Genomic DNA, 57,780 nt, shown 5'->3' on the forward strand with positions numbered 1-57,780 from the left:
GAAAAAAATTCTACATAGATCAATTATTACATTACCGTCAAGGGGGACAACTTTTTAACCAAAAACTACTTCACCCCCAGGGTAATTATGTTAAAAATTTTAAATGACAAGTGGTATCGAATTATAGCTTGTTTGAAAGCTCTTTCGAAGTCCATTATTTTGACGTTTGATTTTTAAAATCGGTCGATTCGTTTTCTGTCAGTTACCTTTGTGACAATCTTGGGTTACTAAAATTAATTTATTGATTCAGATTTTCTAAAATGGTTTACACTTCGGTTTACACACTAGCCGAAAGAGTGGAAATTATTCTAATTTTCTCGAAATCGAATCGACCGATTTAAAAAAAATCTAACGTCAAAGTAAAGTAATGACTCTGGGTGGCAGAGGATGAAAGGGGATGCAGTAGTTTTTGGTTAAAAAGTTGTCGCCCTTGACAAATCTTTTGAGGTGTCTCGGCGTTCTTTCCTTTTTAATCCAGTAATTTTCCATAAATCCGTGGTGGGAAGTTTTCAAATGAACACCCTGTACATCAATTACTGTAAGATAGTGATACAGTCTTGTTCGCTTGTATTCCAGAGAAGGATTCTCAACGAAATGACCACAGAAGTAGAGAACCATCTATACGACCACTAAATGAAGAAAACAACAAGAAAATAAATTTACTATGTACACGTAAAGATTGTTCCATAGTAGGAAGGTATAGATCACAAAAAATTAGTTTGAGGACGTAAGAGATATTAACTGTTAAAGCTGAAGGACAACGGAACACTTAAAAAATTAACAACAATTTACATGGAGACGTGTCCGTTCAAATAATTTATTACTTCGCTTCATTAAAAAATAACCTAATTTCCTTTTTTAATTGTCAAAAATGAGAAAAATGGGAAAAAGATGGAAACGCTCGCCGGTTCTTTCGCATTATTAATGTAGGCATTATACTAGCACAGACAAAAGAGTATTTTAATCTGTGATACTAGCATCTTTCCTTTTTAAATGTACCTAAGTTTGTTATTTTTATGTTGTGACACAATTAAAGTCGATAAACTCGGCTTTAACGGGTGCTTCCACCTATTTGACGATTTTCCGACCGCCCTTTTAACGTGCCGGTAATAGTTTCGTGGTAAACGTTATTGCTCTTCGCTAACTGCATTTTTGTTCAAGCACGTGTATCACGTTCTTAAAAAGGAACAGTTTATACGTGTCGGGGATAAAAGCTCTTGTTATCTACTAGTACGTAAGTAAATAATTCGTGTTGGTGGGTAATGCATCTTGTCTGAATGAGTGCGCGAAATAATTTAATAACGAAAATGGGGTTGCGGGTAGTTAACTGTTTTAAAACGGTGCTTTTGAACTTATTAGTGGCGCCTCATGTTTATAAAAGATGACTTATTGTTGATTACTGACATTTCCATTTATTAGTTATTTTAAACAGTATTATCTTATTTGCCTTTTACGATTGTAAATAAATAAGTGCACAACTCACATTATCCTTAACAATGGAATATGTAGGAAGTACGCCTTACATATTGCTGTGATATCACGCATAATTGCAGTAATCATAATTATTTTATGTTTATCAGAAAGACTGATTACCAAGGCAAGGAATAATATGCACTTCAACAGGTAGAAATATGCGCATATATATGCACAAAAATAGTGATAACTATGCATCAAATATGCATGATGTTCTTTTAAAATGCACAATTTTTCCACAAATTTTGGTATTTAAAACAACAGGTTGCAACAACTTCCTAGTATATTTTTCCAAAAAAAATGCACAAAATATAACTAAAAACTAATTAATTTCAACTTAAACTAAATAACTCTTAATCTTTATTTTTTAAGGTACTAAAACAATGTATAATTAAATGTTTTTCGCAAAAGTTTCTTGCTTTGCAATTTTATAATAGACCAGAGACAAAAATTATTTGGAAATAACTACACAGGGATCAAAAATGCTTGAATATGCTCTTGATAATATTTTATGCACGAGGGCACTGAAATATGCAAAATATGCAAAAATTAATTGGGTTATTTGAACTCTGTTCAAGTTGATCAGCACAGATCCAAAAGCACACACATGGCATATTATTAATTTAAAACATGCATTTGCATAAAATCACTGCCTTGCTGATTACATTATAGATTATTTGTCGTCGTGTTTTATTTGAATTTAGGCCATTATATATTATTGCTTTTATTTAAATTGATAAGACATTGTAAAGTGATAAAAGTGCAGATACAAGAGAGTTCAGTTCAGTTTAAGTATGAAGGCGGTCCCTTTTGCCATGTATTCAATAAGTAAAACGCCCAGTCCCAAAGATAGTTGTCATTAATACAAAGACTGGGTTTTGCATACCTTGGGAACGAAGTCACCTTATGGACCCACCGTTTTCATTACTGTTTTGTGTGTGTGCGTGGGGGGGAGGGGGTCTCGGTGAAAAACCCACGTTCCGTAAGAAATACTTGTTGACGTGCGGAGAAGCCCGCACACACACTTCTTTCTTTTCATGTGTACATATTGTTTAATTTTGTAACGTTTTTCAAACACTCGAATCGTGAAAAAACAGCACATTATTACAAAACAAACAAATTAAAAATTCTCCTAATTTCACCGCTTGTCCACATTATCAACCCACTTCGTCCCGAAACCACCAGATGCCGGGCCAAAGATCTTGAAAGAAACGACACGTTGCAGCTTTACAGCAACATTCATTCTTGGGGATTTCCACACCGGTCTCGCGTATGATTACCTCCACCATGTTGCGGTCTTTCCGCCAATCGATACCATCAAATCCTCAGTCTAAGTTAGGTACTGCAAGTTTTCGTGTTATTCTTCCTCCAATCCTGTAGCGTATTCCCCATTGCCTGATAAACTTGTTTGTCAACAGTGCTTCCAACATTAGGTAATAAACGACACTTCCGTTATCCTGCAGTTCTACTAGTTCACCCACACTCGGGTTGTTTTTCTCTAGTTCTTCCACTATGCCGAATTTCCTTTCTAATACCGACGCTATTCCTAGGGACTTTCGAAGTTCGCTAGCTACACAATGGGCTAGAGGGTATTCTGTCGACAACGCAAACAGATCGTGGCTCTTCTTCCTGGTCACACCAAAACGAGCCCTTCTGTGTTTGTGTACGACTTTTCGAACCTGAGCCAATGTCATATCTGGTTTTTCTCAGTACGCCTTTTCAACTCCTGAAAAGCAGCGAAACACTCTTCTGCCTGTGAAAATGTGGCACTTTTTGTAAAAAATTTTAGACTGGCCCACCGAAGATTCTCGCAGATTCTTCATGTGGTCTTCGAAGGTCCATCCCACTACAATGATGTTCATATAGACTAAATAAATGTTCCACCATAACCTTTTTTACCACGCTCTATTTTATATGAAACTCAAATGTCGCGGATGCGTTACACAATCCAAACGGCATGACTGTAATATGTCATAATCCCGATCAGATCGTAAATGCCATGTTTACCCGATCGTCTAGAGCTATTTCCACTTGACAATAATGAATTTTTAAATTCAAAGTCGAGAAAAACTTGGAACTGGAACGGGAACCAAGAGGATATCAAGCGCTTCGACAATTTGTGGAAGTAACCAAACCTTATGTTGAATTTCTACTACCATCGAAGGGCAGCATAACTCGTTTATGCTGGACCTTTTCCCCTAACCACAATGTTATTATACTACTTATCCAATTAGAAGTACTTTTTTTTATGTTTTTGTTCCGTAGTATGGAATTTACAAACTGTTTTGTATTAGTAGGAATAAAGAAACCTATTTATTACCTATTATGTTAGTATCTTTTTTAGTTGAGCATTTCAGAACGCCTGATCTTAAATATTCAGGGTTAGATTAGTGTCAGCTAAGCAGAATATATTAATCATAAATTGCTGAGATCGTCTTAGTGTTTCATAAGAGAATGATACTTCATCGATAGGAGTTACGCAAGAAAAATACGCCCAAAAACTACAATGTTAAAATCAGACCCAATTACCCACATACGTATTTCATTAATAAATGGGTTTCAGATTACGATATAGGAGAGAAAGAGCGGTCATTAAATAAAAAAAATAGGAATAACCTAAAAAGAAACGTGATAACAGATAAGGAATCCTGTGAAAATAAATTTACTTCGTAAAGGTTACAACCATGCCTTATTCACGTAAAGACGCTTAAATCAATAATTTAAACAATTTTAGCGCGATGGCTCTGGAAATTTTTCACTTGAGATATCAACATCACATCCGCTTGTGTGGCTCAGTGGTAGAACGTTGGGCTATATAGCCGGGAGTTCGAGTGTTCGAACCTGGGTTGAGGTGAATTTTTCGTCTGTGACAGAGATGGGAATTTCCTTAGATCAATTTCGAGCATTCTGCCGGCTGCTCCGAATTAGGTTTTCCTGCAGTTTTCCTAATTCGTAAATACCGTAGTAGTATAGAACAAGTTAAGACCTTCTGCAGGGACACCTCTAAAAAGCTTTATGCGGGTCACTCTGTAATTGGGCGAAAGCCTGTTGAGGGCCCAGAACAAGAGAGGGACATAAATAAATAAATAAATCACCTCTCGAAAATCAGAACCTATCCTTTTAACGACAAAAGCAAAAGTGATATTTCCTCTATACCAATGGTACCAACTACTTCTAACACACTAAGACCATTCCGTCAGTCACCCATTCAACGAAACAACCCGACGTTACAACCTGGACCATTCTTCTATAGATAACCCCCCAAGTAGGGGTGCGCCTTTTCGTGGTAGGAATTTTGAAACAATTTCTTCAAAATCGGATAGGCATACCCAACAACCTATTCAAAGACGTGCCACCCATCTTTGTAACCTTTATGGTTGCTGAGATGAAAATTAAAGAAGAAATGCAAATTTCACCACTTTTTTTTGGGGTGGCTCCCAAACGAAACACGTTGGACCCTCGGTTTATTTGGAAAAAGTGATTGTCTTGATCCCCTCTATCACCCAATTTTATTTACGTGCGGTCATATAACACCCTGTATATTTTAATAGAACACCTTGTACGATTTTAGTTGTTTCTGTCATTTTTTAAACTCTATATTGAAAGCTATTCACTTTTTGTTTTTTGTCAATGGTGCCATCTTATTAATTTTTTCCTTATAAGCGGGCGTTACTTTAATGAATCGTAGAGACCCTGTTTTTGGTGTTAAAAAATAAATTTGAGCATTAATATATTAATCCGAGTAAAGGGTAACACTTTGCTAACTAGAACGTTGGATTTAGTGTTACAGAGTAAAATCTTGAATTTAAAAGTCCGTTTTTATAAGAGATTTTCTGTGTCTAAACCCTGTAGTGTATATGTTACTCGATATTGTTTACAAAAGTACCTACCAATTAATTAATCAATTAATTAAATACAGAGTAGGCCGTGATAATAAAAAAATAACAAAACGTTCTGGCATTCTTTTGTTATTTTTTTATTATCAGGGCCTACTACGTTGCATAAGCATGTAATGAATTAATGCGTAGGTACTTTTGTGAAGAACATTGTATAATGCATATCCTCAAAACTACAGGGCCTAGACACAGAAATTGAAAAGAACACAATAATTAATATTATAGCAAACTAAAATGGCGGTATAGTTTCGTTTAAAAAATAGTTATATCACTTTGAAGTTCTGAAATTTTACAATTCCGTTGCGAGCACCCTGTATCAATAAAACTTTCTGATTATTAAAATGTCACTACGATTCATCAAAGTGAGGCTTGCCTTATGCGAAATTAAAATCAAAAAGTGACTAACTTTCAGACGTTAATAAATGACATCAAAACAACTAAAAATGTACAGGGTGTTTTATTTATAAAAAAACCAATTTATTTGCACTGTAAAAATGAGACACCCTGTACAATGTACGTACTATCAAGGCGCAGGCGCAAGCTGACATTTGCACAAAAGGCTTATTTTTTTTTACGAGGTATAAAGAATAAACATACAAGCTTTTTAATAGTAATATCGTATGCAGATTTTATTATGAAAAGTAAACAAAAAGATGTCATTTTTCTTGGCCTCCACATACATTATATCCTATCGGTACTAATTGTGTTTTAGTCCTGTAATTGATTGGCCCAATATACAACTCCAATTAACCGCATAATAAAATTCCGAATAAAAAAGTACATAAACCAGAAAAAAGTGCTAGTGGAAAAAATTATTTCGTCCGCGTTTGATATACGCGTTTTCGATATGAGTTATGGGACCCCGGTGGCAGCGGCGACGACTTGCCAAGGATTTCTATCAAATATGCACGCCCATGTATATGTATAGGTTCATGTAGTATACGTCCACACCTTCGACTACCCCTGCAGGACTACTGCGGTAAACTCGCAGAAGGAATGTCAAAATGCGCTCTTGAAATATATACGTCCTATTTGAGTCAGTGTTATACAGATATTGAACACGTTCATGAAGCATTTATGCTTACTTAAGATATAAGTTTATGAGCTTTCAGTGCGCGATAAAATGTAAATTGGAACGTTTTTTTTTCGAATTGAAGCTTCAATTCTTTAGTCGGGGGTAATTTTACTTAGTCCCTTTACGACGTGTATCAGCGATATTGGTATAAGAATAACGATTTCTATACATTGCGCTTTGATATCTCTTGCCAGAACAAAACACTTGGTTTCTAATCACTATTATTATGGCAAGAATCAGTGCTCTCGGGAATCGAGTGATTGGCAACCAATGAACTCGCCACATTCTGTTGCCAAGAAACCAGCACTTTTTGTATGATTTTGTCTTAATTCCATTGGTTGTTCAAATGAACTTCGAATAATACCTACTTCCTACGAATATGGCACTAGTGGTACATCATCATGAGTCATATGTTCTATTCTCGTCTAAAAAGTGAAATAATTCTCCCTCAACAGTGGGTCCAAGAAAAAAGCTTCTAACTCCAAGGTTTATCTTGTAATCTTCCATGTCGCAACTTAAAAGTTAAAACAGCAGTCACTAAGGTCGACACCTCCTTTTCTCTTACAAAATTCTGCAGATTCTATGAAAATGGCACTTGAAACTAATAAATTCAATGGCGAAGTGTAGTTTACAATCGGTTTATTTACAAAAAATAACATCTAAGTATAAATTAATCAATAAATAAAATAATCTTTGGTACAACGTAGCATACTACTTTTTTCCTATGGCTGCTGCGACTCCAAGGTAGCCTTGAGCGACAGGTAATACTTTTTCTGCGGCCTTAAATACCCTTTTCCCTGCTGCTTCCTATAAGGAAAACAAAAATTAATTAAACGAATTTCGAAACATAGAGCATTGATTGTAGGTAGAGAATTATTTAATGGTAAATCATACTTACAATTTTTTTCCACCCCTTCCATTTGGCTTCCGCATTGTTTACAAATGCAGACAAGACCAGCAAGGCGAATACAAAAATAACGCTGAATTTCATGTTGGAAGAATGTGTTGAGCGACGCTTCTTGTCGAATGGAACGAGAGCAAGGACTGATGAATTTAGAGAAGATTTATCTCAATTTATACACTAAACAGATGCGGATGATGAACCCGCGGGGAACTACTTCTGACCCGATAATCCGCGTAAATGCCGGCAATTTCTCGATATACGTTCCAACTTGTAATGTATGGAGAAAGGGATTACCCGTTTCATTCGCACTTTCTTTACAATGATTGGGAATTGACCGGCAACATACCACTGCGTATTGGATAAGTATAAAAACTACCGAATACTACGGGTGTGACGAAGAAAAATACACTTATCTGTAACGAATTATATCTTTGCAATAGTTATCAATTTGTCTATAAATAAATTACAAGTTCTTTAATATTATCATTAACTTTTAACAAACAAATATTAATTTAATGTTTTGTTCTTGTCTCGCTTGTACTTAATCCAGTCTTGTTCTTGCCGCGAAGATGGGAAGGACAAAAGTGAATTTAAGCAAGGGGCAAGATTTTTGTCAATAAATGTACACAAAACAATATTTATTGTTTAATACATTGCGCTAAAAAGTGGCGAATCAATACCACGTACAATACAAAACTTTATTTTATAGCAGAGGCCATATAAACCATTGTAAAGCTTCTGACAATTCCGAATTTAACGTAAAAAATAGCAAACTTATAGGTTCTGCCGTTGTGATGGTTTCCATAGAAACAACATTGTCATATGTTCTGAACGTCATTTTATATTGTGCTGCGGCGTCCCTCACGGTTAAAGAGCGACTTCAGCCTACTCATTCAATCCTATCAAAATGTCAATTTACCATATGCTATAAAACAAACAAAATAACTAGAGACGGGACAAGCAGCAAAAAGTCTGTTTTTTAATCAAATGATGAAGGGAGCCCTAAAGAGCCACATAATTACTGTAGAGAAACAATGTTTGGATTTACAAAAGCTGAATAATTGGCTTAGGTACCAATTAGCAGAAAAAAAATGACTTGAGAGGTTTTTCTAACAAAACAATAGAAAGAAAAGAAGTCCCTAGATATTTGAAGTACCGCAGTTCATTATGTTTAACCCAGTTATTTTGCCATTAATACCAAGTATGGTGCTATGCATCCAGGTAGTGCAGAACGAAATTTCCCAAAAATTGCAAACCAAGGGGAAAAACAAAATTTAGTTCATATGCATCAAGACAATGTGTCTTGCCTTTCCTCAGACGAAATTGTTGAATTAATAACGATTTTGCTTAAATGTGGGTATATCATCCCGAAGTAAGATGAAGAACATGTTCTACCTAGAGTACCCGTGTTCCTGGTGCGTTTCTGTACTAAGTAAAATATGTAATTACTTATCTAGAAGCACTGGCAAGGCTGTGGCCAATAATACCTATATTAAATGCATTGCAAAAAAAGATTTGTTAAGTACTCGATACTATATTTTTTTAATTTTTGTTTGAAACCTGAGAGCAACTTGAAATAGCAGCATTGCTTATCAAATCATCAATTCTCATGAACTGTTTAAATTACCAGATGACAGCCCTGCATCGTTTACACAAAGTGTAACTTACATGCTAAAAGACAACACTACACAATATCCGTCTAAATACATACCTTCCTATACAACATTTTAACATCATGCATTTCAAACAAAATATACAAATACTTCAATCCAGACATAGCAAACGAAACATACAAACATATACATACTGCATAGGTATTGTACCTGGGTAGTTACACTTACAGGGGTTGAACTCGGGTTGACACTCTGCGCTCCTAAAATAAAATTTAATTTCTATGGCACTGGCAAAAATGTTTCTGTAACAGTAATTAATCCATTACAATTTATTACCACGGCTGGCTCAATAATAAACCTTTATTTTATATCATATGTTAAAATGACATTTTAATAGGTTTGAATGAGTAGGCTAAGTCGATCTTTAACCGTGGGGGGTAGATACAGTGATCACTTTATCTGCTTGGGTAGATAAAATGAAACAAATGATTGTGCTTTCTAATGACATCTGTCATTCTTATTTCAAATGCACGATTTAAAATGACGTTCAGAACATATGACAATTCCGTTTCTATAGAAACGATCGCTACGGCATTAAATTAGAATTTTACAATTCATGACAAAAAGAAATCACCAATGTTTTCGGTCTGGGTGCGCTTATCATTTATAAAAATACACAAGTTTGTTCATGGGATAAACCCGTGTAAATCGGCCTCTTCAGAATGACTTCAAATGCACATTCCTTATACAAAATCCCCAAAAACGATCGATTCATTTTTTATACAATACATAAAAATTCAAAGAAAAATTGTTTTTGTCTATGCCTTCGAATTTTCTCAAACTTGGATTGAGCAGCAATTTGGAAAATTGGGTGGGGGGGGGACATATTAGGCAACACGACCAGACCTCTTGTATTACCAGTTGAATTGGGTTACTTCTTGCAAATTAATTTCGAAAGATGGTTGACGTAATTTGATCCATGAATAAACCGTGCTGCAAGTTTACTTTGATTTAATTAATTGTTAATTGAGTTATCAACAGTAACCGATGTTCCACAATGTGCAAATGTAAAAAGATTGCCCTTGTAACTTGGGGTTATAATGTTTTATCAGCAAGCAGAAGATTGAATTAATTGTCTTTAACCTTTTTACCGGTAGCCGTTTTGTTTGTAATGTTATGAGAACCACGTATAAACAAATTATATCAGCCGTCCGATCGCCTCTTTCACGTAATGAACTTCTCTTTCTGCACAAAACCAGCCACGTATAATTAGTTTTACTTCCGATGGTAACTCTTAGGGAGTTTAGAAGGCCCCCGTATTCGTTAAACTCGTTAAAAATGGCGGCAGCGTCTTTGGTTGCGAGGCCAACGATTCTCCCACTCCACGATCTCAAAAATAGCGTAGAAAATCACAATATTCGCCTTGATTTCGTTTTACGCGATCTATAAATCTCAGCATTTACAGTTCGCACCGAAGGTTCGGCTAAGAAATCAATACGCGATCGAAAAAATGTCCCGTTTGACCGTCGTAGATTCTCTTCCAAGGTTTAAGTATGTCCCATCGGGTTTTCTCTTATGTAGGTACCTCGACGATTGAAAATTTTGGAGCGAACCCGCTGCAAAACCAGCATTTACTCGGATTTTTAGGCATAAGATTGCCCTTCTAATGCTGTGTTGCGACGGATTTTAAAGCCAGCAACACTGTAACGTTTCGGCTCTTATCTGCTTGAACCCTTGCTTCTTATCTTAAAGCACATTATTTCTCGAATATTAGTTCTGTTCTCTTTCATTATGAAATGGTACACGTATAAAATTTCCTATACCGGCAAATTTGTACATTTAACAAAAAATCCTTCAAGCTTAAAGCTACAAGGGTTCGCGGTTCACTCCTTTTGGGCCAGGAAATGAGGGTAAATAAAATCCAAAAATAATTGTCGAATAATGATGATTGTGAAAGGGTGTGTCAGTGCATTTTAACTAGAATGATACCCGTACCTCATTGATGAACGTTCTACTTGTTTGGTACCTCTTTGAAATTTAATTTTATTAGATCTTTACACTTTATATTTAATCTTTGGACCTAATTCTTCTGTTTTGTAGTTTATTTACAAAAAATATTATCAATAAAAATACATAAATAAGACAATCTTTAGTGCAATAATTTGATCAATTACTTTTTTCCTACAGCTGCTGCTACTCCTACATAGCCTTGAGCGACAGGTAAAACCTTTTCGGCAGCCTTAAGCACCCTTTTCCCAGCTTCTTCCTATGGAATCAAGAAGTAAGAGTATTGTATGCAATAATGCTAAATCTTCTACTTACAATTTTTTTCCAACCTTTCCATTTCGCTTCTGCATTATTTACAAATGCAGACAAAACCACCAACGCGAATACAAAAACGCTGAATTTCATGAAGAAGTGTTGAGCGAGTTACTTGTCGAATGAAACCAGAGCAAAGACGAATGCATTTGAAAAAACTTGATGTTAATTTATACGCTAAATAGAAGGGGATGATGAACCTGGGGAACTACTTCTAACCCGATAATCCGCATAAATGTCGGCTATTTCTCGCTACATACAAAAATATATGAAGAAAGGGATTCCCCCACTTGATTTCGCTTTCTTTACAATGAATGAGAATTGATCACCTACCTACAACATAAACTGCGTAATGGATTGGGTGATGCAAGCTAGCAAATAATTTACAGATTGTGGGTTTCGAAGAAACATACGATTTATGACTTATGTGTAACAAATTGTTTCATTATCAATTTGTCCATAAACAATTTTTTTTTTCACTACTAGCGTCTGATGACATGATTATTAACCTTTTTTCCACTTGTAAAGTAGGCTTTCTCGGCATTTGTTCAAAGTGGTTAATAATTTTTTATTATTAACTAGTAGTCAATAATGAGAACTGTCACGCTGTCACTTTTAGAAAACACAACCCGAAATTTCGCTCAATGAACGTTTAGACAAGTTCTCTAAAACGAATAATTGCCACCATTCGCAATTTCCAGAGAAATTACATACCTAAAATTATCACATTTTGAAAAAATTCGAACGAAATTACTCTTTGAAAATATCTCAATGACAGAACAAAATACGGCCTGTTTGACTTGTACTTCCACGTACTTGATTGACATGTTAAATTAAGAAACAAACAATTCTGTCCAACCGTTAACTCTCTTATCAATATAATATGTTAATTTAGAGGATTTCAAGTGCTAGTAGTGAAAAAAATAGTATATATACCACGGTAGAGAAGTCTATTATTGCCTTCGCACCTTACACCCCTCGGCGCAAGCGCCTCGAGATGTAATCTTGGTGCTCAGGCAATAATAGTGGACTTCTCTACCTTGATATATAATGTACTATTTCGTATTAATCATCTTTTATCTTTTTTTAATAAACAGTATGGCGAAAGTTTGAAAGATACGACTTCAATATATATTAATATTATTAATAACATCTAGCTAATCATGGTCATTGTTGGGAAAAAAGGGTGTTCTGAGTTAAACACATAAAACTGCAAATTTTTTTCCGATTATTATTACCTACCTCTTATAATTTCTAAAATCCCCATACTACTTATTAAAAAAATCTCACCCTGTATATTATTACTTTTCAGCTCATTTTTGTAAATTTATTTGTAAAAAGGTAGCTTTAATTTCAATTTGGCTGGCTGGCTAGCTGGCAGCAAATAAGGGCCCGTAAAGATCGCTTGTAGAAGGACGAGGAGTGTACGGGTAGGTACGAGCTTTAGAGACATGGCTACATGATGTGGAGTATGCGGCATTTGGGCGCCATCCCCTAGCGTGGTTTACGAACGGGGTGATTTTTCAGTTTTTCCCTATCCTATTCTTGCAGCGAAGGCTTTTCTGCAAATAATTTTGACAGTTTCCTTTGTTTTTGTAAAACGGGAAATTGCAACAAGAAAACTGTGTCATTAAAAAATTAGTCAAATGCCATCGGCTACCACTTATTATTCTTTACTCAAAACTTTACCTCCTAATAACTCCCCTTGCATAGTGAAAGATCTCCCTTTCTGTAATCTGAAAATGTGGTAGAAATAGTTTTTTCCTTTTCACTTTTCAGCAAAATAATAACACCGAAAGGCTATATAAATGTATATGGAGGAAAATCAGAAAATATTAAATGTTGTTTAAGAATGCATCTTTACCACATCTTAATTCGATATAAAGTTTTTGGGATTCCTTTTTGATTCCAAGGAAAAAATGAACTAGGAGCGACACCAATTCCAGTGCGTTGTTTTAATTGCAAAATACATTGAAAATACAACATTTTTTAAGCTGATTTGAACCCTTTAAGATCCCTATTTAACATTTTAGTTCTACATATGCAACAGATTAATATTTATTTATGACAATGGATCTCAAAAGTATCTATTGAAATTGGCGAACTAAACAAATATGACTAACCTTTATTTACAATTCTTCTTGGTCATCCACGCCCTGAAATGCTTACTGCTAACATGTTTACTAGTCAACTTGGGATTCATATCAGATGTTTCCTACAGAACTGCATACTTAAACGCCCCCGTTATGGAAAATCTCCCGATTAAAATTCTTTTTCGCACTCGGTGCGTAATATATCTATTATTCATTGAAAATTTATTCACTTCTTACGAGTTGCATTGCACAACGCCGAAGTTTTTTTTGCCTTACCGGCTGGAGGATTGTCTTAAAGTTTTTTGTGAAGAACGTCTTTGCCCACCCGAAGAGAAGATGCTGCGATTACCCGATGTCGTTAGTCTAAAGCTAAAGCGTCATTTGTGTTAACTGGAAATTTTAATTTTTGTGAACTGTGTACGGATACCTTTTGATTGGATACTTGTTGTTTGTGTTTTTGTACCATGTTCCTTTTGTGTGTTAAGATTAAATCGCAGTTTTGTAATTTTCACATTAATTTCCAGCAATATCTATTGGTGATGTCAAAGCTTTCAGTGCAAATATCTGCAGAATGGAGTGTTAGAGGATTTTGAATGTATATGCCAGGCGGCCTTTAAAAGTTTATGTGTAAAGAGCCTTCTCCCCATTAATCATCTACCAAGAATAAACGTCGACAGCTTATAGCCCAACCATTTACTAAGCTATTTCGCTTGATCTGAAATATGCAATATTTGGAGGTGTGAGATCTTTACAATTTCTTATGATATATACCTATGAATTTCACTAAGTAAATGCGATTAAGTATTGTTCTTTTGTTTTAAATAGGTTTATTTACAGAAAAGTGGTAGAAACATTGAATAAATAACAAATACAAATATAGGTAATAAATAAGAAAGCATTTGGTGTAATTAATAAATTACTTTTTTCCTACGGCTGCCGCGACTCCAACGTAGCCCTGGGCGACAGGTAAAACCTTTTCTGCTGCGTTAAATACCCTTTTCCCAGCTTCTTCCTATAAGACACCAAAAATTAATCTAATGCCCATTTAAAGTTAGAGCATACTTACAATTTTTTTCCATCCCTTCCATTTGGCTTCTGCATTGTTTACAAATGCGGACATAACCACCAGTACTAATACAAAAACAACGGAGAATTTCATATTAAACAAAAGGTTGAGCGTTTGTCACTTCGTTGTTTGCACAAGATGAAAGAAAAAACTGATGGGTTTGGATCGGATGCATTGGATTTTATACACATGTATGGGCTACGGATATTTAACCAGGGGAACTCCTTTCGACCGATAGGTAATCCACACACATGCCCGGCGTTTTTCGTTACATACCCATTAACACTTTTTATGGAGAAAGGGACTACCCGTTTCAATCACGCTTCCTTTAGAACTGATAACGTAAATAGCATATTGAGGAAAATATGCAATATTATTATATATCCGATTCTGTACTCAGTATACAGGGTAGTCATTTTGTGTTGAGACGGTCGATTATTGCGGAAACTAGTGGGTATATACAAACATTATTTTTATTTGCATATGGAAGGGCCAATTTGATTACGCTATGCACATTTTCATGTAACTGTCCCTTAGGATAAAGTGTAGGGCGAATTGATTTTTTCAAATAGGCGACAATAAAAGGTAGGTACGTACTTTATCCCAAATCGAGTTGCTTACACGTTATCAGGTTTACAGACATGCCGGGGCGTAGATAACGCCAACAGTTGTTGCGCCGGAAAATTCCAATTAGACTAGGTACTGATTGGATTAATGAGTAATTATTGAAGTTTGAATGCGGCTTAATTGAGTAAGCATGAATACATGAATGCCGTTTTAATTAGTTGTAGAAAAATCCGGCAGGCGGCGTTTAAAGTTATCTCAAAATGAGCGCCCTAAAAAGACGGGGGATGCCGATGTCCATCTTATATTTTTCCGACAATTACAGGCCGAGTAATTATTTAAAAACCCAACTAATTTGCACCGCTTTAGTACCGAATACGGCGGAAATTCCCTATTCCACTTCTCTAAAATTCAGATCCCCTTATAAGGTAAATACTGAATTTTGTGGGCATCTTTTGCTGTTTGTAATGACCGTCATTTTGCCGTCATTTTTTATTCTTTTGGTAAGCAACTTAATTTATTGAGTACATTTTTGCCAAAACGTACCGTAGTTTAATCTTTTGCCATTTCTAATTACTGTAAATTTGTACTGCTTGTACTTTTCTGGTTTTGCATTTTTCACCGTCAAGTTTTGTAGGTACCGAAATTATGAATTTGCTTTCCACCGCATTCGCCGATTTGTGCTTTATTGCTTTCGCTCCCGACCGTAATTTTATTTTAGTTTTGCGGAAGTGGCCGCCGCCATCTGCTGAACCCGTAGAATTCTTGGAGTTACCGTTTCTCCAATTGAGTTGACCCCAGAGGCTGCCGAGACCGGCCTACCAGTCCGTAGCTACCACCGACCTCTAGCAAACGCGAGATATTTTTAAATTTTTTTGAAATGCAAACTTACCCAAAAAAATAAACAACTTGATTTAACAGCATGTGACAAAACATCCGGCATTTATACCGAAACAGGGAAGCCAGTCAGGGCGCACATTTTAACCTCACCAATAAAGCGATTTTAAAATTTCACCGGATCTTTACATTTCAAGGTGTCAGGAGTCCAAAAAAGTGCTTTTTAACAAATGTCCGTATATACAGGGTGTTCCAAGTTGGACACTTTCTTATGGAAATGCCCTTTATTTTAAGAGATAGAAAGAAACGGACCTAGGTGTCTGGAGCTCAATTTTAAAGAGTAAATCACTGCGCAAACAGAATTCAGCTATCTCTAATCGTTTGGCCGCTAGGTGGCGTTTCTCGAATTTGGTCGATTTCTTCAATAACTTTTTTATTATTAAAGATAGGTATTTAAGTTTGACAAAATCTTTCTTAGAGCACTTAGATTGCATTTTATGCATTAAATTATTTTTATTGCAGACATCTTGGTTTCCATGGTGAACGAAAGATGGTAGAATTGATCAAAACGACAATTTCTTGATTATCTACATTATTTATTTATTTATATACTATACCTATTATGACTTTGTTTTATTCACATGAGTTTTCACGCCCTTTGTTTTTTGTGCCTTATTTGAAATAAAAAATTTTTGGAACGAATAAGAATTTCCAAATAGCCAAGAAATTGTCATTTTAAACAATCCTGTTATCTTTTGTTTGCCACGAAAACCTAGATGTCTGCAGTAAAAATATTTTAATGTATAAAAAGCAATATTGCGAATGTTAATATTTAATACAAATATAAAAATTTTTACGGTTTTTTCAAAAAAATGTAGTTTAGGGTCGTAAAACAAAAACTTGTATTAAAAACTGGGAATCGCGATGGATTCTACATAAAAAAGTGTCCTAAGAAAGATTTTGCCAAAATTCATTATCTTTAATAATAAGAAAGTTATGGCGCATTAAAGAAATCGACATAATTCGAGAAACGCCCCCTTGCCACCAAACGATTAGAGATGAATTTTGTTTGCCCCAGTGATTTTCTCTTTAAAATTACAACACCAACTACTACTAAATCAAGAAAACAACCTTGCTACTAAATATTGTATAATTTATTACATACTTAGGTATACAGATATCGTATATGTACATATAATTATTATATTAACAATAAATTAAGTGTCAAAGATTTCAACTAAAATTTGATTTCACCCACAACACCTATTTGGCCTTGTGGTTTCATTCCTTGACCCGCAGCACCCTGCACCCCAAGGTTAATTCTAACTTGCGGAGTGGAAACTAGTGGGACTGAAGCTCCGAGGGATCCTTGAATGGGACCACCACCAACTTTACTAGCCCCTATGTGCGCTGTGGCGCCCCCTACGTGCTTATAATTTGCACCGATTTCATTTATTGCTGGTCCCACGGGCTTCAAATCTCTGTTCAAGAAACGATCGTGGTGACCTTGTACATCCAGTCTATGCGTAGGTGTATCGAAGATATTGACCTTTCCATATAACGAGCTCGTGCCGCCAACTCCCGCTTGTACAGAAGCCCGTGCTCCGGCAAATCCATCGTTTGGTAGGTTGACGTGTGCACCTCCGCCAACATCCACCGGACCTAGTCTTCGCCCATCGTAACTACCTGATAGCGATCCCCATGCCGGACCATACTTGTAACCGCCCATTCCACTGATTCCATCGCTGGGTTGGAAACCTCCGAAAAACTGCGCCATACTTTGCTGCACACACACAACCACGAAGACTAACTTTAAGATGTGCTTAACCATTGTTTGAGTTTTTTTTGTTTGGACTGGATCTATACGAGATGCTGTCGTTCTGATGAAGGGTGGTAATGCTCGCGGGTATTTATATGGAGGTATTGAGTCGTTAGTTAATTCCCGCCAGGGGATTCTAGTGAAGGGTTTTTACGAACACCATAAAGTTATCGCTGTACGAAGTTGTAATCTTTGACCTTGGAGGTTTCATCATCTTAGCGATAAAGATTCTTTTCTGAAGATTTACTTCTAGCAACTTTTATTATTAGCCTTATGACCATGTACTTACCTTTAAACGGTGTTCTTTTAGTACGTATGTATGAATGTGAAAATTGAGCCTATTAGAGGAATTTCCTTTAGGTAATGGCTTTATTATGCTCACTTTGTGTGGTCAATGATTTGAGTTACTTACTTTTTCATTTTTCTTTTATGAGAAAACGCGCTACATACCTACATGGCGAATCAAGCGTAACCATACTTTGGATTTTGTTCTTAGTAGTTCCAAAGTAGATATTACAACTTTAGGGAGTAATGGCGCCGTTGTATTGTTGTAAATCGTCTTATGCTTTAGCGGAAGAGTACACAGCGCAACAAGACCATGAAAGTTAAGACTTGGTCATCCACGTGGTTTTGAATTTGGCCTATAGGAAGGGCGCAATTTGAATGTTAAATTACCACTTATTTAAAATATGAATTACAAAAGCTTAATTCCGTTATTTGACACAGTAAATTTTTCCGGTTGGTCACTATTAATTGTTTCCCGTCCGTAGTAGGGTAAAAAGTTATGGAGCAAAATTTACTATTTAGGTATATCTGTTGGCGGGGGTCAAAAAATTTCAATGTTGCAAAGATATTATGGTTACGTAGTATCAAATTAGTTTTTCCGTGTTTTATTAATGGTAATTACAGGTATAGCCTACGAGTATTTTTTTTTACTCTTAGCAGGTACTAGTCGTTTGTATTCTATTTATTCAATAGCATATTGCATGTATATAATACGCACTTCCTCAAGGAAAGTATGACACACAAGTCCCTTAAAAATCACACTCCTCTCTTTCAGTTAAATTTGGGTCCCTACTCAATTTGGCACAAAGAAAGTTGGTAACTTGGGAAGGGCTCAACATCGGATTGCAAAAACACCAACCTTATAATAAAATGTATTGGCAAGCAATTAAAGCTGCTCCACAAAAAATGTCTCCAGATAAGACTGATAAGGAAACCGCTAAAGTCAAAGGTTACTCATGAAAATTACGAGTGCAATTATTTTATTATCATAGTGTAAATACCCTCTCACAAGGATTCCCTGGCGGGAATTAACAGCAGATCCATCGCATATAAATAAGGTGGTAACATTCATCAGAACATTAGAATCTGGTAGTCTGAAAGAAAACATATACAATGGTTAAACAAGTTTTCAAGTTAATTTTGGCAATTGCGCTTGTTTCGCAAAGTATGGCGCAATTCTTCGGAGGTGGTGGTTTTTTGCCGAGCGGTGGAATCGGTGGCATGGGCGGTTACAAGTATGGCCCGGCATGGGGATCACTATCAAGTAGTTACGATGGCCGAAGATTAGGTCCGGTGGAGGTTGGTGGAGGTGCACACTTCAAGCTACCGAACGATGGATTTGCCGGAGCACGGGCTTCTGTACAACCGGGAGTTGGCGGCACGAGCTCGTTATATGGAAAGGTCAATATCTTCGATACACCTACGCATAGACTGGATGTACAAGGTCACCACGATCGTTTCTTGAACAGAGATTTGAAGCCCGTGGGACCAGCGATAAATGAAATCGGTGCAAATTATAAGCACGTAGGGGGCGCCACAGCGCACATAGGGGCTAGTAAAGTTGGTGGTGGTCCCATTCAAGGATCCCTCGGAGCGTCAGTGCCACTAGTTTCTACCCCACAGGGCGGAATTAATCTTGGAGTGAAAGGTATTGCGGGGGAAGGCATGAAACCACAAGGTCAGATTGGTGTGGAAGGTGAATTCAGATTTTAGTTGTAGTTTTGTTAATTTATTATAAACGTAAATAAATTATTGTACAGTATATTCGTTGTTACTTCTCCTACTACGGTAGGTAGGCTGGTTTTCGTAAAGAGGGCCGTGATATTCCGTGGCCGATAGGCCTAAGCAAACGTCATGGTCGAGTTTTGTTGTAGAACCTCCGCTCGACGGTCCCACGAGGGGCAAATGGGGGGATTACCGCCCTCCCCCAAGACCATTCGGTCGGTGGTGAGTAATTCGCAAACGCCCAACAAGGCGCTATTACTTCCTCCGTCCGTCCGTCCGAGGCCTTAACTGCTCCCACAGTTTTGAACGTATTTTGTCCGTTCTTTTTGTGTTCGGTAGCTTAAGCTCTGGCACCTCAACCAATAAAAATCGCGACGATTAATGTGCACATGCGCAGACTGCGCAATGTTCATTTTTTTTTTTATTTATTGAGATAACTCTGATTCGCGGATACTTCTGATAAAGAAATACGTAACGCAAATAGCTATGGCCTTCTGGAAAATACTGATAAATGGAGGAAAAATGTGCTGAGTTACTCACCTTAGGGCGAAAACCTTTTTACTTCCATTTATTAAAAAGAAGGACTGTTAGTGAATAAGTTGAAACTTGCCTTGTTCAAATTCCTGAGAAAAATTGGGAATTGTTTATAGATCAATTTGGGTTAAGTCAAAGGAGCTGTTCTTTTTTTAGTGAAAAATTAATTTATGCTATTGACAAACGTTTTTACTTAAATAGTATCATCGCCTCACCTGTGTTTTTTAGAAGATAGTAGGTAGGGTCATGTGTTAGTGAAAAACCGGACGTGTCGTTTGCTTGTTTTTCTACATTGACTGTTTGAACACCTTGTACAAACGACATAACTTTATCAACCAATTATTTTCATAACGCTACTAGGTACCGGCATAATTATGTTGGTGCAAGAATGAGATTCCATCTTTTTTTGTGTGAAATAGATCGCACCCAGGGCCGTGGCCATAGGGGGGCAAGAGCGGGCTGCCCGCTCTTTGGGACCCACTTTGCCCGCTCTTGAAAGTTGCCTAATATATATTGCGTCATGATCAAATATAGAGGAACAGGAAGGTGCTTAGTATTCGGAATTATGTCACCTATTAAAATTGGATGATTTAAAATTGACCTTGCAATTCCGATGTATTTTGTTGAGATAAACTCTTCTTCTTCTAATTCCAATTGGCATTTTTTGATTTTTATATAAAAGTCTATAATTTCTTTGTTTATTAAGTAATCCGAAATGTGTTTATTACAAATATTGTTTTATAATCTACCATTTTCAAAGTAAGTTTACGAGGTCAAGAAAAAAAAGATATCGGACCTAACCTCATTTTTTAAATGCAACACACTGTATATTTTAATCTAAACAGACAAAATACTAAATTCTCTTCAAAACTATAGCACAACAGGGATGATATTAAAAAAAAAGATTCAATCGCTTCAAAGAAATTCAAAAAAGATTAAAAAGATTCTTATAATAAAACAACAACAAAAAAAATTTTACACCATTTTTTAAACACTTCTTTTTATTCTTTTCGAATTGAATCCATTTAAAAAACGCGGTTAGGTCTGATAAGTTTTTAACCGAACTCCGTATACTTATTTTGAAAACAGCAGAGTATGCAACAATCATTGAAAAGAAACTTTTGTAATAAACACTTTTCCGAAATAGTTTGTTTTCTATTATGAAATGAGTAAGGTCTATTGTGTAGGTGCATAAATGGTATACATAGATTGTTATCAGTTTTACCACTTGAACCCGTAGTATAAGAGAAGGATGTGTGCGTTTTGGATCTCTATAGAAACCCAGATCTCAATGATCGTCAGTCCACCTGTGTGCACTCATTTTGTGCCAAACCACTGAACCGAAGGTAATTAAAGTTGGCACACGTGTTCTTAGGAGAAAAATGAACGGCTGAACAGCATTTGAAAATGTGCATATTCTTAGCGTATTTTCCTCAAAGTGAAAAATCGCTATTGACTGCAGTTTGACGTCCGTCCGTCCGTCCGTTCGCCCGTCTGTCCGTCACAAGTACTCCTTCTAAACCACTGCCCCGATTTTGGCGATATAAGACTCATTTGAAAAGGCTTGGTCCAAGGATTCCGTGCATACCCATATTTTTTGGTTTTGTGCATGCGCAGTGTCAAAAATTTGGTTTAACGTATGTGCGATGCTACCTTTTTTATTTATGAAGATATTTAAATGAAACTTTATATGTAAACACTACGAATATAAGTAAAATTAACGGCATTTTCAAATTTTTGTTTTGCGCATGCGCAATGCCAACTTTCTTAGTTATGAAGGTATTTAAATGAAATTTTATAAATAGGCATTTGGCATAACTAAGACAAATCTAACACCAGTTGCAAAATTTGGTTTTGCGCATGCGCAATGGCAACTTTCTTATTTATGAAAGCAGTTAAACGAAATATCATATGCGATATGTATTTTCCAAGAAAAATGAGTTTTTACAGGGGGTGATATTACCGCGGGACACAGCAAATCATTATTTCGCCCGCCCGCTCTGTAGATTTATTGACCCGCTCTTATAAATCAATCTGGCTACGACCCTGGCCGCACTAACCGTCTCAATTTAGTTTTTACATGAAAAAGGGCAAATCGGACTGGTAAGAGAAAAGTTCAGTACATAATTTGCATAGAAAAGAGCTCTAAATTCTGCGTCGATTACTTTTTCATCGAATTAAAGAAAATGATTTCATGATAATATGGCACCTCAATCACCATCAACGCCCTGGTGCATCAAGATATCCGAGGGGGGGCCATGACGTCAAATCAACCAAACTTGCACCAATACTCACTGCTCATACTGCAAAATTGGGACACGAACATAAACAGTTTTAATAATTACCAAAGGATGAATATGAGAATATGAGATCATCAGATCTATAATTGTCCCCCCATTAATCTGTCCTTGGATTCGGTTCTTTTTGTGTGTCGTTTCCAGCTATTAGATTTTCGTGCGCGTTTAATTATTTAAGATTAACTTAAAGAAGCGCCCGTCGAACGGGGAATCCTTTTCTTCAACTATCATCCGCATTATGGACATTACAACAAAATAACTACTCGGAAGTTACTTCCCCGAGTTCACTACACGCACTTCGAAGATGTATAAATTCCGATCGACCTTTGCATCTTCACCAGTCGAGTTCCTCACATATCGCGGATTTCGTAAATTAGACATGAAGATTTCCGTAATTTTTGTATGCGCATTGTTTCTCTTGTCTGTTTTTGTAAACAATGCAGATGCGAGGTGGAAAGGTTGGAAAAAACTTGTAAGTAAAATTCAATAAATTCCTTTTTCGTCTTTCACTTTTAAGTTGCGTATTTTTAGGAAAAAGCAGGAAAACGGGTACTGAAGGCCGCAGAAAAAGTTTTACCGGTTGTTCAAGGCTACGCCGGAATCGCAGCAGTTGTTGGGAAAAAATGATGGATATTATAATATCTAGCGAATGTACAAATTATATTTATTTTTTATTTATTGTACCTTAGTAGCTGATTTTTTGTTAGTAAAGCATAATAACAATATATTTAATGTTTGATTATTAACTAAATGTCTTCAGTTTATACTATTTTTGCAGTTACAGTTAGTATACTCGAAAAGCTCCATGAAGTTAGAGTACCTACAACCTTTGAATATAAAATTAGGTATAAAATTAGGAAGAAGTCTAGCCTAATGGGAACTTGTGGATCCGTGACAATCGCAGGAGAGGTAAGGTGTACCTCTCCCACTTTTATAATAATATAATCGGTTTTAGAGCGAATAATTATGCTCCGAATTGCGTTTGCACTGAAGATTTCAATACTGTAATCTTTTGTTGGTACGTATACTAGTCGCGCGCACTTTAAATGAAAACGCTGCCGATACCAATTGGGATACAAAAAATTTCATAGAACAAAAATTGTAGACAATTAAATTTACTATAAAAAAGTCCGCGACGGCATATATCTATCTTTAATCGTTTAGCCATATCAACCATTTAAAGTTGCACATCTTGATTGCGTTGGCATTCATAGTATCTTTGATTGCTTATCATATATTAAGGGTTGAAGATACATATATGCCATCGCGGACTTTTTTGTAGGAAATTAAATTCTCTACAATTTATCTTTTATAACTTTTTTTTGTATCTCTTTTTGTTTTCTCAGCGTTTGTAAAAAAATGTACGCACATCTTAATTTTGAACTTTTAATAAACTTTTTAGTTAAAAAAGAATCTGGCGTAGGTACGACTCGAACCCTTGACCTACATGTTGTTATAATTTCAGGTGCTTTTGGGGGTTCCGGTTGGGATGATCGAAGCGTTGTAAAAATTGAAACTGTCGTTATTTTTTTGCCATTCTGCTCAAAGCGCAAGGGAAATATGCGAAAATGGGAAATGAAAAAAACGATGTTCTTATTTTTATTTTTATTATTAGTGCAATTCACATATTATCGAGCTCCTTGCGAGTATAATAAGGAAGGCCCTTTTGACATCTACGTGAGTTATGAAGTGAATTGCATCAAATTCAATATGGGCATAGCTTTAGCAATATAATACGCAATGGCAAAAGGTGAGCCTAATCGATTCAAAATGCATAGTGCTCTTTTGGTATCTCGGCCATATATGAACCGAATTGCAAACTTTTTTAAATTTAGAAATGTATTTAAATTACATTTGATACCTACGTATGCACTTGGAATAAAAGCAAATGTAACGCCATTTTCAAAATTTGGTTTTGCGCATGCGCAGTGCCAACTTATTTATTTATGAACATAACAGGTTACCCCAATAACAATGTTCATGTATTGTTAATAAAAAAACTATTCGAAAACATAAAGAATATAAAGAATATATGTTAAGTTGGTAAAAAAAACAAAAGAAAAAAAAAGAAAAAATGCTGTGAAAAATTTTTTCCAGTCCTTGGATATTGTCACACGATCTTTCAAACTGTCTTAGGGCAAATCTAACACCAGGTTCAATTTGGTTTTGCACATACTATAGCCATACCCAAGAGCTCGTTTGCTATATTTTTTACACAGATATTTTTACCCATACTAATAATACACTATCAGAAGGGCGTGAAGCAAAGCCCTATAATTCATCAAAAGTATGGTTTGGGCTGGATGTCATTTCACTCAACAAAACCAAATGTACTCTATGTAAAAAAATCCGCTGAATCTGAAAATCATAATCCCCTGGCCGGAAACTCCCGAAATATATTGTTATACAGAAAAAATGAAGAAAAAAAATGGGAAAATGTTTTTTTTCGCATTTGACTGACGTTAACTATCGCCCCGAGTGAAAAAATGAAGAGAAGTGATATTTTTTATGAACTTTTCCATTTTTTTTTCCGGTGAGGTATTCAAGTAAATTTGTTTAGAATCGAATTGTCTATGGAGACCATACATTTAGTGTGGAACGTTCATTCTTAATTGTTATTGTTTTTATGGAGAAATATAAAAAAAACGCATTTCCGAAAATTAACAATCTGTTATCACTGAGTAAAATTCATCATTCATATTTGGTCCCTTCTTTTGATAACAAAACAATACGACAAACCCGATCACCGTAGGTAGGTATTATAGTCATTGATTAAATAAACAAACAAATTGGATAAGTCTCATAACGTTCTAAATTTTTGTACAGATGGTGGAACCCCAAAGCAACCTTTTCCTAATGTTGTCTCGATGATTTCTGCAAATTGACGGACGGATTTCGACGTATTTTTTTTTAATATTAGGTACATTTTCCGAGAGGTTTCTGTTCGCCTATTATGGAGATTTCTTGTTATATTTCGGAAATTATTCCATTTGTTAACTAGCAAAAGTCTTCGGATTTTCCAAAAAAAAATTTGACAGTCCGTCGATTTGCAAGAATCATCGGGACAATTGTTGGAAACGGTTTGCTTAGGGTTCCACTAGCGGAAATAATTGGGGGAGAATCTGGGAGTCACCCACCTTGAAAGACAAAGCATGGATTTTTTTAATTTGTATTTTTAATTAATCAATGACTATGATATCTACGGTGATCGGGTGATCGGTTGCCGTATTGTTCCGTTATCAAGCTACGGATAATATAAAAGATAGAATGAATTTTGATTAGTAACAGATTGTTAATTTTCGGGATTACTTTTTTTATATCTTTCCATAAAAAAGCAATAACTTTTGAAAATGAATGTTCCATACCAACTGTATCTTATAGAAAATTCGATTCTAATCAAATTTATTTCTCTTCATTTTCTCTCAGAGCAATAGATAACGAGATAATTGAAGTCAAATGCAAAAAAGACGAAATTTTCCCATTCTTTCTTTCTTTTTTTACGTTTTATAACAATTATACAGGGTCCTATAACACTGCGTCGGTCTTTTCTAGTTCATACCTGGTAAAAAATAGCAAAAAATCTTTTGTGCAAATGTCAACTATAGAATGTTATGCATATACAGAAATTATTTTTGAATGTACAGAGTGTCTCATGTTTACGGTGTCAATACACAGCTGATTTTTTTAAATGGAACAGTATGTTTATTTTTAGCTAATTCGATGTCATTTTTTAACTTCTGCAGGCCAAATTATTAATTTTTTTTCGAATAATTCTCTATAAACCAACCCCACTTTGATAAATCGTAGCGACCTTGATTTTAAAGGTAAGAAATAGAAATCAATAATTTTAATTCGAATAAAAGGCAACACACAAAAATTGTAAAATTTCTAGATTTCAAAGTGCTATAACTATTTTTATTCAAATGGAACTACCACTATTTTGTTTCTCTATTCGATGGTCTGTTGTGCGCTCTTCAATTCTTAGAAGGGATATCCTGTGTCTGAACCCCGTAGTTTTTAAGTTATTCAATATTTTTCACTACGCAGTTGCACATTAATAAATTACATGTTTATAAACAGGAGTAAACCGTGATAATAAAAAAACCAAAGAATGCCAAATAGTAAACAAGTGCCATAAATTAATTGTTTGCTGCAAGTGTACTCATTATTTCCTAGTAAAATAAGATTTTTAAAAAGACTAGTTCGAAATTCGCCTTTTTAATTAATCTTATTTTACTACGAAATAGGGAGCACATTAATTGGAGCAGATAATTTACTTGTGACACTTGCTTACTGGAATTCTATTGGTTTCTATTTCTATTATCATGGCTTACTCGATCCTGTTTATAAACATTAAACATGTAATTCATTATTGTTTTGTGAAAAATATTGAATAACCTAAAAATTAGGGGGTTTAGGCACAGGAGACTCCTTATAAAACTTAATAGCACACAAAACCCTATCGAATAGAGAAATAAAATAGTGGTAAGAAAACATTGAATCGTACCATAAAATTTCTCACAACCTTTGAATTTAAGATTCAGTCACAAAACGAAAGGTACCCACATTTACTTTCAAACGCCGTGAAAACGAAACTTCGTACAGAAAAACTCATAAAACATAAATTGTAGAGAATTTAATTTCCTACAAAAAAGTCCGCGACAGCATATATGTATCTCTAACCATTAATATATGATAAGCGTTCAAAGATATTATTGAAACCAACGAGGACACTAGGTACAACTTTAAAAGGTTGGTAAAGCTAAACGATTAAAGATAGATATATGCCGTCACGGACTTTTTTATAGTAAATTTAATTGTCTACAATTTTTGTTCTATGAAATTTTCTGTGTCTAAATTGGTATTTGCAGCGTTTTCAATTATGTACGCGCGCCTACTATCAACATAAGAGTACGGTAACAAATCAACGAGTGCAAGTGGGAGACTTCAGGCTATCTTTGTCCTACATATAAAACGCGCTGTAAGAAGGAAGAGCAGTGACTGCCTTCGGAAAGCGCGTATATAAATCCAAAGGTACTTTTCACGTTCATTTTGTGGCTCCATCTATCGCTCAAGGTACTTTTAGAGACCCACGCGAAAGTACAGGCTTGGACTTCTTCCTAATTTTATATTCAAAGCTACAACGCAAGATTCACTTTCTGATGCTGCTATTATTTTTTGATAATTTTGTACTATTTTTTTACCACAATTTTTCACACCAATGTTTTGTCTAAAAGACATTACGTCGGGGCGCTTATTAAGAACTGCAAGGAGTCGATTGTGTCTGCATATCTGTCTGTCTGTCTGTATACTGTCTATACAAATTCAACATTGCTGTAAAAAAAAAGGACAAAGCTGAATAATACGATCAATATTGTAACCAACAGTAAAAATATAATAATACTTCATAAAATACTTGACGTAGACACGACAATCAGAACAAAAGCTGGGGATTGTGACAGAAGAGTAATTTCAATTATTCCTCCATCTTTCTTGTGCTTTCCAAACTAAATGTAGGTACCTATTACTAAATATTGTACAGTTTATTATTTAGTTATATGTGTAGCTGTAGATATCATTTGTGTTATATTAACAATAAATTAAGTGTCACGATTAAAAAACTATAATTAAAGGTTAAATTCGCCCACAATACCTATCTGACCTTGTGCTTTCATTCCTTCGCCCGCAACTTGTGGAGTATAAACCAGTGGCACTGATACTCAACGGATCCATGAATGGAACCATCCCCAACTTTACTGCTACTTATTAGCGCTGTGGCGCCCCCTGCGTGCTTATAATTTGCGCCTATTTGACTCCTAGCATTTCCCACTGGTCTGAAATCTCTATTTAAGTAGTAGATAGGCTATGAGAGTTCTGGCCCACTTTTGGTCAAAATCCCATGTTATTTCCCATAAGAAATTCTAAGGTCCATTTCGGTCATTTTTGTATCACTTCTGTCATGTGCGCATGCGCGTCCCGGGCTCGCCGGCAGGGATGTCGTTGGTCGCAGGGGCCGGAGGGTGGTATTTCGGAGAGGCGTTGGTCCGGGCAGCCGGGGTGTGGGACTTTTACCGCCTCAGCTTAATCGACTTATTTCGACAGCCGTGGTGTTGGTATAGGCTCTCGGGGTGAGGGACTGTTTTTCCGTCCAATTAGTTTCGCTCCTTTTTTTTCGGCAGCCCGGGTCAAGGTTATTTTGGGAGGCTTCAGTTCGGATCGAGGTTCGAACCTACTTCCCTCCGCACTTACTGCTGTATCAGAGGTCGGATAACCAACTGCGCTACCAGAACTATTACTTATCGACTGATATAGATGAGCCGTGTCTTTCCGTTTGCCTCATATTTTTGACAGTTATGCTTCTCATAAGCGTTGCGGTAAATTTGTAGACGCGGGGATTCGAACCATCGATCTTTACATTAGAACCATCCATCTGAACCACTCGGCTACCGCGCCTTAATCATATCTACGTTAAAACAATCATAGGTAGGTAATTACTTGTGCTATTTATAGAATAAAAGGAAGCATTGTAGAAAAAATCGTTCCCCGATTCTCTAATTATTAAAACGAGAATTAGTCGACGTGTTGTTTAGATTTCCTATAATTATATGACATTGCATCATCCAGCTGTAATACTAGGTAACTTGTACTATCCAAGTCGTACGTGTATGGATGTTCTTCATATTCATTTTGCGATTATGGATAAAAATAAATGTTATATGGAATAGACTTCCTGGGATGGAATGTGTAAAAATGATCGGTCAGCTATTATACAATCGTCCTCTCCCTTACTACTTCATTGTTGAAAGCATTGTAAATTTAATTACGAAGAATAATTTCAAATTCCAATACATAAATAGAACAAATGCAATTCTCGTATCATAGTACGCATTCAAAAATTATACTGGGGCGTATTAGAATTCTTTTTGGGGAGCTTCATGGTAATACAAGCGGTATTTGGCAGCTACGGGAATGAAAAAAAAACGACTGAAGAAAAACTGCGCTACATTGGTAATCTTTCCCGCGATTTTACGTATAGTAACACTTTTGTCAAATTCTTTTTACCACCGCGCACATCAAAAGTTCGTTAAGAATTAATCTATTGTAGGTCTGGTTAAGTAAAAAAAAGTGTGGGTTGGTAAATTAATAGATTGATATAGAAAAACTAATTCAAAAATACATTAGGAGGGATACCAAATCTGCACATTAATCAACATCCATCGGGTTATCGGCAACATCTTGAGGTTTATCAATAGCATAATGGCCCCACGGAAGAGTGTTAAATGAGCCGGGAATTAGATACCTCTTATCGTCTTCGGGACTTAGAGCAATTTTCGACTGTGTTATAGAATACACTTGATGTTTATCTGTCCGAATCAAATTTTGAGATGCTGTTTTGCGCTTAAATGTCTCCAGACATTCCACATAATCATCAAAAGAAATTTTAGTCTCGACTACACTTTTCTTTACCCCCTTTGCCTTTTTTATCAAACCATAATTTTTAATAATCGTAGCAATTTCATCCTCCTCATACTCTTCCGCTTCTAATTTCTGACGCAATTTTATTAAATCATCCTTGGTGGTTAATACTTTGGTCGTGTACAGTTTAGATCGCAATCCTACATAATCAGTCATTACTTTCCCATTATTTTCATCCTTCATCATACCCAAGACTTTCTTATTTACAAGAGGTATGTCATATGGGTTGTTAGGGTTAAAATCGCTGGTATCGTAATATTTAAAACAATCGCTTTTAATAACCATATACGGGTCTTGCTCTCGAATTTCATAAATTAAACTATCGGTATCAGTATAAACGGCAGTACAGTTACCTCCAAATCTATCCATCATGTAGTCGTAGTGAAAGCTGTATATGGTCGTCTTAGCTAAATCAAGAATGGCTTGACCTACGTATATAGGTTTATTTAAATATACTTCAAGCTTATTCATTTCTACCGCCACCAAGTTCTCATTAAATATAACGCAAGATTTAAATTCTGGTTTTGAGATATATGATTCTGCACCATAACGACCCTCCCATTTGGATAATAATTTAACGTCAAGTCGTTTTCTAACATTTTCCATGGTCTTCCCAAAGACTGCGTTGTTCATCAACTTAAACAAGTTCTTCTCAAATTCATTCTTGGCATTTCTTCTTAGGTTCGTATTCAGGTCAATGTAGGACTTTAGCCAAGGGGACTGTTTAAATTTTAGTACTCTATGTACTTTAGTGAGAACTAATCCGTGAGCTAATGCTTGTTTCAAGGCGCGATAATGGATGACGTATTTTTCTTTATTATTTAGGGTTGCCATGAGTTTTGAAGTTTCTTTAGCTCTAGATGGTGGTTTCATGGTTTTCGGGTTGATATGTAATGCACAGAATGGTAAATCTTGATGTAAGTCATGCAACTGCTTTGGATACTCCAAATCAACTTCTAGAATGTAGCCTTCATTTGCATCATCCGGGATCATAGTAACATCGATGTTGGCATCTACCCATTGAAACCCCCCATAAGGAAGATATTGACTCATACTCCATCCATATTGGTTATTAATATCATTGTACATCAAATATACATCAGGTTTCGCTGAATCATACTTGGGCATGTATTTATTATTTGCGTGGACTCTTCTCTTAGAGCAGACTTGACTCAAACCTCCTCGAATACCTCGCTCAATAAAAAGAAACATATCTTGGTCGGTAAGGAGTTCTAACTCTTGCCGCGTGTGTTTCAACATGGCATCCCAAGTAAAGCCTGGCAGTGTAAAGTAGTGGGCTGGATCTAAATCATAAGTACTAATACAGCTTGATCTAAATAGTTCAAATACATCCGCAAGGAGGAGAATATCGGTCTTCATATATAACTCAACGTATTGACCTAAATTGTTGCAGTTAAATTTGCTCCACACCTCTTGAGCTCTACGATACATCCTACGGGGACAAGGCTTATCTTCCAATTTATTGTAAAACGCATCTTGAGGAGGGAGGCAAGGCTCATCGAAACGGGTAAATGAGTCTAAATAATCATACGGCATAATACCCTTTTTAGTTAAAAGATTAAATTGATCTTCAGGTAGAGCAAAGAATTGTGACTTGAGATTGGGAAATTCTGTTAGAGCTGATGATAATTTATCTAAGGATGATGCCATAAACCGGAAGCTATCTATAAATCTAAAGTTGATGCGTGACTCGTTGATATGTTTGGTAAAAGAGATATATTTTTCTTTGGTTATAGGAAGCAAGTCGATTTTACCACCCATTCTAGTGGCAATATCCGTTATAAGAAAGTGAGCGTCATATCCACTCAAGTTGTGGAATACTACCGGAATTGTATGAGTGTCCTGATAGTTGACGTTACAAATTTCACATGCAGCTCCGCGGAAGTTGTTCTCTGGAATGAGGTGATTGTGATCTCGAACCTTCTTCTGCCCTGCTGTAAATGGCTGTTCGCAAATGTGGCAGTGAGTTGCTGTTTGGAATTCGATTTCTTGTTGTGGAGTCATTTGCATCTTATAGGGGCAAAGAAACACAGTAGAGACATCTTCCGCGAGTTGATTCATCTCGTCAGCAAACCACCGCATACAATCTTCACCACGGTAACTATTGTAGAATGAAAGAGATTCGTCATATGAGCACTTGAAGTAGTATCCCACAGCTGCCGGAATATGTTGCTGGTATGCGGTCTTTTTCGCGCTAGGTTTCAGGACACTCTCGAGATCTGCATATACTACGAAGGGGGCTTTTATTTTATTTTTAAAATTTTTAAACTTCAACATCTTTTTTTCTTCCGTAGGCATCTTGATTGCGGTATCATTCTTCTGCATACAATCTCCAGTATGCTTAATTAATTTGTCTTCAGAATGAAAATAGTGTAAACATCTATCACAAACATATTTTTGTCCATTCCTTTTGCCTAACTTTTTAGATACTAGCCGTGAAAGATTTTTGATCCAAACATAATGGAATTTAGTGGGTTGTTCATAGCAGTCTTGCACTAAAAGCAGGTTCACATGTTTATCCATCTTTTCCTTAGTTAGGTATGTAGGCAGGGTACTAAACTGATCCTTTTTCTCTTTCTTCAAAATGTACACATTAATGGAGATATTGTTCTGTTTTTCAAAATTCGAAATTTGTCTCATGGTCATCGGAAACTGGATCCCTTTTAGCTTAAGCACAGACGAGTAGTGAGGGTATTTAGATATTCTTTGAGGATGTTTATCAGCAGGATATAATGCTGAAACCACCGCCCACGCAAAGCACGCATGATCCTCGTTCTTGACGTTAACACAGGCCTTTTTTGTTTGAATTTGCGGAGGTAACTCAACATATGAAGACCCAAGTTGAGGTGTAAATTTGTTAAAATTAACCCCTAAATTAACGACGGCTCGAAGTGCCCAACCGCTGTTACATTCCTGAAACTCCGATAACTTCTTCATTAGGGGTTTACTAACCTTTTCCTCAAACCACTCTTCTATGTCAGTACCCCTATATATTGCCGCATTTGATGTTGTGAAGTACTTATACTCATTGAGAGTCTTTTCCCCTTGAGTAATCACAAATTCCCCGCAAAAAATCGCATTTACTTTCACAGCCTCGTCTTTTTTCAAGGCGTTGAAAACCTGTCGTTTGAAGATTACCTTACAGTCCACTAAGAAGCGGCTGGGGTCTTTATGTTTGAGATTAGTAATAACACCAGTCCGTATTCTATTACTAAAAGCTGAAATGGAGTCATCCCAATGAACGCGATGCTTTGCGGTTTCTTTGTTCAATGCTATACCCTGGCCCCTCTTTTGTTCTAATTTAAAATGCTTACGCATCGATTTAATATTACGTAAACAAGCCTCATGATGTTGTTTTTCACCTATAGGTAAAGCTCCACGCAAAGAATTCCGAATCCTACGTGTCGCTTTATCACACTCTCTTATCCCTTCCCTAACTGATTTATCGCTGTAATTAGTTCTTAACACACCTAAAATACCTGCAATGTGTTTCACTAAATCTGCAAACATCTTACACGTCTAATGAATTTTAACAATAAACTAAAAAAACCTACTGCTAATAAAAATAAAACTCACCAACACGACTAATAAACAAAAACGTCTAAACACAACGAATACTAGAGCAGGAATGGAAAAAATCTGAATAATGCACCTTTTATAGCGAGCTGAAGTTACGTGTACCTGTACGTGTAATCAATTTTAATAATAAATTAAAAAACTATTAATAATAAAAATAAAACTCACCAACACGACTAATAAACACAACACGTCTAAACACAACGAATACTAGAGCAGGAATGGAAAAAATCTGAATAATTCCTCTTTTATAACGCGCTTCGAAGTTACGTGCACGTCAAATAATAATAAATTTAAAAGAATAACTACTACTGCTAATAATAATAAAACTCACCAACAGATAGGTAACTAATAAACACACAAACGCAACGACTAATTGCAAGCAATACTCGAATAGAAATGGGAAAAAATTTGAATAATCACCCTTTTATAAGGCGCTGAAAATGCAATTTCTAATGAGAGTGTGTATATTTCTGCGAAATGATGATCGCTCTCCTCGGCTCTCGTTTCAGAAAAGAACAAAGTCGATTCATCACTATTTTTTACACCCGTGCGGCGTGCTTCCGAACTCAGGCCATTTTAAAATTTGAAACACATTATTGTACTTATTTGTTTATAATTATTTACTTTCATCTCCAATCCAACAAGAACACGACAGGCGCTTTGAATAATAGTGTTGAGGTAAGCATTTTCAATTAGACGTTTGCTATACGTAAAATTACACGGGAAATTTAGTGTAATAGATACATTTTTTCGTGAATTTGCAGTTTGATTAATGAGGGCGAAGCCCGAGTTAATCAAGCATATTAATGAAAAAAGACACTTTCAACACGTGTTGTACACGAAATTTTTTTGCGTAGTGATCCTTAATTACACATAATTGAATAATATAATTGACATTCGCGATTTACTGTCACTCAAAATTTGAGCTATTGTTCAAAGACAGGACGGTGGACAGGACTAAACGCCATGGAAAAGAATGGTAAAAATCGTGAAAAAAAGTACCGCTTTCCATACGATTTATTGACAAAAAAGTTCGGTAATTTGATAACTATGCAAAAAAAATTACGGAATTATCTGCATAACTAACGAGTTGTAATACAAAAGCTGATAAGTGCGCGCGAGTATAGTTCGTGCTGAATGCGTACTGTGCAAGAGCAGTAAAGGACGACGGGGACGAGCAGATACTTATTAGGTACCGAGAATTGCATTTGTTTATAGGTTTATATTTTGAACTTGAAATTAATTTACTTTCATCTCCATTCTCCAGTCCAACACGACAGGGTGCTCGTTGGAGTGGGGTAAGCATTTGCCATGAGTGCAACGCGTATTTTAAATATGGACCAATTACACTTTTTAGTGTGTGAACATAATAATGCAATACTGAATCGTTCAAGTAGGCATGGCGGCTTCATTATGAGATTGGGGAATGTAAGAAATTGCTTCGCCGCAAAAAGGATATGCACTTACTCGTATTTGGATACCTCATAGCCGCCCGAAATTTCGAACTCACAGTAAAAAAGGACCTTGCGTGCGCGCTAATGCAGAAGGTACCTTCAGAAAAATGGACACGAAAAAATCGCGGTGCATTTCCTATATTGGAATGTTCCCCGACGAACTTTTGATGTGCGCGGTGGTAAAAAGAATTTGACAAAAGTGTTACTATACGTAAAATCGCGGGAAAGATTACCAATGTAGCGCAGTTTTTCTTCAGTCGTTTTTTTTTTCATTCCCGTAGCTGCCAAATACCGCTTGTATTACCATGAAGCTCCCCAAAAAGAATTCTAATACGCCCCAGTATAATTTTTGAATGCGTACTATGATACGAGAATTGCATTTGTTCTATTTATGTATTGGAGTTTGAAATTATTCTTCGTAATTAAATTTACAATGCTTTCAACAATGAAGTAGTAAGGGAGAGGACGATTGTATAATAGCTGACCGATCATTTTTACACATTCCATCCCAGGAAGTCTATTCCATATAACATTTATTTTTATCCATAATCGCAAAATGAATATGAAGAACATCCATACACGTACGACTTGGATAGTACAAGTTACCTAGTATTACAGCTGGATGATGCAATGTCATATAATTATAGGAAATCTAAACAACACGTCGACTAATTCTCGTTTTAATAATTAGAGAATCGGGGAACGATTTTTTCTACAATGCTTCCTTTTATTCTATAAATAGCACAAGTAATTACCTACCTATGATTGTTTTAACGTAGATATGATTAAGGCGCGGTAGCCGAGTGGTTCAGATGGATGGTTCTAATGTAAAGATCGATGGTTCGAATCCCCGCGTCTACAAATTTACCGCAACGCTTATGAGAAGCATAACTGTCAAAAATATGAGGCAAACGGAAAGACACGGCTCATCTATATCAGTCGATAAGTAATAGTTCTGGTAGCGCAGTTGGTTATCCGACCTCTGATACAGCAGTAAGTGCGGAGGGAAGTAGGTTCGAACCTCGATCCGAACTGAAGCCTTCCAAAATAACCTTGACCCGGGCTGCCGAAAAAAAAGGAGCGAAACTAATTGGACGGAAAAACAGTCCCTCACCCCGAGAGCCTATACCATATATATAAGAGGTATATATGGCCTAAAGGTCGTATTAAGTCCTCACGATGACAAACGCGTCATATGCGCTAATCGTATCGATACACGGCCTTGGGGATATTGTAATTTTAGTAATCCTACCTAATACAACCATACTAACGACTAATACGACGATGTCGATATTCCACAACCTTCGCGTCTTTTAACCACACCTTTTGTATTTTAGAAAACCCCTCAACAATAACAACAACAACAACAATACGGATAATGGATAGCGAAAATTTGAAAATACAATTGGAGGAGGAGCTATACAAAGCTTCTATTCCCATTTATAAACAATTTTTAAAACAAGCTCTATTGAGAAACTCATCCACTACATTCATTAATAAACCTCATTATCCTCCCCGATGAATGTTTCGGTTGGTGTGCTTGCTCTAGAAATGTATGTGAAACTAATATTAGATTACTGATAGAGAGAAAAATTGAACTGGATAGGTTAGTAAAATCAATATCCTGTAATGTTAGTGATTGTAGTAGTGGTAGTAATATTGATAGTTTACCGTTTCATATCAAACAATATGTAATTAATTTACTCAAGTCTTCTGCAGGTGTGTATAAGGATATTTCATATGTAATAAATGAAAGTATTTGTAAATCTGCAGAATATGCCAATGTTAATGCCCTAACATTATTTATTAAAGTATGCGTAGAAAAGGGAATAGAGTGTAGATTTAATACGCACGAGGACAATCGTCATCGCGAGATATACACATGGATATTGGAAAATATCCGTAAAGGCGAAGAGAATCCTGATGCACTTCTCGGTTGGACCTGCGGACCAGACTCCGCAATATGGCCCTCTACTCAATTGCTCGATTATAAAAAGACTCGAGAATTACTTTTAACGATAATGAGAAAAAGAGACACTAGGAAATATGTTGTATGGTGAATTACAATAATAAAAAGTAAATATTTAAGTTTTTAGTTATTTATTTATTCAAATCGACACATCATAACCTTATAGAACAACATTATTTTTATCAATCCACGATTTCTCGTCCAGACCCAACCATTTCACGTACACTTTGTCTTTCTTGCGACGCAGGACTTTTTCAACCAAGTATACGTCCGAATACTTGGCCTTCTGCAACTCATGTTCGTAAAATCCACCTAAAATCGGTTTAGCCTTCATGTCTTCCAACAAATACGTGACCGGATTTGTTATTTGTACTTTTATAATTTTGAACAGCTCACTGGACCAATTGGGGGTGTAGCCCTTCGCAAATATGGATTTAAATTTGCTAATTCGAACTACATCGCCGACATTAAAACGACATTTCTTATTGTTGAAGAGCTTGATGTGGTTGTAGGCGTCCAGCTTTGTATCGGCCTTCACTTCGATCGGTTTCATCCCCGTTGTTCGATGTTTACGATTATTGTACTCGCTCGTGATCGATTCGATTGCATCTATCCATACATATTTTCCGCGTAAACTAAACTGCCGGTACAAGGGGTTTTTTATACTTCTTATAACCCTCTCGGCCAGTGCGGCCTTTTTCGTACTGTACGTGGAATAGTGATTAATGCGTTCTTGCATCATTAATTTGGCGAATGATTTGTTATAGAATTCCTTCCCTGCATCGGTCTGTAGATTTTTCGGTCTGCGTCTCGTAGATTTGAAAATAGCCTGTACGGCTTTTGTCACCTCCTCACCCGTTTTAGTCTTCAACCCTCGCGTCCATAGATATTTTGAAAAACAATCGATAACTACTAATATGTATTTGTAGCCTTTATTCTCTTTTGCGTAAGGTATAAATTCGGCTAGATCTGCTTGCCAAAGATCATCGAAGCCTTTAATGATGGTACGTCTACGAGGGAAGTTTTTGCGCGCCGCTTTGTGTAACTCGTTCACCACCTGCTGCATCCTCTATTAGTTTATGTAAAGTTTCTTTGACCGCTTTCAACTCTTCCTCTAGTACCGCTACGTAATTGCGAAGACTGTCTACGGGCGCTTTCGCAATCTGCATGTATTGTGTGAGGTACCCTTTATTTATGGCATCGCGGTCGTCTACTGGATCGGCGAGGTTCATTAACCGGTTTCCGTTGAGATTTAGTCTTGTTGATAGGTAGTGTTGCAACGTTAGGGCATCGTGACGTTCAATAGGATCCACAACATTACTTAGTCTCTTATTTTCCACATTTATAGTATCGTCGGTAATGGAAAATTTTGTCTTTAGCAGTTTCCCAAATTGAGCGTGGGTATGAGAACGTCCGAATTTATCCATGGCGAATGTGGGCAAGAAGACGGAAAAGGGGGTATTTATACTAGTTGACGTAAAAACGGTCGCGTGGGCTTTTTTATGTAACCTTCCTCGTACAGCTCTTCCACGATTGATATTATATCATTTTGTACTCCAGTGTTACCAGCCATTTTTTCACCCCATAAAACCTCTAAATCCCTAATCAGTTCATGCACGCTATTCCAGTATTTGTATTCGGTCGGTCGGCCGAGTTCCTTGAATATACCGCTTCCGGATTTCGCACGCCCCCTCTTCGTCTCTTCCTCCTCCTCCTTTAGTAGAGGCTTTATTATGAGCTTATACTTTTTGCTCTTATTGCCTCGAATCTGATCGGTGGGATCGTAATTGCGCCGTGCGACATGAGTTGCTATTATTATCTGCTTATAGTTATTTCTATCCTGATTGGATACTAGCGATTCATTCGGTTCATTCATAATGATCAGTTCGTATAGGCCCGCAGTACCTTTGTACCGGATCCCGTTAACGACCAAATCTTCGTCACTTATCGTCACCGGCGTCCTGCCCATCGTCCACTTATCCGTTTCGACATCATAATGAATTCCAAAAGTCGTGTCAATTGCATTACTCGTATCCCTTATCATGCGCTCGACGTATATCCGCGGTAGGTGGTTGTATTGTTCCAAAAAGGCTTGCGAACCTTGCATATCGAGTAATGAAGCAGATGATGATGCGACAGAGGATTCTTCTTCTTCCTCCTCCGGTTGATGCTCTCCTATCACTGTACTCTGTAGAAATGACGGCGGCTGTCTCAATGATGGAGTAGCCGTCGGGTGAAAAGGTCTAACCATCGGACTCATATCGGTTGGCGGATATTTTTGAAAGTAGGGCAGTCTAGCCAGCGGACTGATCTCGGTAAGGGAAGAGGGTCTTCGTCTCGATCGCATGTAATAAGGTATCGCAGGAGTCGTACGTTGTAGTGGTGACTTTCTTTTTGCAGGAGATTGGCGTTTTTTAGGGGGCGATGTAAATACTTCGTCCTCTGGCTCCTCCTTTTTCGTATCAATAACCGATGATGACGGCGGCGGTTCGATTTTCTTTACGATCTGGGATAGCGGTTGAATTAACGGTTTATACGTTCGTACAAACTCCACTTCTTTAATAAAACGATCCGCTTTGAGACGATTGTACTTTTGCTGTATCGCTTTACGCGCTTGAACTATTCGTCGTTTCAAGGCCATCTCTTTAGTATCCATGATGATGATGATGATGATGCGATCAAGGGAACAGGTAAACAAACAGGGGGAACAGCCTGTTTTTCAATGAGCTCTTATTTGAAAGTTGTTTATTTTGAAAGCTGTTTATTTTGAAAGCTGTTGACTTGATAGCTGTTTATTTCTAACTGAATAACAAACACGTTTTCACGGTATTATATAGTGATCGAAACCTTTCCTGAAACGGCCGTTTTGCACATCCGCATCCTTATTTATCACCATAAATCCATACGGATTTCGCCAACTTTCCGAGCACATCTCTCGGAACAACGGCATCGTTATTATGGGAGCAACGTGATCTTCATAAATGTGCCGCAAGTTCAAGTCGTCCTGTTCAAATAGAACAATTAAGTTGGCATTGTCCCTAATCAATTGTTTAGGAATTTTAGAATACGTCTGACCCAAGTAGAAACAATCGATGACGTTATGCCTGCCCATTGAAAAGTACGCTCTAATGTTATCCTGTTTTTCACATGCGATATCGTCAAAGATAAAAACTGAATTAGGTTTGGCCGCATTGGGTTCCATAATATCAGCGTTTTCGCTAAACGTAAAGTAGCCAATATCCTTCATCGGCTGAAGAATTTTACCCAAAAGCCTATATTTGTCCTGATTCAGCGATTTGGAATAGACGTACACGTGTTTGAAGCGTAGACCATTGGGTTCAGTTAACAGACTGAGCATCGTATTCGTTTTACCGCAATTAGACGGTCCGCATATTAAGCATCTCACACTGTTTGGAAGTAACTCGCCGTGTGTTTTTTTATACTCCACATTTGGCGTCGTATCTAGATTTTGAATGGGCAGCTTTTGCTTTTGCATCACCACCTTCATTTTTGGCGGTTGAAATAAGACTAAGAACATTTTTATCATTACATTTTATTTATAGAAAAAGTACAAATTATAGTTTCTTCACTTCCCCGGTCAGAGGATTGTATTGAACTAGCGCATCGTGCAGGATCAGACAATAAGCAACCGTTCCCGCCTCGAAGGCCTCCAACGACTCCATTTCCAGCTTAACATCTACCGTTGAATGCTTCAGAGACTCGTTTTGTCTCGAACAGTCCAGCACAAAGATCGGACAACTTTTAAAATACAAATAGTCAAACAGAGCGTCTTGCTCATCTTTCGAGTAATAATCACGTCGAAAGTTTACATAGTTTTGATATGCCATGATGTATTTATTGACATTAAAATCTAAATGCATCGCTTCGTACGGATAACTTTCTGAGTTGAGATGAAGTTTTAAATTTCGAATATTGATGTTATCGAAATTGGCCGCTCTTGCTTCGCGCGAAAACTTTTTTCCGCTTCGTTGAAATGCTACAATTACCCATCGCGGTTTCTCTAGTTGAGTTGAAGTCTTGATTGGCCATATATCCGACTGTGCCTGTTTTAAAGCGGGCAATTCGTACAGTTCCCATTGACGGAATGGCATTGTAATTTTTGCATCTTTATTGATTCGTTCGTATAGACCAATTTTGGCACTATCGCTAAGGGTCACGTGGGCCACCTTCCATTGGATTTTTGTTAATGTTATTGTTGCATCGTCGGCGGTGCCGATGTAGCAATTGGCATCGCTTCTAGCACGAATTAATACTAATTCTTGCCGCATGTTTACGATGACCTGCCGATAGTCCTCCATGCTCCCGAATATGTGCTTTAGCGGAATACAAACAGCGAAATGCTTCTCCTTGTTGCTCTTGTCGTAGTCTACTTGAAGAGATCCATCATCGATGGGTGACCATCCCAAATGTTTAAGACCTTTGCTTTCAGTAGACGTATATGATACGTATCCCTTCAGTGAGGATGTAATACCAGGATTCCTGCATACATCCACTTTCTGACCTCCCAACTCGTAGCGAATTTCTTCGAAAAGGAATGGCGCGAAATTGTTTGTAAGGTTGCATGTTTTTGCAGCGGCACCCTCTTCTTGCGGCTGACTCCATTCGATTTTTCCTTCCAAGTACAAGAAGCTATCGTATGTGGCGGTTATCAGCTCTTGATTTTGAATTAATATTCGTATTTCACTGGAAAGACCGTAATCCGAAGATCCTCCATATGGAAGATAAGTATGAATATCGGACTTAACAATCGTCTCGTCAAAGTGTACGCTTTGAAAGACGTTTAACGAGTCTGCTGCCGCCGCCATGTTGTACTTTCAGACCAATGGATTCCAAGAAATATTTTTCTGCTGGCGTTAATGTGCCCGGACCCTGTCCCGATTGAGAATAACTCGATTTCCGCTTATCTCGTTTATTTATAGTGTTCAGGAAGGATGGCAGCGGACCTTGATTAATACGTAACCCCATATTCTTTTAACTCTAATCGCACCGTAAACGGTTCACTTTCCCCGAAATCGATCAATTCGCCCTTTTGATTTGTCAATTTTATAGTTATATTACTAATTCTACTGGTATTTACTTCCAAATATTGAGTATTACTGGGAATTTTATCTAAGCGATAACCTGGTGGAACGGAAACGTCTATTTCGTAAAGGACTTTAGCGCGATTTCCGTTTCGATAGGATCCCGTAATGAGATTACACTCTATGTGAATGTTGGTATGCTTAATGATTTGTATATCTAAAGCAGAGGTATGTAGAACATTCGCATCCAATATCTTCGATTCGAAACCGAGCATGCGTCCTATGCAGTCTCTTTGAGTGAAATCTATATCAAATTCGCAGCTAAGTTCACACTTGAGCGTATTGTTATTTGCACGTAGACTAAAGCGACTTGTAGGAATGTGAGCTTTTATATACTCGCTTATCTCTTCCAACTCGTACGCACCGTGCGGAATTGTTATCACCTTGGAGTATACGCTATTTGACTCAGTTTTATAGTAAAACTTATCGTTTCCCGCGTGAATGTTTCTTATGCTGTTACAGCCGTAAAACCCCACCATCCCGATGACGTACATTTTTCCCGGATGAAGTTCAATAGGTGGATAGAAATCGTGACTCGCCGTATTTCCAACGCCCTCTATACTGAACGTCGTCGACATGACTACTACGCGCTCACCAACGACATTCGAGTTATTTATACAAAAATTTTAAACACAGATGACCGCAATTCGTCGTACCGAATTGTTGCTCTTGCCCGTAATTATAATAGATTTTACAGTCGCGGAAATACTCGACTATTTCACGCGGTGGTGGAATATTACCGAAGCTATCATAGTACCAAACGCATCCACCACGTTTCTTATACGAGACCCAATGAGTGCCACGCCCCCTTTGACTATCTAAATTAATAACGCCATCTTCATTTTCCCATGGGGCCGTAGGCATATTATCTCGCATAAACACGTCCCTAAAATATGGTACACACCCCTTTGCATGCTTACGTAGATCTACATCAGTCAACGGCCGGTTTGGCAATTTTTTGAAGTTTTTTTTTTTTGTAAATGCAGCGCCAAACTGCCTCCCGATTTGTAAGGTTTCAGAAACAGCACACCGCCACTTTTATTTCCTATAGCGAGCGATTCCATCGTGCGATTATGGCGCGAGGTTTCATCTAGCATTTTACGAGCGTCACGAGATGCATTAACTGCTTTGGCAATCCCCGCCGCTCCGCCGGCTAAAGCTCCAACTGCCGATAGACCGGCGAATAAAGGTATCAGGAATGGTAAAACCCCACCCTGTTTTGGTATGGGAATTATTCTAGGCACACTTACATTTTTCTTACCACCTAAACTTTTTACGGTCATATTTGCAGCCGTAACAGCCGACTTTATTATGTCAGCGGTGTTGCCGCTTTTCCTCATTTTCCTGGCTATTGTCCTACGCAAATTCAATAAACTACTGCTCTTCTTCTTCTTCCCCTTAACGCCCATCCCCAACTTTCTTTTCGCCTTCATAATGGTACCTACCGTAAGAGCGGCTGCTCGTTCTCCTAACTTCGCGTCGGGAACTTTTAATCGTTCCCAAGCTTTCCGCTCTAAAAGGCGATCTGCTTGATGTCGACCTTCCAAGTCTTGGTTATCTCTATAGCCAATGTCGTGCTCTTTACACTGAGCGTCTAGGGGATTTATGCCGGGATCGCCTCGCTTTAGCCTTTTATCTAATTTAGTACCAGGTCCGCAATACTGATAGTGATAGCCAGGAATATGTAGTTCCACTGGAAGTTTGTTTATGAGATTATTAACCAAGCCACTCCCATCCGTACACTTCCGCTTCCGATTCAACATTGTTGAATTGCGGCAATAAGTTGCCATATTTATAGGAAATCCATCCATCAAATAAAACAAAAATGCTCAAATAAAGTACGTTTATTGACATATGTGATACATAAAATAAGTAGGTCGATAGTATAATAATTCCATCATGCAAACTGTATTATGAGAATTGACGTTAAACTTATAGTTTAATACGTCTTCAATATCGCGATAGATGTTGTCATCGTCGCCCTCGTCCTCGTTACCAAACTCCATTTTACGAAAATGACGGTAGTTAATCACCTGTTCGATAACATCCTGATAGAAACAGGACAGAGCGTACGATTCCAGTAAATCCAAACGATAGTTGATTATATCTTTTAGATTAAACAATTCTTCAACGACGTACTTACTCATCGTGCAATAATGCAGCTTATCACGTTGTATTGTTACGCTCTCTAATATTTTCTCAGTCGTCGTGGGATCCCGCACAAATTTCCTGTTATAATGAATAGTAAAATTTGCGTTAAGCGATTCAGAACTTTTGTCGTGCTCAATATCTTCTTCCTTAACATTGGACCAGTCGATCCAATTTTCGAGCTCTTGAGATCTGAAGAACTTCATCTCGAGATATGTTTGGTGCTTTAGAAGCATTTCCCAATCTTCTTTCACCATCACTATCGCATTTAATGGAGAGTGCACAATTCGTAAAACTGGGGCCAAATTGATGTTGCCGATAAACCGATGGATGTTGATTAATGTGCAGATTTGGTATCCCTCCTAATGTATTTTTGAATTAGTTTTTCTATATCAATCTATTAATTTACCAACCCACACTTTTTTTTACTTAACCAGACCTACAATAGATTAATTCTTAACGAACTTTTGATGTGCGCGGTGGTAAAAAGAATTTGACAAAAGTGTTACTATACGTAAAATCGCGGGAAAGATTACCAATGTAGCGCAGTTTTTCTTCAGTCGTTTTTTTTCATTCCCGTAGCTGCCAAATACCGCTTGTATTACCATGAAGCTCCCCAAAAAGAATTCTAATACGCCCCAGTATAATTTTTGAATGCGTACTATGATACGAGAATTGCATTTGTTCTATTTATGTATTGGAGTTTGAAATTATTCTTCGTAATTAAATTTACAATGCTTTCAACAATGAAGTAGTAAGGGAGAGGACGATTGTATAATAGCTGACCGATCATTTTTACACATTCCATCCCAGGAAGTCTATTCCATATAACATTTATTTTTATCCATAATCGCAAAATGAATATGAAGAACATCCATACACGTACGACTTGGATAGTACAAGTTACCTAGTATTACAGCTGGATGATGCAATGTCATATAATTATAGGAAATCTAAACAACACGTCGACTAATTCTCGTTTTAATAATTAGAGAATCGGGGAACGATTTTTTCTACAATGCTTCCTTTTATTCTATAAATAGCACAAGTAATTACCTACCTATGATTGTTTTAACGTAGATATGATTAAGGCGCGGTAGCCGAGTGGTTCAGATGGATGGTTCTAATGTAAAGATCGATGGTTCGAATCCCCGCGTCTACAAATTTACCGCAACGCTTATGAGAAGCATAACTGTCAAAAATATGAGGCAAACGGAAAGACACGGCTCATCTATATCAGTCGATAAGTAATAGTTCTGGTAGCGCAGTTGGTTATCCGACCTCTGATACAGCAGTAAGTGCGGAGGGAAGTAGGTTCGAACCTCGATCCGAACTGAAGCCTTCCAAAATAACCTTGACCCGGGCTGCCGAAAAAAAAGGAGCGAAACTAATTGGACGGAAAAACAGTCCCTCACCCCGAGAGCCTATACCATATATATAAGAGGTATATATGGCCTAATACCAACACCACGGCTGTCGAAATAAGTCGATTAAGCTGAGGCGGTAAAAGTTCCCACACCCCGGCTGCCCGGACCAACGCCTCTCCGAAATACCACACTCCGGCCCCTGCGACCAACGACATCCCTGCCGGCGAGCCCGGGACGCGCATGCGCACATGACAGAAGTGATACAAAAATGACCGAAATGGACCTTAGAATTTCTTATGGGAAATAACATGGGATTTTGACCAAAAGTGGGCCAGAACTCTCATAGCCTATCTACTTTAAGTATTGGTCGTGATGACCTTGTACATCTAGACGATCCGTAAGTGTATCAAAGACGTTGACTTTTCCATATAACGAGCCCATTCCGCAAACTCCAGGTTGAATAACCACCCTTCCTCCGGCAAATCCTTCGTTTGGTAATTTGAAATGCGCCCCACTGTCAACACTGGCCGGATCTCGGTTTCGTCCATCGAAATTTCCTGGCAACGACCTCCATACTGGGTGATACTTGTAGCCCCCCATTCCACCGTTTGGTAGGAAACCACCACCTCCGAACAATTGCGCAATACTTTGGGAAACGAGCAAAATCGCTAAGACTAATTCGAAGACGTGTTTACCCATCGTTTGCAATTTATTTTTCTGCTGTTGTTCTAATGTAACATTAAGTTCTTAGTTATCCCACGAAGGAATTAATTCTACCAAAAGGATGAGAACCCTGCTTGGAAATAGTGTCCGTCAATTAACTTTATTTACTTACAATAAAAATACCTAAGCTCCTATTAGAGGTTTTGAGAATGCAATTGAAATTGAACTGAACTTGAACTGAAACAGCGAGTTCCTCCGGAAATGTTCACTAAACTAAACTAAGAATCGCTTGACGAAGAATGTTTAACGTTAGTGTAAATTGTGACTACTACACTTAATTTCATTAGAATCATGCATTCACAATGATCGTTAATTTAATTATGCACGGATGCAGTATAAGTTACCAATTATAGAGGACACATACATGTTTATTATTGCCATTACAATGGGCGCGTTTATGACTTAGTATACCATAATTAAGGTATGGTTTATTCCACTAAGTTTCGTTGTACGTCATTTCATAAACAAATTGACGTAGCCGTTCACTTAGAGCAAACGAAACAAAATTATCTATCACCAAAGAATACTTACTCTTTGCTATAACTACACGGTAAACTCCGGCAAAATAGTATAACGTGAGGTTAGTTCGGCGCTGTAAAACTCAAACCCCGCCGCATAAACGGCCAGCTAGCTCAGATTCTTAATTAAAAGAAGGGCTCGAGATGAGAATCTTCCACAGCGGTTTGTTCGTTTGGGCATATAACATAAGTTTTTGATCTTTGGTAGTCACTAGAAATGATTAGTTGAGCGCCACCCAATTTTGCACAAATTCTGACCTCTCCTGTATAGAAATTGGGAAAACACAAGAGAGCCAAATAATAAATTCACTACGAGCAATTCTGATTTATTAATCCTGGCAAAACGGTGCAGGATCGGCAAATAAAATGTATCTTCAATACGACAATAACAAATACTTTAAATGACAAAAATAATCCCCAAATAAATTCATGAACACTTCCCTAATAATTACGTTACCAGACCCCTACAACAATGATCGAGCAAAAATGTAGTTAAGATTTCAATGGATTCAAAGATTGAATCAAGTTAACCCGAATAACAACTCATATAGGCAACACTGGGTACAAGTAAATTAAAAATCTTACCTGGAATAACACATACGCTGTCTTCTCCGAAAAAGAGCTCTCCTTCGAAGTTCCAGTTCTGTAACACAAAAACAAACCCCAAGCTACAACGCTCGGAACGATTATATGAGCCGGAAGGGCCAAAAAAATAGCTTACTCGTAGCCGGCTCGTTTACCCATACGTTAAATACAGGTGCGTTGCTCTTGAAGAGAGCCACGACCTCAAACACTAGATGCGAACAAAATACAAAGCTCCAATCATAAATCGTCGGAAGGTTACACTAGATTAACGGTATTGAAGCAAATAAAAAAAAGGTTGTGTAAAAGATCGTATCTTCCGAAAATTCCACAATCAGCTGGTCGCTCCCGGTATCGTTTAGGTGTTAGCGCTTATCTACTCGGTGGTACGCCGGATAGCTGCCGGCAATCAACAGGTGTTCGTACTCCGGAATATTCGCAAGATGCAAATTCATTTACTATCCCAAAATTATGCCAGGTCAATGTCCTCCGCACACAAGAATGTGCAAGGATATACTATAAACTATACCATACAAGGATTCGTCGGTACAAGGATTGACCGGTACAAGAATTCATCTACTACATGGACCCCCTGAAATCGTCAGGAGGGTAATGAAAAATACTTAAATCAATGAAATATGGAAATTATCCAACCTCAAATTGTGAATATGTAGGTAGGGCGATGAACTTCAACCAGATATAGCCTCGCAATGGAGAAAACGGCTTCTGAGTTACACTACTCGACAACGCCAATGAAAAGGTAAAATTGCCAGAGATTTCACGTGAATGATGGCAAATATTACCCACTGGTTTAAGAAGAATTCACAATGCCACGCTCTACAACAAGTACAACCTCGTTGGCTTTAAAACGGAAATGAAAAAAATAACGCGATTCTGCGCGAGGAAAGAAACACGCGTACAAGTGACGCCATCTCACCTATATCCTACCTAACCTAGCAAGCGGTAATTTTTGAAATTTGAATATGAATAAACTAAACTGTTACAATAGAGATCGGGGTGAATAATGGGGTTCTCGTACACTATCCAAAACGAAGCAAACTGCAAAAGGAAATATAGTATACCGGGTGGGCGCCACTTAGTCTTCAGCAAATTCAAAAAAAGGAAAGAGAATACTTACCGAAAGGCGAAAAAAGGCAGACTAAGAGATCCTCGTTCTGGTCTTAAAGCGAAAGAAATAAAATACTTGAAAGGGTAGAACATAAACAATAATATTATTGTGGTCACAATCGAGGTTTCAAAAGGTTCCGTAATATATATGGATGTTACTCGATAACTAATTTAAATTCAATAGATTTGCCCAAAAGATCAACTCGTAGTCAGGAAAATAAGAGATAAATGTCGAAGTTGCCTTCTAAAACAAATGAAGCTAACTGTTAAACGACTATTCAAATAAAAAATATTAATTACAACTTGGAATACTGTATCGAAAACCAATGTACTCAACCGTTATTTCAAGGAAATGACAAAAATAAAAATATTACCTTTGAACTCTGGTCGTAACGGTCGTCTGAATTCAGAAGGGCGCTTTTCTGCCTTATCGGTAACAGATAAAAACAGACACAAAAGAACAAGAGGGGTAGTGAATAGCGCCGCACATATGTAAATATTGCGATAGAAATTTTTAACGTTCGACACCCGGGTACTCGAATACTGCAAACACTTAATAAGAACCAATAATTCAATTTACGTTAACTAATCTTAACCCAACAAGAAGCTGTCGTTGACAAACGGAAATGACAAACTAATCGTACCATTAAATAAATCAATTTACAATTCAAAAGCAATTAATTAAATATCGTGAAACAGGATATAAAACAAGTTAAGTTAGTACACGTAGACTAAATTGAACTATCGTAAGATCGTATTCCTCTACAAAAGATTTGAAAATTTCAGTTGAATTAGAAATCATTAAATAAAAATATCCGCCATTGCACAAACTAACACCAGAACTTTAATATGAATGTGTCTTACTTTGTTAGAACAAACTCTCAAATGACTCTTTTGTTTCAAAAAAGAAATATAAACAAAACAACTACTAAATACTGTACAATTTATTACCTAGGTATACAGATATCGTATAGATACATATATAAGTTATGCTAACAATAAATTATGTGGCAAAGTTTTCAACTAAAATTTAAATTCACCCACAACACCTATTTGGCCTTGTGGTTTCATTCCTTGGCCCGCAACACCCTGCACCCCAAGGTTAATTCCACCTTGCGGAGTGGAAACTAGTGGCACTGAAGCTCCGAGGGATCCTTGAATTGGACCACCACCAACTTTACTAGCCCCTATGTGCGCGGTGGCGCCACCTACGTGCTTATAATTTGCACCGATTTCATTTATTGCTGGTCCCACGGGCTTCAAATCTCTGTTTAAGAAACGATCGTGGTGACCTTGTACATCCAGTCTATGCGTAGGTGTATCGAAGATATTGACCTTTCCATATAATGAGCTCGTACCGCCAACTCCCGGTTGTATAGAAGCACGTGCTCCGGCAAATCCATCGTTTGGTAACTTGAAGTGTGCACCACCACCAAGATCCACCGGACCTAGTCTTCGCCCATCGTAACTACTTGAAAGCGATCCCCATGCCGGACCATACTTGTAACCGCCCATGCCACCGATTCCTCCACTCGGTAAGAAACCACCACCTCCGAAAAATTGCGCCATAGTTTGCGAAACAACCGCAATCGCCAAGAAGAATCCGAAGACGTGTTTAACCATCGTTTCTTTTTTCTTTTACAATGAACCTCTGTATGAGATGCTGTTGTATGTACTGATGAATGTTCGCAATGTTCGCTCCTATTTATACGCGAAGATTAAGTTGTTTATTCCCATGAGGGAATCCTAGCGAAAGGGTTTTTACTACACAAAGATATTGTTGGACTAAATATTATGAAACGACCTTCGCATTTGTGGTTCTATATCTAGAGGATGTATGTTATCTGCAGGTCGTACTACTTCAAGTAATTTTAACGATTTTACAATAATAGGAGATTTTAGAGAATGTGGCGTAAGAGCCAATGGCGATTTTGATATTGTAGGTATGTGTCCAAAGGGGCAGATCATTTAAATACTTACCTTTACGAATTGACCTTTGGAACTTGTTTCCACACTTTTTGACATTTCATTCCAATGGACTAGTCTTCGTCTCACAAATGCATTTCTAATTTGTAAAGCTCAACAATTCGTTTCTGTTGGATAGCCAATGCATTTTCAATTTTCATGCATTTAGATTTTAGTTGCGGAAATAAAAATATACTTTAATTCCCCTGTTTCATGTAATCTTAAGATAAGCTGAGAAGGTCAGCTCAATATATCTCATTGACGTTTTGCAACAGTAGGACGTTAAAACGCTAAAGAAAGATAAATTTAGCAATGTCTACTGGTATAAATAGCGTACAATAAAAGGGGATTCCACATTCCCAGAATAATGTATCAGTATTCTCTTGTCATACGGGTTATAACTGGAAGGACTATCATAAGTACATTAATTCTGTGATTAACGTACACGGTCAACAATAACAAACGATTTTTCTTCAATTGGATATCTGAATTTTACTACTTTTGCGAAAAAATGGTCTCAAAGCACCGTTTCAATCACCCTTTGTGAGTACGCTCTTCCGACAATCCGTTCTTGAGGTATAAGGGAATATAACCGATCACGATAAGAGGTCGAGACGGAGGGCTAATAATATAATGTGTTTACCCCCCCCCCCCCCCATTTTCGAAAGGCCGGAGTGGGTGCGGATGGACGGACGGACAAAACGCAAACAATAGCACATTTTTTTAATTCTTAAAAAATCTGCTAAAATAATTGATGTATCAAATTTGAAACATTAATCACAGAACTTGAGAGAGAAAATACAAAATACGAGAAAAAAATTACAACTTTGCCACCCTGTATAACGAAAACGGCGGTTTTTAGACGAAATTTGGTTAATTGAAGGCACAGTTGCCAATTTTAGTACTGAATAAGAGTAAGAAATTTAAAATATCTACAATCGTTTTGAAAATAACGCAATTTTAATTTTATTATTTCTAATTAACCACATTATTTTGACACTTTTTAATAGAGATTTCGAATATGGCATCCCGTTTTTAATAACTTTCGAGATAACAGAGAAACACGTGGCAACTTTAGTTTTTCTTATGGGTGCCATTTTGAATTTTGACATTTTGAGATAACGTCTTTTTTTTATTCACAACGAAATATCACACATGATGGTTCAGTATCACATTTTCCTTAAAAATACAGTCTTTAATTTTTTGGAAAGAGTGTTTTAGAAAAACAAAACGTTCTTTTGTTGTGAACAAATAGTATTTAAGTATGGAGAACGGTAAGGGATTTTTACCGTTCGAAGACAATTGTTTGGAGGAGGAGCGAAGCGACGACTCCAATTATTGTCTGAGAACGGTAACCCTTAACGTTCGACGTGCTTATAACATTTTTTGCGCGACCGAAATTAAAATTATGCAACCAATATCAATATGCACTAAGACAGTGTTTCCCAAATAGTGGTCCGCGGACCCCCGGGGGTCCGCGATATGTTTTTCGGGGGTCCACGAACCGTCCGAACGCACGATATTTTTGCTTTTTTAAATGGATTGAATCTACAATTACAGGGCAAAAGTATAAATGTTTTTAAGACTGAAGAAAAAATAGAAGCCACCATACAAAAATTTGGGCCAACCGTGTGGAACAATCATCTTTAAGTACCTACATTTCCGCCTTTAGATTCGTTTTTGAAATCCGAAGAAGAAATTTTGCCACAAGAGGTTCAACTTATAACTTATGAGCATTTGCGGAATATAGTTATAAGTTTTCGTGAATATTTTCCGGCGCCAAATAATGAAAACTGCTGGATTAGAAATCCGTTCGCTACCTCCAGAATTGAAGAAAACGCTAGTCTTACAGAAAAACAACAAGATCAGCTCGTCGACCTGTCTTGTAGCAGTTCTAAAAAAGATATTTTTAACGACAACAATTTAATTCAGTTTTGGATTAAAGTTAATTCTGATTACAACGAGCTATCCGAAAAGGCTATGAAACATTTGAGTCCTTTTTGCACGACGTATTTATGTGAACAGGCTTTCTCTGTATACGTTCTTTTAAAATCAAAACAAAGAAATCTACTGGATGTTGCTTCAGATATAAGGTTAAAAATTTCAAATATTAGACCTGATTTACAAAAAATTAGGCAGTAAAAACCAGTGTTCCATTCTTCTCATTAAAATCTGAAACTGTTAAATTTGTAAGTTTTATAATGTATTGATTATATTTTCTTTTATTTTTTATTATTCATAAATTTTCTATTAATTATTATTTACAAATGACATATTTAAAAAATGCAATAGTTGCTTTATTTTTTATTGAAACTGTTTCTGGGGGTCCTCATGATACTAGTGTCTAATTTTGGGGGTCCGCAATTTCGTGACATTTGGGAAACACTGCACTAAGAAATTAACGAGCAGAATAAATCGAAATGATCGAAGTGGTATGGTGTACATCACTAGATAACCAGTTTATTTGTCAAAATTGAAATTAATAATTTCATAAAAATGTGCATGTGTCTGATGTAGTTTACTAGCTTTGCAAATCCTTTATGACTTTATGAGCGTCTTGCTATAGGAAACAACAGCACAAATTGTACGTTTAATGTACCTAACAATAATTAAAGATTAAATGTAATGTAAGACTGTTGATTTTTAAAAAGGCGTCGGTAAGTATTTTTGCTGTTCTGTTTTTAGATCGGTAAGTAATTTTGGCGTCGTCGTAATCATAGCAACTGGTAAATTCTACGTACTGTCATGGAAACACCCATGGTAAATAGTCAGAAATGACCGATCGCGCAAAAAGGTAATATTTGAATAGGACGAAACTCTAGTGATAAGTCAAAATTGAAGAGCCACCATTAAAGTCTTAGCTTAGCCATTATTTGGGTATTTAGTTTCCAGTTCTTTGTCTCTTTTTGGGCACATACATGATACAATTGTTGCAATCAAAATCGCCATCGGCTTTTCCGACACATACTCTAAAATCTCCTTTGGTGTAAAATCGTTAAGGTTATTTGTAGAAAAAATCCTGGAGATAACATTACGTCAAGATATAAAACCACAAAATGTTAAAGGTCGTTTCACAATCTTTAGTGCAACAATAATTTTGTATAGTACCTAAAAACCCTTTAGCTAGGATTCCCTGGTGGGAATCACCAACTTAATGTTCGCATATAAATAAGTGCGATCATTGCGAACATTCATCAGTACATACACCAGCATCTCATAGAGGTTGATTGCAAAAGAAAATAACAAACGATGGTTAAACACGTTTTCAGTTTATTTTTGGTGGTTGCACTTGTTTCGCAAAGTATGGCCCAATTTTTTGGAGGTGGTGGTTTCTTACCGAGTGGTGGAATCGGTGGAATGGGCGGTTACAAGTATGGTCCGGCATGGGGTTCGGTATCAAGTAGTTACGATGGGCGAAGACTAGGTCCGGTGGATGTTGGTGGCGGTGCACACTTCAAGTTACCAAACGATGGATTTGCCGGAGCACGAGCATCTGTACAACCGGGAGTTGGCGGCACGAGCTCATTATATGGAAAGGTCAATATCTTCGATACACCTACGCATAGACTGGATGTACAAGGTCACCACGATCGTTTCTTGAACAGAGATTTGAAGCCCGTGGGACCAGCGATAAATGAAATTGGTGCAAATTATAAGCACGTAGGGGGCGCCACCGCGCATATAGGAGCTAGTAAGGTTGGTAGCGGTCCCATTCAAGGATCCCTCGGAGCTTCAGTGCCACTACTTTCTACTCCGCAAGGTGGAATTAACCTTGGGGTGCAGGGTGTTGCGGGTCAAGGAATGAAACCACAAGGCCAAATAGGTGTTGTTGGTGAAATCAAATTTTAGTTGAAATTTTTGACACCTAATTTATTGTTAATATAATATAAGTATGTACATATACGATATCTGTATACCTACTAGGTAATAAATTGTACAGTATTGAGACATGAACCCCTTAAAACCTTAGTGATCCCTACAACAAAAGACCCTAGTCGTTCAGGTGTTCATCCTGGAGAATGTGTTCTTTCTGATTGATTTTTCGTAAGCCGAATTTTACTAAATGTCATTAAAAGTACAATCTTTGAATTAAAGTTGTCACCAGAGATCTTTTACAATAGTGGTTTCACGGTTATATGCAAGTAATATGTAACTCGTAATTCTGTAATTTCTTGCAGTGTTTCTTTTATTAAAAATATTGAAGATGGAAATTTTAGAATCCTGGACCATCTCGAGACCAGATTAGAAATATCACCGGTATCCTTACAGGCCACTGGATGGTCAACTACATAACATTGGACCCTGTGAATATTCATTATACATATAGGTACAACACCTATATTTATTTATTGTTCTGCTTGACGCTTTAGAGATGCATAATTGGTCATTTTCTAATTGTGCGAGTCACTCTATAATTGGGTGCAAGCCGGTTGAAGGCCCAGAACAAGAGGGACAATAAATAAATAATTCTCTGTTTCTGTCTTTCTGTCTTCCTCTTAATCGAAAAAATTGTAAGTTGCCATAGATACACACAATTACCTACTACAAAATCTGTTCTAGACATAAAATATTGAAAAGCATCCTCTTCACTATTTATGAATGTATGTTTCATAAATCCACGTAAAAATCGTCAAAATGAGGCACCAACTTTATTATTTCCAGAGTGACCATAGTTAACTACGAATCTGATCTTCAGGTTGAAATATATCCATCAACGCTATGATGATGAAGTGTTCCCTAGTTAGGGTTTTTGTGTGTACTTTGTTGAATGCGTGCTCTGTTGCCAGCTACACATCTTTCCCATTTGTTGGCCGATTTATGGATCTACGCCGGTAACGACCTTCTTCTTCTGTCACAGCCTTTCATCGAGCCATTCTTTTACTATTTCGTATATCGGAACGCTGGAAATGAGAAAATTTTGATGAGTAAGCACCATGGATGGATCTTCTCAAATGAGCTTCCAACACATTGATTGATGATTTACCTCTGATTCTGTGGAAACGGCTTGTTGGCTAAAGCTCAATCGTTCTAGAAGTTGTCTTTAATTCCACCTTTTTGGTGGTTTTCCGTATTCCTTTTGCCATATACAGTTTCAAAACACCGAAACCATCCTTTATACGTAGGTATATAGCGATGGATCATGTTCACCATAAGCTCCACAACAAAATGGTGTGACGTTTCTCAATTTTAAGCTTTCGGAACGAATTTTGCCATCTCCCATTTATTTTATTATCAGATCCGTATTAGTTCACAAATACAGTTGATAACAACGTACACGTCCTTCACATTTTCTTTCAAATTGAAAAAAATGTACCTCTCAAGTATTATATGTTTAAATATAATTACGTTTGGGGAACAAAAAATTAAACTTAAAATAACTTTTTTTATTATTATTTCACAATCACATGAATTGAACAAGAATTAAGCTTAGAATAATATTACGATGCTATGAGTAGTTACCAGACCGAAGTCTATAGTAGTACTTGTATTTTGTTTCCCATGCATTCCTATTTATGACTACCTTAAGCTATCCTAGGGTTAAATGTTACATCCCATAATTGATACAGAAATAAAGTTAAAAGATATTGCTAACTAACTTCTGCCCTTAAACAATTAACTCAATGATAATCTATTTCATTCACATTCACATTTTAAGGGTGACGTGTAACCTTTCCCTTTAAGAAAATAAGTCAAATGAAGTCTAAAGTTTTAGGGGTATCGTTAGATAACCTTTTCGTCTGAGGACTAAATGATTGCATTTAACGAATTACTTAATATTATTCTACTGGAGTAATAGCCAAATGGACATTGACGTAATTATATTTTAGAATACTAATCGTAACTGCTATCTAATTAAACTCTAGTTTAACTAATATAATCAAATATTGACATAGTTTTATGCGACAAAGCAACTTTTTGAGCCAAAAGCACTACTTATGTAAGTATATTTCAATTCACAAACCCTGACAGTCAAACGCTAAAATTTGATAAGACACAAAAATTACCGGAAGCCCATTATATGGTATGGCTAAACCTTGAGCCTGTGGTCTATCAGTATTAACCTTTCCAATAATCACTTCAGATTGATAATATACACGTCCAATGTGCAGAAAATAATTAACTTCGGAACCGCCATTGACTAAGTGACAGTTAGCCAATTTGTATGTCTCTCCTACTGTTGTTGGAATCCATCTAAACTTATGTTGTTCATTACTGCATAGTATCTATGAATAGGCGAAATATGTTACCCCCAAAGGTGTTTTTGGTATCGTATAACTTACCTTAATATTTTTATCAGTTTGTATGGCAGAAACGTGCCTGGTACTGGTGGCATTTGGCGAACCGCGTATTATAGTGGCGGGTAATAGCTCAAGATCTAGTCCGTAAACTTGTCCGATATAAGTTGGGTTACCAGCTCTATCTCTACCTCCGGCAACTGCATCGGATGGGATCTGTCCGTTTGAAAATTCTCTCCAATAATATCCTAAGATGTTTCGGTCGTATAGTCCGTCGCATTGTCAAGATGGGAACTTACCAGAAGGTTGAAAATAGACACTTTGTGTTAGTACTGCTACCGCGTATGTGCAAAGAAAAATGATAACCCTGGTCGCCATGTTAACTAATGCGTGGAATGGCAAGAAGACTCTGCTTTTATTAGCAGCACAGGGTCGTCAACAGTTTGAGATAGTTTGTGACATCCTTATCTTATTTGCTTTAAGATATTCACCTGCTCGGCGGTTTTTCCATATTTAGAGGATGTGCGGTTAACAGACTATCAAATATTAGTCGAATGTCTCATTTCCGAGCGTATAGGTACTTTTGCAAACATTGCCACCAATCACCATAGAAACAGATTAAGGCCAGTTTTTCATGTTTGAGTTAATCTTAATTGACAGTTAAGTTCCATGGCTACTAATGTTCACCGAGGTTATCTATCCGATGTTGATAAAGTTCAAAAATTTGATAAGATTTGGGGTTGTTAATATTAAATAATGTATGACTGTTTTTTCCAGCTGTGGAGACAACTTGTTCAAGCATGGCCTAAATAAACAGCACAAATGTTTATACCGACGTTCTAGATTGTAAATTAAGCTGTCACCACTAGTTTATTATGAGAATAAGCGGTTACTAAGGTACCATTTTCCAATTAAAGGCGCTGAAGGTCTTACCAGCAAATTTCCTGTTATCCTTATTTATTAGGTGATTTTACCAAAAATGCTACAAGTATAATATGTGTTCACTATTTTA

General features: G+C 37.0%; 3 protein-coding genes and 5 long non-coding RNA genes across 8 annotated transcripts; 1 reads left to right on the forward strand and 7 right to left on the reverse strand.

The window, feature by feature from the left end:
* Positions 1 to 7,066: 7,066 nt before the first annotated feature.
* On the reverse strand, positions 7,067 to 7,506 carry LOC116174253. Its single transcript, XR_004146071.1, has 2 exons — positions 7,343 to 7,506; positions 7,067 to 7,251 (listed from the first exon to the last, which is right to left on the reverse strand). It is a non-coding gene; the product is annotated as an uncharacterized LOC116174253 (long non-coding RNA).
* Positions 7,507 to 11,045: 3,539 nt separating this feature from the next.
* On the reverse strand, positions 11,046 to 11,610 carry LOC116172962. The gene is made up of 2 exons (XR_004145812.1): positions 11,284 to 11,610; positions 11,046 to 11,227 (listed from the first exon to the last, which is right to left on the reverse strand). It is a non-coding gene; the product is annotated as an uncharacterized LOC116172962 (long non-coding RNA).
* Positions 11,611 to 14,299: 2,689 nt separating this feature from the next.
* On the reverse strand, positions 14,300 to 15,822 carry LOC116174439. The gene is made up of 2 exons (XR_004146132.1): positions 14,440 to 15,822; positions 14,300 to 14,385 (listed from the first exon to the last, which is right to left on the reverse strand). It is a non-coding gene; the product is annotated as an uncharacterized LOC116174439 (long non-coding RNA).
* A 6,884-nt stretch (positions 15,823 to 22,706) lies between these two features.
* On the forward strand, positions 22,707 to 23,246 carry LOC116174880. Its single transcript, XR_004146189.1, has 2 exons — positions 22,707 to 22,972; positions 23,032 to 23,246. It is a non-coding gene; the product is annotated as an uncharacterized LOC116174880 (long non-coding RNA).
* On the reverse strand, positions 23,153 to 28,346 carry LOC116174879. The gene is made up of 2 exons (XR_004146188.1): positions 27,646 to 28,346; positions 23,153 to 23,327 (listed from the first exon to the last, which is right to left on the reverse strand). It is a non-coding gene; the product is annotated as an uncharacterized LOC116174879 (long non-coding RNA).
* Positions 28,347 to 28,578: 232 nt separating this feature from the next.
* LOC116174878 lies at positions 28,579 to 34,417 on the reverse strand. The gene is made up of 2 exons (XM_031492906.1): positions 33,742 to 34,417; positions 28,579 to 33,678 (listed from the first exon to the last, which is right to left on the reverse strand). Exon 2 carries the CDS (start codon positions 33,505 to 33,507, stop codon positions 29,704 to 29,706), a length of 3,804 nt encoding a protein of 1,267 aa, XP_031348766.1. The 5' UTR covers positions 33,508 to 33,678; positions 33,742 to 34,417; the 3' UTR covers positions 28,579 to 29,703.
* A 6,157-nt stretch (positions 34,418 to 40,574) lies between these two features.
* LOC116173522 lies at positions 40,575 to 41,825 on the reverse strand. The gene has a single exon (XM_031491030.1). It carries the CDS (start codon positions 41,823 to 41,825, stop codon positions 40,575 to 40,577), a length of 1,251 nt encoding a protein of 416 aa, XP_031346890.1.
* A 14,438-nt stretch (positions 41,826 to 56,263) lies between these two features.
* On the reverse strand, positions 56,264 to 57,228 carry LOC116175157. The gene is made up of 3 exons (XM_031493272.1): positions 57,068 to 57,228; positions 56,814 to 57,016; positions 56,264 to 56,756 (listed from the first exon to the last, which is right to left on the reverse strand). Exons 1-3 carry the CDS (start codon positions 57,144 to 57,146, stop codon positions 56,487 to 56,489), a joined length of 552 nt encoding a protein of 183 aa, XP_031349132.1. The 5' UTR covers positions 57,147 to 57,228; the 3' UTR covers positions 56,264 to 56,486.
* Between the last annotated feature and the right edge of the window lie 552 nt (positions 57,229 to 57,780).

Source organism: Photinus pyralis, unplaced genomic scaffold (assembly GCF_008802855.1).
Source record: "Photinus pyralis isolate 1611_PpyrPB1 unplaced genomic scaffold, Ppyr1.3 Ppyr1.4_LG6, whole genome shotgun sequence".
Classification (NCBI taxonomy): domain Eukaryota; kingdom Metazoa; phylum Arthropoda; class Insecta; order Coleoptera; family Lampyridae; genus Photinus; species Photinus pyralis.

Coding starts and splice junctions, on each gene's coding strand:
- LOC116173522 (XM_031491030.1), bottom strand. CDS start 41,825: ATGGCGGCGGCAGCAGACTCGTTAAACGTCTTTCAAAGCGTACACTTT.
- LOC116175157 (XM_031493272.1), bottom strand. CDS start 57,146: ATGGCGACCAGGGTTATCATTTTTCTTTGCACATACGCGGTAGCAGTA. Junction 57,017..57,067: donor TGTCTATTTTCAACCTTCTG/GTAAGTTCCCAT, acceptor GAAACATCTTAG/GATATTATTGGAGAGAATTT. Junction 56,757..56,813: donor AAACTGATAAAAATATTAAG/GTAAGTTATACG, acceptor GCCTATTCATAG/ATACTATGCAGTAATGAACA.
- LOC116174878 (XM_031492906.1), bottom strand. CDS start 33,507: ATGTTTGCAGATTTAGTGAAACACATTGCAGGTATTTTAGGTGTGTTA.